At 36.3% G+C, this 72089-nt stretch overlaps 1 protein-coding gene across 1 annotated transcript; it reads left to right on the forward strand.

Moving 5' to 3' along the window:
- The first annotated feature begins 27049 nt into the window (after positions 1-27049).
- On the forward strand, positions 27050-29605 carry LOC122696542 (cell division cycle-associated protein 7-like). Its single transcript, XM_043906646.1, has one exon. It carries the CDS (start codon positions 27271-27273, stop codon positions 28309-28311), a length of 1041 nt encoding a protein of 346 aa, XP_043762581.1. The 5' UTR covers positions 27050-27270; the 3' UTR covers positions 28312-29605.
- The last annotated feature ends 42484 nt before the right edge of the window (positions 29606-72089 follow it).

The raw sequence follows: 72089 nt of genomic DNA on the forward strand, positions 1-72089 counted from the left end.
GAGAAGTGCATAATGTCTTTTATCTACTATAGAGTATCCTGCAGAGTAAATAGGCTATTCTACGAAGCCCCTGTGTTTCACTTACGCATTCCTCACCCCAAGCCCAATTAGCTGCTAATAATTTTGTCATCTCAATGATTTTGCCTTTTCCAAAATATTATAAAGTTGGAATCATGAAGTATGTAGACTTTCAAAATGGCTACTTTCACTTAACACTTCATGTCTTTATATTGCTTTATAGTTTATTTTTGTTGCTGAAAAGTATTTCATTGTGGCATATTTCAAAACACTTTCTAAGGAGTTTTTTTTTTTTTTTAACTAGTCAATAAAGACAACATTAACGTTGTTCACAACTATACAGTGGACCTACAAATAGAAATATTATTCTTGCCAAAGTGTTCTTTTAGGATGTTTATAACAACTAGTGTCCTTTTCACATTTCACACAGTCTAAGTTTGAAATGGTTGTTATGTTTATGCCACCAAGATACCTAGCCTTTACTCTTTTCTATCTATCTATATATCTATCTATTATATATATATAATATATATATATAATACTATATATATATAGTATTCAGAATAATATATAAATTTTAATTTGCAAATGACTTTAAATGCACCCTTCAGGATATGAGTGATGCTATATTGTCTCATTTGTCAAGATTCACAGAACACAAATTATTTAAATAGCCATCAGGTTCTAAACATGCAGCAAAACTAAATAATTAACCTTACCAAGGGCAACATTTTCATAGTTCTCCTACTATCTGACAGCTGGGCTTTTTAATATCCCAAACCGTAACTGGTTGGCTAATGCCACTTGTTCAGCACAAAATCTATTCATTTGTGTAAGATAAACAAGCACATAAAATTAACAACCTGCAGAAAATTTTTTAAAAAAATCTAATAAATGTAAATCCATGGCTGATTCATATCAATGTATGACAAAACCCACTGGAAAAAAAAATAAATAAAATAAAAAAAAAAAAAAAGAAAAAAAAATCTAATAAAATGTAGTATCAGAAAATGAAAGAATGTATGGGGGGAGAAACTATGTAATTTTGTAAAACATCAAAAGTATATTCAGAGTAACATTAAGCCATTATGATGACTGTCTTTGCTGAATACACTAGAGTATAAAAAGAGTTTTAAGATTTGCTGGGGCTGTTACTTGCCATGTGTTCTATATTTGAAAAGATATTATCTGTTCAACACCCACTCCTGCATCAGTAAAAAGTAATTCATCTTTCTGGCAAATATCAAGTAACGAAATTAATGAAAAGTGACTAAGTAAGTACTGGGGTAATAGAATACTTTGATATATGTTAGCAATTAAATAAATAAGTCTTGTAAAGTAAATTACACTGAAAACTTTGATACATAAAAATTTCTCGCCACACTATCCATTTATATTTTCATCATATGCATCTTTCTGATTTCCTTGAATTAAATAACTAAATGCATCTCACTAATAAGGAGTATCATTATAAATATTATTAGCATTAAAATATTGTCCCACATTTCTGTGACTGAGTACCATACCATCCCAACTTAGTGGTACTAAGCAGTAACCATTCTCTTATGTTCTTGGACTCTGTAGCTCAGGCTTTGGCTGGAGCACTACTAGACAGCTCTTGGAAGTCTCATATCATTTCAGTTAGGTGTCAGCTGGGAATACAATAATCTGAGCACTGAGCGTTCATAACGACTTGCTTACATGACTGGCTGACAATACTTTCTGTTGGCTGGAAATTCGGCTAGAGCTGTTGCCTGGAGCAGTAATACAAGGCCTCTCCAGCTTGGCAGTCTCAGAGTATGTGGACTTTTCCCAGAGAAAATGTCCAAAATAGCCATGTAGCCAAGCTGTGTACCCTTTTACCTTCTAGTCGCAAAACCCATAAAGTCTTATTTTAACTACACCGTAGTCACAGGTACCCATATTCAGGGGGAGGTGACAGAGATGGCTACCTCTACATGAGATAAACTTACTTACAGAGTAAATTTACATTGTAAAACAACATGTGGATTGGGAAATAGAAATGGGCAAGTTCTGTCTTTGGGATCATCATCCTGGGGAAAGTTTTCTGTTCAGTTCTGTTCTCTGGCATGCAAGACTCCTGATGAGACAGGCTTCAGATTATTTGATCACCTGTGTCTGTGACTGAGTAAGTAGCTACAAGTAGTTCAAGAAAATGTTAGGAATATTATTAGACCATGTATTTTACAAGAGAACAGATATATAAGAACATTTTCCAAATAATTTCATCAGTGCTATTATATTAGTAAATAAAAAAAGGATGCTACTGAGGAACATGTATCTGTGAAAACATTCCATTTTGCAAAAGAAGTAAAAGACGAAACAAAAAATAAGGTTTAAAACAAGTAATGTGGAACATGAAAACTTTTTTTTTTTTTTTAATACTTACACAAACTAAAAGAAAAAAGTAAGAGCTTCCCTAGTGATTCAAAGAATCCACCTGCCAATACAAGAGACACAGGTTCAATCCCTTGTTCAGTAAGATCCCACATGCCCGGAAGATGCGATGCTATGCATCACAACTATGGAGCCTGTGCTCTAGAGCCCAGGAGCTGCAACTACTGTGCCCACTTATCACAACTACTGAAATCCAGGTGCCTTAGAGACTGTGTTTCACAATGAGAAAAGCCACTGCAATGAGAAGCCCAAACACTGCAACTACAGAACAACACACTGCTCACCAAAACCAGAGAAAAACTCCACAGCTGCAAAAGACATTACAGCCAAAAATAAATGAACAAAACTAGTTTTTTAAAAAAATCTAATCAGAAACAACAAAAAAGTAAACATTTCTAAGTGCATTTTAAAGTGAATTGCTTCTTTGATTTTTACCTTCATATGTTGAAGATTCATTAACTACTATGAACATATACTATAATTTTTCACATTAAAAAGACAATTCCAGGCATTCAGTTCTTATAAGGGTATTTTATTCTAAGAGTTTTAAAAAATAAAAGCATTGCTTCAAACTACAAATTATTTCTACTGCTTAAGGAAGTAATGTTATGAGTGGTCTTAAGAAACAATTAGGCACTCTCACTGAACTCTACCTCCCTTAAAACGAAACTCCATAACCATATCTCTATACATATGTGCAGGTAATGATATATAAGGAACCAGAGATCAAATTGCCAACATCCATTGCACCATAGAAAAAGCAAGAGAGATACAGAAAAACATCTACTTCTGTTTTACTGATTATGCCAAAGGCTTTGACTGTATAGATCACATCCAATGGTGGAAAATTCTTAAAGAGATGGGAATGTCAGACTACCTTACCTGCCTTCTGAAAAATCTGTATGCAGGTCAAGAAGCAACAGTTAGAACTGGACATGGAACAGCAGACTGGTTCCAAATAGGAAAAGGAGTATGTCAAGGCTGTATATTGTCACCATGCTTATTTAACTTATATGCAGAGTGCATCATGAGAAATGCTGGGTTGGATGAAGCATAAACTGGAATCAAGATTTCCAGGAGAAATATCAATAACTTCAGATATGCAGATGGCACCACTCTTGTGGCAGAAAGTGAAGGGGAACTAAAGAGCCTCTTGATGAAAGTGAAAGAGGAGAGTGAAAAATTTGGCTTAAAGTTCAGCATTCAGAAAACTAAGATCACGGCATCAAGTCCCATCACTTCATGGCAAATAGATGGAGAAACAATGGAAACAGTGAGATACTTTATTTTCTTGGGCCCCAAAATCACTGCAAATGGTAACTGTGGCCATGAAATTAAGATGCTTGCTCCTTGGAAGAAAAGTTATTACCAATCTAGACAGTATATTAAAAAGTAGAGACATTACTTTGCCAACAAAGATCCTTCTAGTCAAAGCTACGGTTGTTCTAGCAGTCAAGTATGGATGTGTGAGTTGGACTATAAAGAAAGCTGAGTACAGAAGATTTGATGCTTTTGAACTGTGGTGTTGGAGAAGACTCTTGAGAGTCCCATGGACTTCAAGAAGATCAAACCAGTCTATTCTAAAGGAAATCAATCCCGAATATTCATTGGAAGAATTCATGCTGAAGCTGAAACTCCATTATGTTGGTCACCTGATAGGAAGAACTGACATATTGGAAAAGACTGAAGGCAGAAGAAGGGGACAACAGAGGATGAGATGGGTTGATGGCATCACTGACTCGATGGGCATGAGTTTGAGTAAGCTCCATGAGTTGGTAAAGGACAGGGAAGCCTGGAATGCTGTAGTCCATAAGGTCGCAAGGAATAGGACATGACTGAGTGAATGAACTGAACTGAATGGTATATGTGGGTTTCCAAAGCCTGATCCTAAAAATGGATGTAGACGTATTATGCAGTTCAGAATGTTTTGGGGTTTTAGAAATGAAAATGATAGGTACCTTTATCTTACGTTGTATGAGAGTACTTTCAGTGTCTAAGATGGCATCCTTCCATCAAGCTTATGTTACTGCAAGGAAGTGTACGACTATTTACAGAATATGGAATAAAAATATATTAAGTTCCAGTCAAAGCAGACTTTGTAACAAATGTTTCCATTGGACGTATTTTGTTTCCCATTATTTAGTTGAGAAATTTGAGGTCCAAATATCAGATGTAGTCTGTTCCTCTTTGTCTCTCTTGGTATAAATTGATAACAGACATAAGATAGATAAACAGATAGATATGTGTATACATTTACATATAGACATGCATAGTATGCATATATGTATTATGTGTGTATATATGTATATACACAAATATATATACACATATGTATATACATACATGCACATAATATACATATGTACATTTGTTTCTTTTATAATCAGCACAATTTATTCTTGATTTAAAAATATGTATGTGTAAAATAAAATGACAAGTATCTATAATTCAGGGATAACTTTAAGAAAATGAACAATGCTATTCAAATTTGAGTTTCACTTATGCTGGTAATAGATACATTGAACATAACCTTACTGATAAGGTTATACTCAAAGTCCTTCAAGCTAGGCTTCAGCAGTACATGAACTGAAAACCTCCAGATGTACAAGCTGGGTTTTAAAAAGGCAGAGGAACTAGAGTTCAAATTGGCAGGATTCACTGGATCATAGAGAAAGCAAGGGGACTACAGAAAGCATCTACTTCTGATTCAGTGACTATGCTAAAGCCTTTGACTGTGTGGATCACTAAATACTGTGGAAATTTCCTAAAAAGATGGGAATATAAGATCACCTTACCTGTTTCCTGAGAAACCTATATGTGGGTCAAGAAGCAAAGTTAAGGACAGGACATGGAACAACTGACTGGTTCAAAACTGGGAAAGGAGTATGATAAGGCTATACATTGTTACCCTGTTTATTTAACCTCAAGGCAGAGTGCATCATGCAGAAACTTGGCAGGATGAATCACAAACTGGAATCAAGATTGGCAGGAGGAATATTAACAACTTCCCATATGCAGATGATACCACTCTAATCACAGAAAGTGAAGAAGAACTAAAGAGCCTCTTGATGAGGGTCAAAATAGTGGAGTGAAAAAGCTGGCTTAAAACTCAACATTAAACAACTAAGATTTTGCATCCAATGCCATCACTTCATGGCAAATAGATGTAGGGAAAGTAGAAGCAGTGACAGATTTTATTTTCTTGGGCTCCAAAATTACTGTGGACAGTGACTGCAGCCACAAAATTTAAAACAACAACAACAACAACATTTGCTCCTTGGAAGAAAAGCTTTGACCAACCTAGACAACATATTAGAAAGCAGAGACATTACTTTGCTGACAAAGGTCCATATAGTCAAAGCTATGGTTTTTCTAGTAGTCATGTTCAGATATGACAGTTGAGCCACAAAGAAGGCTTAGCTCTGAAGAATTGATGCTTTCAAATTGTGGTGCTGAAGAAGATCCTTGAGAGTCCCTTGGACTGCAAGGAGATCCAACCAGTCAATCCTAAAGGAAATCAACCCAGAATGTTTATTGGAAGGACTGATGTTGAAGCTTAAGCTCCAATACTTTGGTCACCTTATAAGAAGAGGTGACTCACTGGGAAAGACCCTGATGCCAGGAAAGATTGAGAGCAAGAGAAGAAGGAGACAACAGAGGATGAGATGGTTGGATGGCATCACCAACTCAATGGTCATGAATTTGAGCAAACTCCAGGAGATAGTGAAGGATAGGGAAGCCTGACATGTTGCAGTCCACGGTGTTGCAAAGAGTTGGATACAATTTAGCTACTAAACAACAACAACATTAGATGAGTTTAAGTAGAATTTTATTGAATTGTGGTATCATTAAATTTGATCAGCTTAGAAGATCAACAGAAACTTGGTTTCTGTAAAGTAAGATTCTTAGACTCTAAAATAAACATGTTGAGTATAAGCTTTCTAGTTCCGTTTGTTCTAAAATTGGTTAATAGGGTCATCATCATTATTTTTCCAGAACATGTAAACCTGATTATGTTTAATAAGTTATCCACTGCCAAACAAAAACCGAATTGATTTTGGTTGGGGAAATATTAACTGAGGCTTCACAGGTGGTGCTAGTGGTAAAGAACTCACCGACCAATGCAGGAGACATGAGAGACATGAGTTTGATCCCTCGATCATGAATATCCCCTGGAGAAGGAAATGGCAACCCACTTCAGTATTCTTGCCTGGAGAATCCTGTGGACAGAGGAGCCTGGAGGGCTACATAGGTTTTCAGAGAGTCGGACATAACTGAAGTGACTTAGCACGCATGCGTTGCAGGTGGTGCAACAGGTAAAGAATCCGCCTGCCAATTCAGGAGATGCAAGACATGAGGGTTTGCTTCCTGGTTTGGGTAGATCCTCTGGAGTTTGAAATGGCAACCTGCTCCAGTATTCTTGCCTGGAAAATTCCATGGACCGAGGAGCCTGGTGGGCTGTGGTCCATGGGGTCACAAAGAGTCAGATATGACTGAACGACTGAGTACATACACACATACCTGTTAATGAGAAAGACTTATAACAGATAGAACAACCCAAAGTTAAGAACAGAAAGTGACTTAAATTCTAATGGACAGAGGCATCTATTTATAGGGAGGGATAGGTAGTAAGTAAGGAGAAGCTGAGTAAATGATCAAAAATGATCAGCAGGATCTGACAAGAAAAGTGTTTTGCCGTGGTCAGGGTGTCCTCAGGATAAGCTGGTAAGGGAGTCCATACCACTTTTCAGTGCTTGCTCCCCTCAGAGGGAAAGAGAGTTCAGAGACCAGCGGGAAGGAGAGATTAGAGTTTGATCAAGACAAAAGCACAGGGTGACAAATAGGCAATTATGGACACTTGATATCCAGCCACCTCCCCTGGAAGTACTCAAAAAATACCTTTTCTGAGTATTTCAGATCTACATTTTATTTAATTGTTAAAAACCTTCTGATTTCTTCTCTTAGAGGGATTCTTAAAAATATAAATATTGTCATATACACAATATGCATGCTGTTTTACTGTGTTGAAATTATTTCACACTGAGTAGCCCATGCTGTTGTCTAATATTTTGTTACAAATCCATTCACAATCACTTCACTACTAGTTCTAATTATATCAAAATATGTAATCCAGTGATATGTAGTTTCATTCTGGTTTACATTCTTTAGGCAAAAGTGCTCAATCCTTAATTGGGAATAAAAGGAATAATCATAAAATATGTAAATATGTAAAGATATTAATATTTATTAATGAAGAAACATAAAATTATATATAGCTAATTCAGTATGTTCTGCCTTCATTTATTGACATAGTCACATCCAAAAAATGCACATTTTACCCTTAATTGGTATAGCCATGTAAAGTCCCAGCCCACTCTTAAACATCTGAAGCAAGTATGATCAATTTTACAGTTGAGAAAAATTTTATCTATTTAGAGAGTTTAAGTGACTTATCTGTGGTTTTCAATTTTAAAAAGTGGATTATGTTTTAAAATTATGATATACTGTGACATCTTCATTTATCAATTTGGATTCTCAGATGATATAATTGATTCAAGGTCTTTATATAAAATCCTCAGCTCTTGTTATCTTTAAATCATCTATGCACATAACCTGTTTTAACACTATCCATTCAAGTGTTAATTATTTTCTTATTGATCACATTATAAGCACAGATTTTTGCCTGCAGACATATTCCATGTGCTTTAAAGTGTATCATTGATTCATTTCAGGTCAGTTCGGTCACTCAGCATGTTCAACTCTGAGACCCCATGGACTGCAGCATGCCAGGCTTCTCTGTCCATCACCAACTCCTGGAGCTTACTCAAACTTGTGTCCATTGAGTGGAGATGAATTCAACCATCTCATCTTCTCTTGTCCCCTTCTCCTCCCACCTTCAATCATTCCCAACATCAGGGACTTTTCAAATGAGTCAGTTCTTCCCATCAGGTGGCCAACATATTGGAGTTTCAGCTTCAGCATCAGTCCCTCCAATGAATATTCAAGACTGATTTCTTTAGGATGGACTGGTTGGACCTCCTTGCAGTCCAAGGGACTCTTAAGAGTCTTCTTCAATACCACAGATCAAAAGCATCAATTCTTCAGTGCTCAGTGTTCTTTATACTCCAACCCTCACACCCATACAATGACTAGAAAAACCAAAGCTTTGACTAGATGGATCTTCGCTAGCAAAGTGATGTCTCTGCTTTTTAATCTCCTGTCTAGGTTGGTCATAACTTTTTTTCCAAGGAGTTAGAGTTTTCTAATTTCATGGCTACAGTCACCATCTGCAGTGAATTTGGATGTCCCCTCCTCCCCAAAAAAATAAAGTCTGTCACTCTTTTCATTGTTTCTCCATCTATTTGCCATGAAGTGATGGGACCAGATGCCATGATCTTAGTTTCTGAATGTTGAGTTTTAAGCCAACTTTTTCACTCTCCTCTTTCCCTTTCATCAAGAGGCTCTTTAGATCTTCTTCTCTTTCTGCCATAAGGGTGATATCATCTGCATATCTGAGGTTATTGATATTTCTCCTGGCAATCTTGATTCCAGCTTGTGCTTCATCCAGCCCAGCATTTCTCATGATATACTCTGCATATAAGTTAAATAAGTAAGGTGACAATATAAAGGCTTGACATTCTCCTTTCTGGATTTGGAACCAGTCTGTTGTTCCATGTCCAGTTCTAACTGTTGCTTCTTAACCTGCATACAGATTTCTCAGGAGGCAGGTCAGGTGGTCTGGTATTCCCATTTCTTGAAGAATTGTCTACAGTTTGTTGTGATCCACACAAAGGCTTTGGCATACTCAATAAAGCAGAAATAAATGTTTTTCTGGAACTCTCTTGCTTTTACAATGATCCAAAGGATGTTGGCAATTTGATCTGTGGTTCCTCTGCCTTTTCTAAACCCAGCTTGAATATCTGGAAATGAATGATTCAGGAATTAACTACAAAGAGAAAACTTGAAAGCAAACACTGTATCCAAGGTGAAGAGCATCATTTAGGAGAGACTCACTGTTCTTGTGGAGGAAGCAGTAATTCCCAACATAGGTAACGAAGTTCCAATAGACTCTGTTGAGCAATGGATTGTTGTAAGAGTCATGAAAGAATTTTTCCTGGCATACAGTTCTTCTCATATAAGCGTGATTTATGACTATCCAGTGGGGCTTCCCTGGTAGCTCAGATGGTAAAGCGTCTGCCTACAATGTGGGAAACCCGGGTTTGATCCCTGGGTCAGGAAGATCCCCTGGAGAAGGAAATGGCAACCCACTCCAGTATTCTTGCCTGGAAAACCCCAGGGACTGAGAATCCTGGTAAGCTACAGTCCATGGGGTCACAAAGAGTTGGGCATGACTAAGCGACTTCTGACTTTCACTTTCAGTGGAATAAAATCACCTTAATTCTTTGAGAACCAAGACCATACTTATTCTAGATTTTGGATAGGAGCTGACATTTAAATATGTGCTTGCTTTATTTAATCCTTGAGCAAACAAACAACAAACAAACAAAAATCAGTAATTCACAGTTCAGGTAGTAAAAACAAAATAAGGCATTATGGTAAACAAAACTCTAAAATGGTCACAAGGATTCCTGCAGCCTAATAGATGCTCCTTATATAATTTCATCTCCTTGAGTTTGGATGGGAATAATCAATATGATTACATAAAATTCCCATGATTTAGGTGACCTTTAATAGAAAACCAAAGGGGTTTTGCAATCAGTTATTTTTAATTAATCGTGTTTCTTTTTAGGTCAGGTGGGCTTGACTTAATCAGTTGTGTTTTTAAAAGATATTTGAAACAGCACAAGATGCTCCTCTTGAAGTTGTTCAAAAGCAAGTTCCTGTATTGTGAGAAGGGGCAACCATGAGGTAAGGAACTCAAGATGGTTTCTAGCAGCTGAGAGGGATCTTCAGCTGATAGGTGGCAAGTATATAAGGATTTACTTTATACAACCTTAAGGAAATGAATCTCTCCGTGGCCTTGAACAATACTTGAAACAGAATCTTCCATAGAGAAGCTTCCAGATGAGTCAGTACCCTGGTAGACAACCTGATTTCAGTTCTAACAGATGCCAAATTGTTTCCAGACTTCTGATCTACAGAAACAGTGAGATACAGAATGTTGTTTGAAGGTGCAAAACTTGGATAATTTTAAAATAAGCCATCAGTAATTAATAAGGTATGTTATAAATATATTTAGCTTATTATTAAACAATGTTTTGAAACTCTCATCATTGCCTTCCTTCTTAAATGAATTAAATATGACAGTCAGAAAAATCTGATAATTTAATTTCTGTATCTATTGTGGGAAAGTCATAAAAATGGTCCCTATAGTATCATAATACTTTACAACTTTGTAGAAGATTTAGATATTAGATATAGATTTGGAAATTAAGGGTGTATCAAAACAAAGCACAAGAGGAGATAGGTCTGAAAATGATAAATGCTAGCCCTGAGAGCCTGAGAAGTACACTTACTAGTGAGAAGTGCACTTACTAGTATTGAATATCAATGAGGCATAATTGCTGGATGCTTTCATATTCAAGCTTAGCAAAATAAAGCTGTCTAATTTTAAAATGTTGAAAATGTCAATGTATGCAAATTTGAGGAAGGGTTGGAAATCATAGGGTGACAGAAGGGAAGAAAGAAAGGAGATGAAATCCTACAATTAGATTTCCCTGATATGAATATGAAATGTAAAATGCATATAAAAGAACCCAGTAGTAACCTCTCAATTGCCAATGTCACCATGTTCTACAAAATGATAAGTGGAGAGTCTATGTTAAGAAAGATGAATGACCTTAAACTTTATAACCTGTAAAATAGTATTTCAAAGTTAATAAATGGGTTGTTTCCCTTAAGACATTATCATCAGTGCAACAAATATAAAGTACATAGTTCAGAAAATATTAGAGGTCTTTTGTAAACCTATTACCAATATGAATATTTTTATGACAGATCAAATTATCACCTCCCTACATTCTCAATATACAGGAATTTTTATAGCCCATTAAATAGAGATAATATGTATAACTTCCTTTTTTCTCTCTTTGCTCTGAAAATTTTTTTAAAATATCTTAACAGCTACTATCCTCTAGGGATACTTAAAACAGATTACAGCTTGGTTAACTTGATTTTTTAAAATTATATTTTATCTATTTTTTAATGGGTAACAGAGTCACAAGGGAAAAAAAATAGTATATAGTGAAAAATAAGCATTCCAAGCATTCCTTTTACCCACTCCCTCTGCTTTCCTTTTTTCAGATTCAGTGGTGGTTGCAGTTGTCCATCCTCCTGTGTGTTCTTACAAAAATATTGTATATGTGTATACATATAAATTTTTGTGTATACGTGAACTTACTGAAAGGAACTCCCCTTACCAACTGCTAGTGCTACTGTCAACAGGCAATTTCTGTTAACTAAGTTTCTATTCCTAATGGTTAATTTAATTTCTTTAAATAACACAGTAATATTTCCAGATCTCATATTAATTAAAGAGACTATCTTAACTTTTTGAAACAGTAAACACAAATTTGGCTGACTTTACCATCATCCCTTTTGGTCTTGAAATTGTATATGTTATAACTAGAAAGTATTTCTTATTCTATCAACTACTGAAACCTAGTAATTAGAAGTTAAAGCCCCTACAGACAATTAACAGAACAGAAAATCCTAGTGTACAGAAACATGAAATGTTACTCTATCTGAACAATGAAAAAAATAAAAATAAAATTTCAATTTGATACAGTGTTAATCTTGTGACCTGGGTGAGCTACATGAACATTTATATAACTACAATAAAGTGTAATTTGATTATACCCAGCAAAGCTTAAAATGCATATGCTCAGAAATTTCATGTAATTTCTATATGAGAAACTCACAAAAATGCATGAGGAGCTATGTAAAGAACATTCACTGCAACACTGAACAAAAAGTCCACATACCAACATACAGTAAATGTAATAATAGTGCTTCCTTGGTGGCTCAGACAGTAAAGAATCTGCCTGCAATATGGGAGACCCAGGTTTGATCCCTGGGTTGGGAAGATCCTCTGGAGAAAGGAATGATCACCCACTCCAGTATTCTTTGCCTGGAAAATTCCATGGACAGAAGAGTCTGGTGGGCCATGGAGTTGCAAAGAGTCAGATATGACTGAGCAACTAAGACACATAAAATAAAAAAGTATGAAATCATATATGGAAATGATAATCATCTAATTTAATGTAGTGACAATATCTGCATGTGAAGGAGCTTGGAGAGATACAGGAATGTGATCCCGTACAATGAGTGAAGTACACAGTGAGGGTGGATGCCTATTGGCCCTGTGCTATTTACTAAACTGTGTATGTATCTATTTTATTCTTTATACTTATTGTAGGTTTGATAGATTTCACAAATTTGGGGATTTGAATTCACTTCCTTTACTCATTTCTATCTTTACACTGGGGGCCTCGGAGTGAGTAGAAATGACAAATGGGACAATTTTCCATTTTAACCTAAAATATTTTATTTCTTTTAGTGATTAATACAATAATTAATATGTATTATTATTTCAATACATTTTACTTCTATTGTGAATTTTATAATGTTTAGTCATGATTCATAGTCATAGTTAATCATATCTTTGTCTTCAGTAAACTGGGAAAGAACTAACAAGTATTTTGATATTATAAGATACTGTGACAAAATCAGTAGTAAAATGTTATGCATATTTTAAAGTGTAGGGTAAATATCAAGTTACATTTAGCGAAGAGATGAATTATGGAGAAAAATATGGCTAGCGATAAAAAAAGAGAAAGGGAGATTTTCTTACATGCCTTAAAGTCTAGATACTGATCCAATAAAATAAATGAGACTCAATAATTCACACAGCAACCATCATTTCCAGACTTTAATCTCATATTAATAATAAAAAATCCTGTTGGCTTGGAGGTTTATTTGAATTAATTATATTATGTGCTCAGAAGCTGTGAAAACTAAACAACACAAATTATTGAAGAGTGATTTAAGAAGTAAGATTAGGAGAAGTGTTTAAGAAGCTTTTAATTCAAGAGAAGCAATTGCTCCAATATGCACAACAACATAGGCTGCTTTTCTACATTAAGCTAATAGATTCAAACAACTAAAGGAGAGTGAAATTGATTCCTTCAATAGTTTAATCAGCTGTAGAGTTTATTAGTGTTTCACTTGACTGGTACCATTGTTTGCTTGCCTTCTTTTTTAAAACTTTACATTCAAATTTCATACAAACACAGATTTTAGGCTAAATTTCTTCCAATAATAAACTCCCAAATATACTAGAAATATGATTAAAAAGAAAGTGTGAAAGATTGGTGTTTTATCCACATTAATTATGGATGGCCTGCTATGTGTTGGGGGCATGTATTACATCTCTGAAAGAAATTGAAGTTTTTTAATTGGTATACTCTATGTTAATAACAGTTTCCCTCACGGCAAAGTATGTATGACTACATGAAAATATTTCCAAACATATAGTCATTATTAAATGAAATATACCCTTATTACCTCATTTTCAGCCATTTTCCACTTCCGGTTATGGTAGGTGGTTCTCTATGTGGTGGTTCTTCCAGTTCTCTATGGTAGGTGGTTAGAAGCATTTTTACACTTGTGTGATAACCCCTCAGAGGTGGGATGTACACCACATGCTCAAAATTTGTTTTTATGAGACCTGATTGTTGTTCAGTCACTAAGTTGTGTCTGCCTCTTTACGACCCCATGGACTGCAACAGACTGGGCTTCCCTGTCCTTCACTATTTGCTCAAACTCCTGTCCATTGAGCGGGTGATGCCATCCAACCATCTCATCCTCTGTAGACTTGGCTTGATAGTGCCATACAAGCAACAGGAGGGCATGAAAAAGTTTACGGCTCACATAATAAGGCTTTGGGGAATTAATAGGGCATACTCTCAACCTGGCCCAAGGTTGGCTTGCAAGAGGGGAAAAGGAAACTGGCTTGACTTTTATAATTGTTAAGGAGTAGAGCTGAAGGGGGGAGAAGGCAATGGCACCCACTCCAGTACTCTTGCCTGGAAAATCCCATGGACGGAGGAGCCTGGTAGGCTGCAGTCCATGGGGTCGCTAAGGCACGACTGAGCGACTTCACTCTCACTTTTCAATTTCATGAATTGGAGGAGGAAATGGCAACCCACTCCAGTGTTCTTGCCTGGAGAATCCCAGGGACGGAGGAGCTTGGTGGGCTGCCGTCTATGGGGCCGCACAGAGTCGGACACGACTGAAGCGACTTAGCAGCAGCAGCAGCAGAGCTGAAGGGAGTATCCTTAAGCTGGTGAGAGCTTGCGTGCATTACTTCGCTATCAGTTCAAGAGCAGGAAGGACTTTGGCTTTCTTATTAGTTTGCCCAGACAGGGATCAGAAGGGAGGTGGCAGTGGTGGAACTTGAAATCTGCATGTGATCAAATACAAAAAAATGGGTTCGCATTTATAATAATCTTAATGTGTCAGAAATTGCTAAATAATGATCTTATTTAATTCTTTTTTTCTTTGATCACATTGCTATATTATATGCTACAGAATGTGAGGCAGTCAGGAATAGCTCTGTGACTGGATTTTAATTGCTGAGTTTTGAGAGTAAGTGACATTAGAACTTCTGGGTCTACATTTAAAATGCAACAGACAGTATTAATTATATTTCCTGTTTAGATGCCGAGTACAATAATCATATTTATCAGGACACATTGCACATGTTAAAGTCTGTAACTACTCTACCAATTCATTGCTTTCCCAACCAGGATGACATTTTTTTTTTTTTTTTTTTTATTGCTTTCTGCTCCAAGTGAAATAAGTCTTTCGGCAGAGTTTATAGTTTTTATGGCCTATTCTACCTGATATTAAAATTTCTATTCTAACTAAGTCAAGTAGGGTATATGAGAGAAGCCTCAGGCAAGAGTACACAGACTTGCACTCTTCTCATCCAAAGTTTGATATTTTTTAAGGAAAAAAAGCTTCAAATTTGTTGCAGTTATTTGATCATGTTCCAGAGTGCTAAAAGAGATACTTCTCACAATTTTGTCCAGCTTTGTAGTTGCCTTTCAGCATGTGATTTTTGCCAAACTTCTCAATCTATCATGCCATAATTTCTGCCTCCTTCATTTCCCAATTCCTTTATTTTTCTCTGATTTAAATCTTTTGGTTTCTTTAAAACTATTCAGTGGTGTCTGTTCACATACTGGTATGTGTGTTTTAGCTTTAATTTAATCTGTATTTATGAAGTATTTTTTTTCTCTTATTTGTATTTTTTCTGAGTTCAGATATTATTTTTAATTTTTTTCAGTTTGTTCAATTACTAAACTATTTCACATTAAGCTAATCCTGATTTATGCTTCTCTTTTATTGATATCACTATTTTCAAAATTTCATATTCATTTGATTTTGATATACTGGGTTACACATTTCATCTGATTATGGGCCTGACTTTAGAACAAGCCTTCATTATTTTTCTCACTCTGTTCCATTCTCTTGATCCATATGAAATTCCTCTTGCCTTTTCCCTACTGACCATGCTCTACACAAATTAGTTGATATTCTTAGTAATGTCTATTCATTCTGGAATTTTGTTCTGGAAGGAAGTTTTTGCCAGCTAGATTTTTAGGCCGTTTTTTAGGGCTCAGTACCCTTCTGGCAGAAAGTGAAGAGGAACTAAAAAGCCTCTTGATGAAAGTGAAACAGGAGAGTCAAAAAGTTGGCTTAAAGCTCAACATTCAGAAAACTAAGATCATGGCATCTGATCCCATCACTTCATGGGAAATAGATGGGGAAACAGTGGAAGCAGTGTCAGACTTTACTTTTTTGGGCTCCAAAATCACTGCAGATGGTGATTGCAGCCATGAAATTCAAAGACGCTTACTCCTTGGAAGGAAAGTTATGACCAACATAGATAGCATATTAAAAAGCAGAGACATTACTTTGCCAACAAAGGTCCATCTAGTCAAGGCTATGGTTTTTCCAGTGGTCACGTATGGATGTGAGAGTTGGGCTGTGAGGAAAGTTGAGCACTGAAAAATTGATGGTTTTGAACTGTGGTGTTGGAGAAGACTCTTGAGAGTCCCTTGGACTGCAAGGAGATCCAATCAGTCCATCCTAAAGGAGATCAGTCCTGGGTGTTCATTGGAAGGACTAATGTTGAAGCTGAAATTCCAGTACTTTGGCCATCTCATGTGAAGAGTTGACTCATTGGAAAACACCCTGATGCTGGGAGGGATTAGGGGCAGGAGGAGAAGGGGACGACAGAGGATAAGATGGCTGGATGGCATCACCGACTCGATGGACATGAGTTTGAGTAAACTCCTGGAGTTGGTGATGGACAGGGAGGCCTGGCGTGCTGTGATTCATGGGGTCGCAAAGAATCAGACACAACTGAATGGCTGAACTGAACTGAACTGAACTGATATGTCAATACTTAGATATTTGCCTACTTGGTATATATGATAACTCATGCATACTTCATTCAGCTCAGATTGAAACTCAAAACTTCATTTGACTTTACGTCTCTCTGATAAGGTTGGCAAATATCCATTCAGAGTTAAGACTCACTTATGTAATGAAGATTTGTTGGAGAGTTTTGTTTTCTGCAGTTCACAAGATTAGTTCTTGCTTTTTTATTATTCTCTTGCTCCCTTTTAAAATGATTTTTTAAAAATTATCATACAGACATTGTTACTCTTGGTGACTACTTTCAGTTTGTGGCTTATGAAAGTACCTTGTTACCTAAGTTTTACTGATTAGTTTATAGAAGTTGCTTTTATATGCTAGTTGCTTTTATATGACATTTTTATGTCTACAGGACAGGGACTTAGGAGACCTATTTGACACCACGTTACCTTTCTGTTAACTGGTCTTTTGAGTGTTTCTTTGCTTTAAACTGGTCTTTTAAATAGCTCTCTTAACAGTGTGAAAGAAATAGAAAGAAATGTGAGATTTTAAAATGTTATTGGACAAGAGAAGAAAGGACAATAAACCTTTGTGTGTGTGTGTGTGTGTGTGTGTTAGTTGCTTAGTTGTGTATGACTCTCTTCAACCCCATAGACTGTAGCCCACCAGGCCCATCTGTTCATGGGATTCTCCAGGCAAGAACACTGGAATGGGTTGCCAGTTCCTTCTCCTTGCCGTAAACTCATACAATGTGAGAACTGTTTGTGCAGACTGATGATACTTAGCCTGGTGAAAATGAAAAATCAAGAGAGGCATAATTATCATAGTTTTCAAAGTTTTAATTTTGAACTAATATTAAGCTTATAAAAAGTTACAGAAATATTACAGAGAGTTTCAGTTTACACTTAACCCAACCTCCTCTATTGTTATCTAACAGAAATAACACATTTACCAAAAGCTACAAATTAATGCTAGGTAGTTAGAATAGGGAAACAGGGCCCAAAATGTCAGTCAAGAATGGGGATAGGGAGGGAGGTTGGGAAGGGGGTTCAGGATGGGGAACACATATAAATCCATGGCTGATTCATGTCAATGTATGGCAAAAACCACTACAATATTGTAAAGTAATTAGCCTCCAACTAATAAAAATAAATGAAAAAAAAAAAAACAAAAACAAAAACAAAAACAAAGAATGGTGTCAGGCTACAGGAAAACTTACTCACAGTCCTTTTCCTGTTTGGACCGCTATTCATGCTTCATTTGCAAGACATCCCCCTTCTCTGATTGGTCTCAGGCTTATGTCTCATTTGCATACAAGAAATCATGGACTGGAGGGAAAATCTCTGGCAGGAAAACATACTCCCTTCCCTGCTTGGTCTTGGGCCCATGCCTCATTTGTATAGGGCACAACCAATCGAGCCCCAGGAACCATTAAAGAGGAAATCAAGATGGGTCAAGACCACTCCTAAGTGGGTTATTCTGCTCTCACGGCTCCAGAGTGTATTGCTTGTTTAATAAATCCTGCCTGCTTGAGCTGTCCTGGTCTGTTGTCGCAATTCTTTCCTACAAGGAGACAAGAACCAAGGGAGAAGAATTGACTCAACATGAACAAGGGCCCAATAATGTTATGTAAGCTGCAGACTTTCATTAGTTTTATTTCCTCCAGTAATGATCATTTTTTTTTTCTGATTCAGTATTCAAAAATTTCACATTACATTCTTGGTAATTCCCTAGGTTTTTCTTATCTTTCATAACCTTGACAAATTTGATAGTCTCTGGTTAGTTATTTCATATCAGCTCCCTCAGTTTTGGATTGCCTGATATTTTCTCATGATTAGAATGAAGAAACATACTTTGATTAGACTGCCTCAGAAATTCAGTGTCCTCAGTGCATCACATATGGATGTCAACATATCTTATTATATGTTGCAAGTAATGGTAACCCTGACCACTATGGAGTTTCTCTACTATCATGTTACTTTTTTGGCTCTCTTTATAATATTTAATAGCTTAGAAACATTTGGAGCATATAGATATACAATATTTTAAGCTCTCACATGCTAAATTATTATCCATGTGAAGATTTTGTCTCAGCCATTATTACTGTGATATCTGACTAATGTTGATTTTTAATTTCCCTATTTCATTCTCTTTTTAATTTTTAGAATGCTTATGTCCCTTATATTTAGCTACCTGTTTCTATTGATATAGACTAATTCATATTTGTTTTACCCTATGGATTATATTTTACTATTAAATTGCTATCTTCATACTTTAGTGGCTCAAATTGTTCCAGTTTTGATCTTCAGAAGTTCCATCAAGTTGATTACCCTGTCCTTTAAGCATGCATGCTCAGTCATGTCTGACTGTTTGTGACCTCATGGACTGCAGCATGACAGGCTTCCCTGTCCTTCACTATCTCCTGCAGTTTACTCAAACTCAAGTTCATTGTGTTGATGATGCCATCCAAACATCATACCTTCTGTCATTTCCTTCTCCTCCTACCCACAATCTTTCCCAGCATCAAGGTCTTTCCCAATGAGTTCGCTTTTTGCATCAGATGGCCAAAGTATTGGATCCTCAGCATCAGTCCTTCCAATGAATATTCATGGTTGATTTCCTTTAGGATTGACTGGTTTTGTTTCCTTGGTGTCCAAGGAACTATCAGTAGTCTTCTCTAGCACCACAGTTAGAAAGCATCAATTCTTTGGCACTCAGCCTTCTTTATGGTCCAACTCTCACATCCGTACATGATTACTAAAATCACATGTACTCCACATCGTCTTAAGTCAATCATCTGTTAATTGGCAATTGCATTGTTTCCATTCTGGCTTATTGTAAGTAAAGCTTCAATGAACATTGGACATATATCTTTTTGAGTCAGAGTTTTTGTTTTTGACAGATACATACCCAGAAGTAGAATCCCTGGATCACATGGCAGTTCTCTTTTCAGTCTGTTTAAGGAGCATCCATACTGATTTCCTAGTGGCTGCACCAGTGAATGAAGGTTTTCTTCTCTCCACACCTTCTCCAGCATTTGTTTTTAGAGCCATTCTGACCAGTGCAGGGTGAAACCTCCTTGTGATTTTGATTTGTATTTCTCTAATTAGTGATGTTGAGCATTGTCTCATATGCCTGTTAGCCATCTGTATGTCTTCTTTAGAAAAATGTTTATTTAGAACTTCTGCTTATTTTTTGATTGGGTTGTTTGTTTTTTTGATGGTGAGTTATCTGAGTTGTTTATACATTTTGGATGTTAACCTGCTTTTAGGTAGTATCATTTGAAAATACTCTCTCCTGTTCTATATATTGTGTTTTCATTTTGTCAATGGTTTCCTTTGCTGTGCAAGACCCTTTAAATTCAACGAGGTCTCATTTGTTTATTTTTGCTTTTATTTCTTTTTAAGTATGTTCCCTGGAGGGTAGACTTTTGTTATGGAAAAAATCATAAATGTATTCCAAAATGGTTACTTTTTTTACTCTGTGCTACCAAAATCAAAGGGGATCTTTCTTGACCCGTCTCCATGAAAGCCTGGTGGGGCTTTTGGAGGCAAAATTTATGAAAGTTGGAAATTCAGCAGGCTCATAAGAGTATAGCCCATGGATTTTTATCATTGCCTTATCAATCCTTACTAAATCTCCAGTAATTTGTCAAAATTAATGTGTTTTTTATTATGTTAGTATATAGTTCTATACCATTCTGCCCCAGGTAGTCAGATCTTAGCTGTGACTTTCTATGCTTGCCTATTTTTCCAGATTTCAGAGTGATAGTTTGTCCTATTACCTCAATTGTCCAACAAGTCTAATATAAATGATTGATTTTCATTTTATTTTGCTTTTCTCATAGTGTAAAAAAGGGATTAATGCCTTTCAAGCTCTTCATGTGCCAGAGCTGAAAAGTGGTCTTCATGTTTTGTTTTAAAGTATTTTTTTAATCTTAGTGAATTATGATTAGAATGATTTTTTTAGTTATAATATTCTTCTTTATTAAAATTAATCATGTATACTTTTAATCTGGTGTATGATCTAGTTTATGAATATATTGTAGGCCCTTGAGAAGACTGTGTAGGATGTTGTGTTCAATATACATCGTAAAGTCTACCTGTTGATTATGTTGTTAGACTTTTTCCTCTTTACCTATTTTTTCAACCTTACCTATTTTTTCAACCACTTGATCTGTCTTATACTGAGTGTGATGTATTAAAGCTTGCTATTATTATTATGTTTATATTTGTGTCTTACTATATCTCTTTCAGTATGTACATCATTAAGGTGATTCATGTGTTATGTGTTAATTTACAATATTGTGTTGATTTCAGGGTTACAGCAGAGTGAGTCTATTTTATGTATACATTTATCCACTCTTATAGATTCTTTCCCTATGTAGGCCATTACAGAGTATTGAGTAGAGAAGACCTAAGTATCTAAGTAGACATTTCTCCGTAGAAGATGATTGAAAAGCACATGAAAAGATTATCGACTTCAATAATTATTAGAGAAATGCAAATCAAAACTACAATGAGGTATCACCTCACACTGGTCATAGTAGTGAAATGAAGTGAAAGTCGCTCAGTTGTGTCCTACTCTTCGCAACCCCATAGACTATACAGTTCATGGAATTCTCCAGGCCAGAATACTGGAGTGGGTAGCCTTTCCCTTCTCCAGGGGATCTTCCCAACTCAGGAATCGAACCCAGGTCTCCCACATTGAAAGTGAATTCTTTACCGGATGAGCCACAAAGGAAGCCCAAGAATACTGGAGTAGATAGCCTATCCCTTCTCCAGCCAATCTTCCCAACCTAGGAATCAAACTGGGGTCTCCTGCATTGCAGGCAGATGCTTTACCAACTGAGCTATGAGGGAAACCCACTGGTCATAATGGCCATCATCAAAAAATCTATCAACAATAAATGCTGGTGAGGGTGTGGAGATAAGGCAACCCTCCTACACTGTTGGTAGGACTGTAAACTGTACAGACACCACAGAGGACAGTATGAAGATTTCTCATAACACTGAAAATACAGTTACCATATGATCTAGCAATCCCACTCCTGGGCATATATCTGAAGAAAACCCATTATTTGAAAAGATACATGCACCCCAGTGTCCATTGAAGTGCAGTTTACAATAACCAAGACATGGACTTAACCTAAATGCCTGTCAGCAGAGGAATGAAGAAAGAAGATGTGGTGCATATATACACCGAAATGTTGCTCAACTATAAAAATAGTGAAATACCATTTGCAGCAGCATGGTTGGACCTAGAAATAGTTATACTGAGTGAAGTAAGGCAGACAGATAAAGACAAATATTACATGATACTGATTCTATGTGGAATCTAATATATATATATATATTATATATTTATATTATATTATAATTATATTATAAATTATTATAATATTATATTATAATATTATAAATTATTGTATTATATTATATATATCAAATGAATTCACCTACAAAACAGAAACAGAGTTACAGATGAAGAAATAAACTTATCTTTACCAGGGGCAAGGGGTTGGGGTGGGGTTCAGAGGGATAAATTGGAAGGTTGAGATTGATACATACACACACTACTATATATAAATATAGATAACTAATAAGGACCTACAGTACAGCACACACCCTTCGTAGGTCAGCTGGTAGAACAGAGGACTGTAGATGAATGTCCATGGCCATCCTTATATTGTTGGTTTGATTCTGGCTTGAAGGAGAGTGACTTGTTTTTGCAGGCTTCCCTGGTGGCTCAGATGGTAAACAATCTGCCTGCAATGGGGAAGACCCAAGTTCAGTCCCTGGGTTCGGAAGATTCCCTGGAGAAGGAAATGGCAACCCATTCCAGTGTTCTTGCCTGGGAAATCCCATGGTCAGATGGGCCTGACAGGATAGAACAAGGAACTCTACTCAATACTCTTCAACGGCCTATACGGATCACTATATTAAGCCTTTCTGTTTTTCTTTGTTTTAGATGTCTGTCATATACATCAGGTCTTTTCTGGTAGCCATAGTGAAAATCTTTTTTTTTTTTTTTAATGGTTGATGTTTCTCTCTTACTGTTATGACTGATATGATTTTTCTAACCCTGTAGTAATATTTTATAATTTTGTGTTTTTATTTTGCAGCATTTCTTTCTCTATAAGATATATATTTGTTTCTCTTTTACCTGTTTGTTGTTTGTTTTATTTAGGAAGGTTTATATATATATTTTTTAATTCTTACCTTTTTGTTTATATTTAATGACCTCAGACCATTAAAAACTTAGTTTATCAGTTTATTGTGATAGCATTTAATACAGAGCTTTTACCTATATGACAAACTTTTCACTTTTTACTTTCCACTGTCATCACTTTTAGACGTTTTAAAATTCTCACCAGTAATACTTGATTGAAGTGTATTCATCCTGTTGGAATCTAATGGTCTTATTAGTATATGACTTGAAGTTGATTTTCCTTTGTAAATTTTTTCAGATTTTTTTTCTATTTATAGAAAGTTTATTGGGGTCATACTTTTTTTTTTTTTTTTGGACAAGTTAAATACATTTGATTCTTTTCTAATTATTTTCATCTCTGCTAACCTTTTTCCTTTTATCTGTTATATTCCTTCTTTTGATTGCATTTCTTTCTATTTTCAGTGTTCTTTATTAAATTTCCATATGAATCTAATCTCCATGGGAACTTTTGGAGTTTAGTCCTCATCTCTGAAATTTTGTGATTTTCTTCCATATGTTTCTGGTTTCAATTTCTTCATTTGTCACTCTTTTTATTAATTTTTTAGTTTTAAAAATTTTTGATTTAACATAATTTTGCATGTATGAGTATATTTAACTTTAAAGTGTTGATTTATATTTTCTTTTGGCTCATAATATTTTCTTTGGGTATTGTTCTTCATTTGATTTGTTTGGAATTTTGTTCTTAGATTTTCTGCTATAGCTACACAAAGATTTTATTTTCCTCTTACTGATTTTTATGATAATAAAATGTGTCATGATATTATTAGTTTAATGGTGCCCTCTTCTGTCAGAATAGCAAAGTCCAGTGACTTTAGTATCTTTAAAAAAAATAAATAAATAAAAATTGTTACAGCCATGTGAGAGGTTTTGTGAGAACTTCAAATTTATGGTTTATGTTTGTCTTTCAATACTTTAAAAAATCCCTCTTTTCTTCATACCAGTTGCTAAAGGACTTTTGCCCCTTCCTTTTGCCTTTTATTTTCCCTCGCACAGAATTCCTGTATTGCAAGAATTGGCCTTTAAGTCATGCAATCCTTTAACATTTTACTGACTTCTTTCAATAGTACATGTAGCCTTGAATTGTGCATTTTCATGTAGTTGATAGTTTGAATCCTTTCCCTGTAGAACATGATTTAATCTATCTAGACACTTTTCCAGTGTTTTTGGTTTCAGTTCAGTTCAGTCGCTCAGTCGTGTCCGACTCTTTGCGACCCCATGAACCGCAGCACGCCAGGCTTCCCTGTCCATCACAAACTCCCAGAGTTTACTTAAACTCATGTCCATTGAGTTGGTGATTCCATACAACCATCTTATCCTCTGTCGTACCCTTCTCCTTCTGCCCCCAATTCCTCCCAGCATCAGAGTCTGTTCCAATGAGTCAGCTCTTCACATCAGGTGGCCAAAGTACTGGAGTTTCAGCTTCAGCATCAGTCCTTCCAGTGAACACCCAGGACTGACCTCCTTTAGGATGGACTGATTGGATCTCCTTGCAGTCCAAGGGACTCTCAAGAGTCTTGTCCAACACCACAGTTCAAAAGCATCAATTCTTTGGCCCTCAGCTTTCTTCACAGTCCAACTCTCATATCCATACATGACTACTGGAAAAACCATAGCCTTGACTAGACGGACCTTTGTTGGCAAAGTAATGTCTCTGCTTTTTAATACGCTCTCTAGGTTAGTCATACTTTCCTTCCAAGGAGTAAGTGTCTTTTAATTTCGTGGCTGCAACCACCATCTGCAGTGATTTCAGAGCCCAGAAAAATAAAGTCAGCCACTGTTTCCCCATATGTTTGCCATGAAGTGATGGGACCGGGTGCCATGATCTTAGTTTTCTGGATGTTGAGCTTTAAGCCAACTTTTTCACTCTCATCAAGAGGCTCTTTAGTTCCTCTTCACTTTCTGCCATAAGGGTGGTGTCATCTGCATATCTGAGGTTATTGATATTCCTGCCAACAATCTTGATTCCAGCTTGTACTTCTTCCAGCCCAGCGTTTCTCATGATGTACTCTGCACATAAGTTAAATAAGCAGAGTGACAATATACAGCCTTGACGTACTCCTTTTCTTATTTGGAACCAGTCTGTTTTTCCATGTCCAGTTCTAACTGTTGCTTCCTGACCTGCATATAGGTTTCTCAAGAGGCAGGTCAGGTGGTCTGGTTTTTGGTTTAGAGTAGATTTAATCTTGGTGGTCACAATAAACTGTGAAAAATTATGAAAGAGATGGGTGGTTATTCAAACTTATGCTCATGGTCCTTCACTAGTTTTGCTCTTCTGTCCTCCCTGCTGATTTTCTGTCTGCATTTGCTCTTTCCAAAACCTTGCAGCTGGGCTGAGGTAGGGTGGCAGCCCAAGATGCTAAACAGAGCAATTTGGTGATATCTTACCTTTTACTTACTGCTATTTTTTTTTTCTTTGCTATTTTGCAATTTGGCATCATCTGGCTTTAAGTTATGCTAATTATGTGGCTTCATGCTGAAATTTTTTTTTTTCATTCCTGTTCTTTTATGTTAGCTGGCAAGAATATTTGGAAACATGGTTTGTCATGCTCCCAGTATTGTTTATCATGCACCCATGTTCATCATGCACCCACAAGATATGTTCTTGACTGCACATCTTAAGACAGTGTTAAGGGTGTCATTTAAAATAAGCATTAGATTTGAATACCTTTTATCTCTGGGTCAAAGAGAAGATCACTAAAGATAGAAAATTAGATATCAATTTAAAGAAGAATATCTATGAGTTAGAAATAAGAAAGATAAAATGGGCTGCATTCAAATATACTGTTTCCCATAAATAGAACTGGTAAAATCTGTTTTGGTATCACTACTTGAGAAAAGTGCTATGGAAATTTTGGATGCTATAGATCTTATATAGCAATTATATAATTCAAAACATAGATAAGCTAAATTTCCTATTATCACCCATACAATTCTAAAGATGTATAATTTTTGATTTTCAAGTGACTGGATATCAAATTTTTAATTTATTTTACCTTTATAAATAACATCCTGTGTTAGTTTCTTATTCACTCTTCTTTCTCATGTGTTTCCTGCTATATTTAGCTAACCATCTATTTATGCTTCACCCTCTATCTTGTGCCTTTAACTTGTAATACTCAATAATTTTTGCATCCTTTAAATCTGCTGCTGCAGCAATTCATATGTAGAATCCTGTTAATATATATTTGACAGATATACTCTCTGAAGGCACTTTATTACTGATCTTTATTATTTTGACAGATATTTATTTTTAAATTGAAGAAGATAAATACTATCAGACTAAACTGTTTCACTTATTCTTAAAATTAAAACAAACTTTGCAAAATATTGTAATGTGAAAGTCACTCAGTAGTGTCCAACTCTTTGCAACCCTGTGGACTATACATTCCATGAAATTCTCCAGGCCAGAATACTGGAGTGGTAGCCTTTCCCTTCTCCAGGGGATCTTCCTCACTCAGGGATCAAACCCAGGTCTCCCACATTGCAGGTGGATTCTTTACCAACTGAGATATCAGGGAAGCCCTAAATACTGTGATATTTGAAATCAAATTTCTTTGTTCAAGTGATGGATACAGTAATGTTTAGTAGCTATCTGAAGTGATTTATACTTTAAAGTGATGTACTAAAATTTTAGTATTCAATTTAATACATATTCTACCTCAATTTTTGGAAGATAAGTAAAGAAAAGATGTTTAAAATTAAAAACAATAAAATCAATCACTGCATTGTTATAAGTACTATTAATAGCAGAGCATATATGAGCAATGAAATCCTATACCTCAGGCATTAAGAATAGATGATTTGGAGCCGGAATGCCTAGATTTAACTATTGTCCCTGCCACTAACTAGTTGTGTCACAGTTATTTTCTCTCTGTGCCTCACTTTTCTCATCTAAATATGTGAATAAAAATCCTAATTAATAGGGTTGTAGTAAAATTTAGTAAATGGTTGGGAACCACACTCTGAGAACACTGATCAAAACCAGAGACAGGGAAAAATAATCTTGAACAAGAGAAGAAAGGGAGGTAAATTGAGAACAGATGAAACTGCAGAGGTGTTTGTTGGTGGGACCTAGGCAAGAAACTGCTTCTTTTTTCTGACTGAAGTAGGAGGTGTAATCCTCGGCCAAAAAAGCAAAAGGATTGCAGAGCAAAGAAGAACTTCAAGAAATTCAGATATGTGAAGTTGATTTCCATGGAAACCCCGTCATCCTCTGATGACAGTTGTGACAGCTTTGCTTCTGATAATTTTGCAAACACAAGGCTGCAGGCGGACCGTGAGGGCTGTCGGACCCGCAGTCAGGGCACACGGTCTGGACCCCTCCGCGTGGCCATGAAGTTTCCCACACGACGCACCAGGGGAGCAGCCAGCAAAAGAGCCGTGCCCCCTGAGCCCCCGGAGAATTCTGTGACCGACTCCAATTCTGACTCGGAAGATGAAAGTGGCATGAATTTCTTGGAGAAAAGGGCTTTAAATATAAAGCAAAACAAAGCAATGCTTGCAAAACTAATGTCAGAATTAGAAAGCTTCCCTGGCTCCTTCCCCGGGAGGCGTTCCCTGCCGGGCCCCAGTTCGCGTCCAAAGACACCCAGGAGGCGCACGTTTCCAGGTGTCGCCTGCAGGAGAAACCCTGAGCGGAGAGCTCGTCCGCTCACCAGGTCCAGGTCCCGGGTCCTTGGGTCACTCAGGGCCCTGCCCACAGAGGAGGAGGAGGAGGACGAAGAGGAGGGCAAGTACATGTTGGTGAGGAAGAGGAAGCCCATGGTCGGCTACATGAATGAAGATGACATGCCCCGAAGTCGTCGCCCCGGACCCATGACCCTTCCTCACGTGGTTCGCCCGGTGGATGAAATCACGGAAGAAGAGTTGGAGAACATCTGCAACAACTCCCGAGAGAAGATCTATAACCGTTCACTGGGGTCAACTTGTCATCAGTGCCGCCAGAAAACTCTCGATACCAAGACAAACTGCAGAAACCCAGAGTGCTGGGGCGTTCGAGGCCAATTCTGTGGTCCCTGCCTTCGAAACCGTTATGGTGAAGAAGTCAGGGATGCTCTGCTAGACCCAAACTGGCACTGCCCACCATGTCGCGGGATCTGTAACTGCAGCTTCTGTCGGCAGCGAGATGGGCGGTGTGCGACTGGGGTGCTCGTGTACTTAGCCAAGTACCACGGCTTTGGGAACGTGCATGCTTACTTGAAAAGTCTAAAACAGGAGTTTGAAATGCAAGGATAATAATTGGAAGATCCTCTACCTGCCTTCCACTTCGCAACTCTTCCTTGTTAAAGTTTCCAGTTTTGTCATGTGATTGAAACCCGGGTTAAGAATTCTGAGGCTCAGTCTGCCGTATAGGCAGATCAAGTTGTTGTCATTAAATGCGCACGTGTGTCCGGGCATCCTGGAAGTGTAGTGCCAGCTGTCCTCTGCCCTCTTGCAGTGTCTCCTTTGCTTTTCTGCCCACCCTCGCCCCGTGCTGTCCTCCTACTTCCAGTGATTCTCCTCCATCATTTAGATTCGGAATCCTTTTTAAACTACAGTTTCATGAAAGCATGTTGGATTTAATTGGCGTTGAAATAGCCCTGGAATCCACACATAAAACCAAGCACTTAGAAAAACAGCGGTAGTATTAACTACCTCTACCCAGTTTCAGAGACTATCCCTGTAACTTGCTCACTTGTAAACATTGGGTCTGATGTAGTGTTTGTTAACATTTTTAGCAGAATCAAGGCACAAAAGTCATTAGACCATGTGGAAAAATTAGGTGATTGTTGGCAAGTGGAGTATATGACTTTGGAGGCTTCTGAGGAGAATATTTCGTGTATTTTGCTTGTGATTCAAGTTGTCACAGTTGAGACTTAGTTGCTGCTGATTTCCTCTGCCACGTGCATCCGGCCCACTGGTCACAATATGAAGGTTCGAGGACAGTACTAAGCTTGAAATCATTGTAGAAAAGCCATCCTAGGAAATTGAGATGGGGAGGCTTCAGGAGTAGGCCAACCTTTGAATTCATGGAATCAAACCTCAGGATGATTGAATTTGCCAAGTTTATTTCAGCTCATAACATAAGGTGTTTCAAATAAATTCTTGGTTATTTTGCATGGAAATTTGATACGTAAACTCAGCTACAATCCTTTGCAGTTTTTGCTTTCTTGAAGAAATTACAAGCCTGGCATAGAGGATTCATGTTCAGGTTTGAAGCACTTTTATAACTGAGAAGTGCCTTTTTTGGAGGAGGGTGACTTTTAACAGTTTGCGAACTTGCCATCTCTGCCAGTTTAGTTTCTGGGCAGAGTTGTGTGTTGTCTCTCCCTTGCCCTGTTTTGGCATGAATCAAATCTCTGTAGAGGTAGAGTCAAAGTGTGTGTGTGTTCATTTTGCTTTGCATCTGCAGCCTGTAGCTGTGCTGGTTCAGTTCAGTATTTGGTGCATAATTGGACCTTGAATCAATAAATGTAAATAGAGCTTTTGATCTGTTATGCTTTTATACAAAGTTTTTGTATTTTAATAATAAAACATTTTGTTTTGTCTACTTAAAAAAAAAAATTTAGTAAATACATGTAAGGCTTTTTACAATTTTCCTCACTAAAAGCATAATGAATTCTAGCATTTCATTTCATAATCTTCATTATTATGTGGTTTTATACTAAAGTGAAAGAAGGAGTTGTAGCTGTTTAAAGTGATTCAACATTATATGACACATGTGCATACACATTCATCAAAACAATATACTATCAAAGAATATTAAAATACGTTAGACTAGGTTTTCTTTTAAGTTTAACATAATCTTTCTTTCTTTTTTTTTTTTTTTCAGCTGTATTCATAAATTAATAATGCCAAACTTGTTTTCCTTTCTCAGGACTGTTTTGCTATTTGTGTCTCTTGTGGTTTCTATAGAAATTTTAGATTTTCTTTTTCTATTTTGTAAAGAAGTAATTAAATTTATAATAAGAACTGCATTGAATCTCTAGATGGCTTTGGGTAGAATAGGCATGTTACATTAATTCTTCTGATCCATGAGTATAGAATATCTTGCCATTTATTTGTGTCATTTTGATTTCTTTCATCAATATCTTATAATTTTCAAATCTGTAACCTCCTTGATTAAATTAATTCATATGTATATTATTTTATGCTTTATGCTATTAGAAGTGAAATTTCTTTCATTCTTTTTCACATAATTTGTAATTAGTTATAGAAATGAAAGTATTTTTTCTATGTCGATTTTGTATCCTGAAATTTTACTGAATTAGTTTGTTAGTTCTAAGATTTTTGATGGAGTCTTTAGGACTTTCTATATATAAGGTCAAATCAACAAACAGTGACAGTTAAGTCTTTCTTTTCAATGTGAATGCTTTTAATTTATTTCTCTTACCTAATTGGTCTTGCTTGCAAAAAAAAAAAAAAAAAAAAAAAAAAGAGGAAGGCAATAGAATGGGAAAGACTAGAAGTCACTTGAAGATAACTGGAAATAGCAAGGGAAAATTTCGTGTAATAATAGGCACAATATAGGACAAAAATGGTAAAGACTTAACAGAAGCAGAAGAGATTAAAAAGATGCAACAAGAATACACAGAATAATAATACCAAAAATGGTCACTCACCTAGAGCCAGACATCCTGGAGTGTGAAGTCAAGTGGGCCTTAGGAAGCATCAGTAAGCTAGTGGAGGTGATGAAATTACAGTTGAGCGATTTCAAATCCTAAACGATGATGCTGTTAAAGTGCTGCATTCAATATGTTGGCAAATTTGGAAAACTCAGCAGTGGCCACAGGAGTGGAAAAGTCAGTTTTCATCCCAGTCCCAAAGAAGGGCAATGCAAAAAAAAAAAAAAAAGCTCAAACTACTGTGCAGCTATGCTTATTTCATGTGCTAGCAAAATCCTTCAAATTAGGCTTCAGCAGTACATGAACTGAGAACTTCCAGATATATAAGCTGGATTTAGAAAAGGCATAGGGGCCAGCAATCAAATTGCCAGCATTTGTTGGATCATAGGGAAATCAAGGGAATTCCAGAAGAGCATATGTTTCTTATTCATTGATTTTTTTTCTTCGTCATTGGGCTTCCCTGTAGCTCAGACAGTGAAGAATATGCCTGCAATGCAAAAAGCTTGGGTTCAATCCTGGGTCAGGAAGATCCCCTGGAGAAGGGAATGGTAACCCACTTCAGTATTGTTACCTGAAGAATCCCAGGGACAGAGGAGCGCTGAGGGCTCTACAGTCTATGGTGTTGCAGAGTCAGACACTACTGAGCAATAACACTACTACTACTCATTGTAGTACTGCTACTTCAGCTAAAGCCTTTGACTGAAAGGCTAAAGCCTTTCACTCCTGTTTATTTAGCTTATATACAGAGTACATCTTGCAAAGTACCAGGCTAAATGAATCACAAGCTGGAATCAAGATTGACGGGAGAAATATCAGCAACCTCAGATATGCAGATCATACCACTCTAATGGTAAAAAGCAAAGAAGAACTAAAGAGCCTATTGATGAGAGTGAAAGAGGAAAGTGAAAAAGCTGGCTTAAAACTCAATATTCAAAACACTAAGATCATGGCATCCAGTGATGACACTTCATGACAAATAGATGGGGAAAAAGTGGAAACAGGAACAGATTATTTTTTTCTTGGGCTCCAAAAACACTGCAGATGGTGACTAAAGCCATGAAGTTAAAAGATGCTTGCTCTTTGGAAAGAAAGCTGTGACAAACCTAGACAGCATATTAAGAGTGGGAGACATACATTTTTCCAACAAAGGTCCATATATACAAAGCTATGTTTTTTCCAGTAGTCATGTATGAATGTAAGTGAAAGTAGCTCAGTCGTGTCTGTCTCTTTGCAGCCCTATGGACTATACAGTCCATGGAATTCTCCAGGTCAGAATACTGGAGTGGGTAGCCTTTCCCTTATCCAGATCAAACCCAGGTCTCCTACATTGCAGACGGAGTCTTTACCAGCTGAGCCACAAGGGAACCCCAAGAATACTGGAGTGGGTAACCTATCCTTTATCCAGGGCATCTTCCTGACCCAAGTATTGAACCAGGGTTTCCTGAATTGCAGGTGGATTCTTTACCAACTGAGCTATCAGGGAAGCCCCCAATGGATGTGAGGGCTCATTCTTAAGAGTGGGAGACATACAAAGAATTGAAGCTTTCAAATTGTGGTGCTGGCAAAGATTCTTGAGAGTCCCTTGGACAGGAAGGAGATAAAACCCATCAATCCTAAAGGAAACCAACCCTGAATATTCATTGGAAGGACTGATACTGAAGCTGAGGCTCCAATACTTTGGTCATTTGATATGAAGATTTGACTCTTTGGAAACCTGATGGGAAGAACCAACTCATTGGAAAAGACCCTGATGCTGGGAAAGATTGAAGGCAAAAGGAGAATGAGGCAGCAGAGAATGAAATGGCTAGATAAAATCACCGACTCAAAAGACTTGAATTTGAGCAAACTCCAGGAAACAGTGAAGGACAAGGATGCCTGCTGAGCTGCAGTCTGTGAGGTCGCAGAGTAGGACATGACTTAGCTAAAGAACAACAAAAATTTTGCCGAAACTATTTTTAGCAGTGAACTTATAGTCCATAATGTATTTTAGAAATTATAACAGGTGTGTGAATATTAATAAATATCCATCCCTCCCAGGAAATTGTGACCTTGAATTTGATGGCTGGTTATTACATAATTATTTTCCTGCTTATAGTATCATATAATTTTATGGATTTTAATATATGTACTGTAAGTAATGTCCTCCTCTCCCTCTATCCTATTTTATAAATTATTACTTATAAAAGATCTGCTAACTTCATATAGATTCAAAATCACTATTTGTAAATGTTTGCCTATAAAATGAGACCAAACGATTTCACCCATAGAAATTGAGGACAAAGAAATTCATTTTCTTAACACCAAAATTTACTTTCAGCCCTTGACATCAAGATATAATGCTTTTTTTGTTGTTGTTCCTAGCTTTATAGGATTAGCTAGAATTATTTACCTGGTAGTGAACTTAAAGTACATTTTGTTCTGTTGATATTATCGTAAAAATCAATGATATTACAGTTTTTCCATTGAGATAAAGTTTACTAATGACATTATACTTAAATTTTACTTTACATATTAATTGGTACATGGAAATGACTTATTAACTCAAGTAATTTACTAACATTATTTACTATATCAAATAATATACAGAATTCTTTTTTTATTGTGCAATATACACTTTTTTTTTTACTCATAGCTAGAAATTTTATTTATTTATTTTTTCCATTTATTTTTGTTCATTGGAGGCTAATTACTTTACAATATTGTAGTGGTTTTTGCCATACATTGACATGAATCAGCTATGGATTTACATGTGCTCCCCATCCCGATGCCCCCTCCCGCCTCCCTCTCCGTTCAATCCCTCTGGGTCTTCCCAGTGCATCAGCCCTGAGCACCCATCTCATGCATCCAACCTGGGCTGGTGATCTGTAGAATTCTTAACTATAAGAGTCATAAGAAGTCTTGGAGACCATCTGTCTTATTCAGGAAGAGGGGAACATTCTGTATTGTCCCTAAACAAACGGCTCTCTGGTCTTCACTTCCAAAAATAAAGAGAAGCTTCTTGTTTCCTATGGAAGATTATCCCCTAATACAAGACCTGAAAAGTTGTTCTCCAGGTTTAAATGTTTTATAATCTCCATCCATTTATCCTGAATAATTTGGCAACATGATGTCTTCTTTTAGAAAACAACATGCTAAGTAACTGGTGTCCTTTTGCTTTTCTTTTCTAAAGTGTATTTGTCCAGTTAACTTTTTTTCTTAATGAAGTTTTCATTGTTCTGCTTATGAGGAACATTATTATGTCAATGTTCATACTAAACTTTGAGATTCATAACTCAAAGACAAATAATGCTGTGATTTGATGGCCCATATAGTTTTGCAGCCTAAAATCACAATATCTCCTTAAAAAATTAAAAAAGCCAGACTACCTGCCTTCATTTTCTACATAAAAAAGAGTAAGAATATAGCATCCTAATCTTCCTTTTCTTATTTTCATTTTTTAATTAGATGCAAGACTTTTTTTTTTACCCTATCCTTATGGAAATTATTCTCTTAGGTTCAATAACTCAGTTGGTAAAGAATCTGCCTGCAATGCAGGAGACCCCGGTTTGATACCTGGGTCAGGAAGATCCGCTGGAGAAGGGATAGGCTACCCACTCCAGTGTTCTTGGGCTTCCCTTGTGGCTCAGCTGGTAAAGAACCTGCCCACATTGCAGGAACCTGGGTTCAATCCCTGGGTTGGGAAGATCCCCTGGAGAAGGGAAAGTCTACCCACTCCAGTATTCTGGCCTGGAGAATTCCATGAACTGTATAGTCCATGGGGTTGGAAAGAGTTGGACACGACCCAGGGACTTTCACTTTCAGTATATAATTTCACTCTTCAGAGAACATAAACCTATAAAAAAGATTGGTGCCTACAGATTTCAACATACTTCCATAGACAGTGCTATTTACAAATTGACACTTGCCATCTACATCTACAAAGATCAAATTGTGAGCTGCTGCAACTGCTGACCTTCAACACCCTCTGAAAGGATTTCAGGGTGGAAATAAGGAATGAGGCACGCTGTCTTCTGGGAAAAAACTGGCAGGGCAGGTGAAATGGAAAAAAAAAAAAAAAAAGAAAGAAAGAAAGAAAAAGAACTAAACTGTAAAAAAAAAAAAAAAAAAAAAATCACTAAAATCCTTCCTGGTGAGGTCTGCTCCTTATGACTAGCAATAACCTTCAGAAGACTTGTAACAACTTTCTGAAAAAAATATGTGCTTGATTGCATGTACTCCTTATTCACCATAATTGCATATATACCAACTTTCCCCCTACCTCTTTGGAGCATTTTCTCAGAACTATCTGAAATACAGTCCCCCAGGCTACAGTCTTCATTTGCCCCAAATAAAACTTAACTCAGAGCTCTCACATTGTGCATTTATTTTAGTTGACAATAAGAAGATTATAAAAGTAAACAATGGTAATTAAAATGTGTGTGTTTGTGTGTGTGTGTGTATGTGTGTGTGCACCCACACTAAATCGCTTCAGTTGTGCCTGACTCTTTGAGACCCTATGGACTATAGCCCACCAGGCTCCTCTGTCCATGGGATTCTCCAGGCAACATTACTGGAGAGGTTTGCCATGCCCTCCTCTAGGGGATCTTCCCAACCCAGTGATCAAACACACATTTCTTGAGTCTCCTACATTGGCAGGTGGGCTCTTTACCACTAGTGCCACCTAGGAAGCCCAATTAAAATATATGTTTATATGTTTAAAATACAAGTTTTAATATATATATTCATGTTAGTATTATGTTTATTATGTCATATTATGTTTATGCTCATTAAACATAATATTATGTTTACATTAATATATATGATTAAAATATATGTTTTAATAAAGCAATTAAAGTACTATAGAAACTCTAGTGAAGAAAGAGGAAATAATCTGGTCACAAATTATAGTTCATTATATCACCTTCTTAATGTTATTCTTATCTAGAGATCTCCTTGTTCTGAGATACTCCACTTCATGCACTGATGGTTTCCACACTTGGTTCACTGTATTTCTCTTCATTCATATTCCTCACATCATTCAGAATTACTTCAGTGTTCATATGCATGACCCTTCCCTGGTTCTATTATCACAGCTATTTAAACAATTTATTTCTCATGACCAGTTTCACACCATCTCAGTCAACACCTGTAAAGCCATAGCCTCTTATTAACATTGTCTAACGTTGTTCCATCTCCCGGACTACTTTCACTGTAATAAGAAAATTATATTCTTTAGTTGCTCAACTGTCCCCATCAAATTAAGTGGCCATATCCTAGAGAAGGAGATGTCTTTAATTTTATGCAAATCCATATGAATAAATTCAATAATTGTGAAGCATTTGCCTCATATAGATTTTCATACTTTTGCCAAGTTTATTTCTAATGGTTTCTCTTTTTTTGGTTGCTAACATAAATAGATTTTTTCCCTTCTATTATGTCTTTTAAATGATTATTTTGAGTATATATTTAAGGTTCTTTCTGTAGGTCACTTTTTATCTTGCTAGATTATTAAATTCTCTTTTTTCTCTATTTCAGTTTTAACCCCTATTTTCTTGGTATTCAGCATATTTTTAGTAAATATAAAGATCATTAATTCTTTTCTACTGTTTCTTATGACTCTATATTTTGCTTTTCTAATAGTATTGGCTGACATATAATACCAATTTTTAAATGATATTGAATAGAGAGAGCATTTTTCCCCTAATTTTTGACTTTAGCAGGAATGATGTTAATATGGCAAGTAAGACAATGGCTTACTAGATAGCTACATAATAGGCTGGATGAGAGATAAATAAGAAGACAATAAGTAGATAGATAGATATGTGTGACAAAATCAAGAAGGGTTATTAAATTTGTTGAATCACTGTTCAGCATACTGAAAATAACCGTGTGTTTCTTCTCTTTAGATACATAGAATGGTGAATCATGTTATTGACTATTTTTATTGACTAATTGTGTCATTTTTGGATTAACCATCACTTGATTATATCTATTTTCATGTCTTTTTGGATTATTTTTGTTAACATTTTAATATTTGGATCACTAAATCAGTGTTCATCTTGTTTTATTAAAATAATATTTTAATTGCACTTCTTTTTATATGATCCAGACAATTAAACTACATGATAAGGAGCACCATGATGATCTGGCCTTTTTGTAGTTTGGTAGAGTTTATCTATAACACCATTTAGATCTGGTTCTTTGTTGAAGGGTAGATAAAATCATATTCTCTATGTCTTTAATGGAAATTTATTTAATTAAACTTACTTTATATACAAGATTCATTTTTTATTAAATACCTTTTCTTTGGAAATTTTACATATTGTCGAGGATAAAGTCGGCAAATTGACTCAGGGCAAAATATGACCATGCTCATTCATTTGTGCCTGTCTAACTTCTTTCTTGGGTCCCATCACTTCATGGGAAATACATGGGGAAACAGTGGAAACAGTGTCAGAGTTTATTTTTTTGGGCTCCAAACACTGCAGATGGTGATTTTAGCCATGAAAGTAAAAGGCTCTTACTCCTTGGAAGGAAAGTTATGACCAATCTGGATAGCATATTAAAAAGCAGAGACATTACTTTGCTAACAAAGGTCCATCTAGTCAAGGCTACGGTTTTTCCAGTGGTCATGTGTGGATGTGAGAGTTGGACTGTGAAGAAAGTTGAGCGCCGAAGAATTGATGCTTTTGAACTGTGGTGTTGGAGAAGACTCTTCAGAATCCCTTGGACTGCAAGGAGATCCAACCCGTCCATCCTAAAGGAGATCAGTCCTGGGTGTTCATTGGAAGGACTGATGCTGAAGCTGAAACTCTAATACTTTGGCCACCTGATGCGAAGAGTTGACTCATTGGAAAAGACCCTGATGCTGGGAGGGATTGGGAGCAGGAGGAGAAGGGGATGACAGAGGATGAGGTGGCTGGATGGCATCACTGACTCGATGGGCATGAGTTTGAGTAAACTCTGGGAGTTGATGATGGACAGGCAGGCCTGGCGTGCTGCGATTCATGGGGTTGCAAAGAGTTGGACACGACTGAGTGACTGAACTGAACTGAACTGGAGACTACTTTCACACAAAAATGGTAAAGTTGAATAGTTGAGACAGTACTGACTCACACAGCTGAAAATATTTACCATCTGACCCTACAAGGAAAAAAAATGCTGACTCAATCTATGTTGACAAATTCATATGACTAATTTTGAGCAAGTAAGTCTGTCTTAAATTTTTTTTTCTTTGCTTTGATAGTTATCCCCCCCCTTGATGTTTCTTATTTTGTATTTGTGCTTTATTATTTAAAGTTATTTTGGATTGGTATCATTTCTTTTTATATAATAATTCATGAAATTGTGCTTTTTCATTATTCTATTTCCCTTTTTTCCATTCTTTAAAATTTGTTTTTAAAAATTTTGTATGTTAGATTCTTGTTACTGTTGCTTTTTAGAAACTATACTTTTATTTGTATTTCTCCTTTAACCTGAGTTATTATAGTGTAATAGAAAGCAAACAAACAAATACACAAGTGGAAGGATCTTTGCATTTTTGTAATAATTTCAGTATTTCATTTGTGGTCTGAGTTTTATTGGTATAGCTTTTGTTATATGTATTTGTTAATGGCACCCCACTCCAGTACCCTTGCCTGGAATTCCCAGGGGTGGGAGAACCTGGTGGGCTGCCGTCTTTGGGGTCACACAGAGTTGGACACAACTGAAGTGACTTAGCAGCAGCAGCATGAACCTATATATTACCAATTCTCATAAAAGGGCTATGTACATTTCACATGAAGCTATATTCTATGTTATCTGGGTACAAAATCTTTTGGGCCTGATGCCAAGATTACAGTCTCCATTTTTTATGATTTATTATTGGAATTAGATCTTAAGCACACGTGCATTGCATGAAGATGCCCATGGAAGGCTCATGACTCTTTGTCAGATGGTGGACCTTGAGTTGTTGAAGGTCAGGAGAACAGTAATCAGAAAAGAAAATTAGATATGGCCTAGTAACTTGAGAGCATCAACTGGATCCTACAAGGAAAACTTGAATCGATGAGGTCAAACTTGGATCCAATTATGACTCTTGCAATCATGACTCTCTTTTGATCTTCCAGAACAAAGAGAAGCTGAAAGAGATTTGATGGGATCTGGAGGAACCCAGGCCCAGCTGTTGCTCTTTGCCAACAAGTCAGTCTGGTACCTTACACCAGACTTCACAGCACTGTGGCTGTGGCTTCGCATCACCTTACAAATTTAACAATTTCCCAGGTAGTAAATCATAATCTTAGTACTTACAGTGAAAATGTACTTACACTTTCCCCAAGTTTAAAACGTTTAAAAAAGAAAAACAAGCTAAGGTATTTACTTAGATATGTGCACACACACAAACACACACATACGTAGTGATATGTTTTGTTGACTACTGTAATATACAGAAGTCATCTACATTTATAATATAACTGGCTAATAACATTAAAAATCTAGAGTCTTTTTTTATGACCAACTTTAGATGATTTACTTTCCTTGACTGAAGGATAGAATGGAGAGGACACATGAAATAAACATGTAGACAGGATTTAAGGAGACTGTATAGTTTTCAGGAAATTAACTGCATAAGTGTTCACTCCAAAGTAAGCACTAACTAAAATACAATATGGGTCAGTATATTCTAAAATAGATATGCCTATAAAATAGGCCTATAATATAGGCATATTAAAAATAGTATATTCTAAAAGAGATAGTGCCTATGATACAGTATATTTGGGATTTGTAAAATAAAATATATTATTTTTAATATTTCAATCACTATTATAGACTGATATTATTGTTTTTCTTTTATAGATTATTATACTGAATGATTGAGTGAGTGGAAGGGCCAGGGTCTAATTTCCAGACACCGTGACTCTAAAACCAGGCTCTTAATTTTGCTATACTGATTCAGTTTAAAACAAAGGAAGGGCATAAATCATAGTCACCATTTGTGTCTGAAGATTGAAAGAATAAACATTTGATAAATAAACTTACCAAAGAATTATAAAAGAATGGATAAATGAAGTAACATTTGAGATAGTTAATAAAACATTGATAACATAATAAATAACCATTATAGAATTTTAGAGATTCTTATTTCAGGCATGGAAGATTTTTTTTTTTTTTTTTAATCTTTCTGGGGTCATTTAGTTTTGTCTCAGGTGATGAGATCAGATTTACAATTAACTGAAAAGTCGGTAGCCACAGAATACTAGAGAGTCATGAGGATATATGAGAAATTCTAGCATAACTTTTAAAAAGCTAGGACATATGAAGACAATAAAAGAGAAAATACTGCATTTAAGAGCAACATATTAAATTAAAATTTTCAATAAAGAAAATATTTCTTATTCTTAAATTGAAATTTTGTTTATTCAACTAATATGTGGAGATTATGATCTTTTACTTTATATTTCAAAAGACTTCAACTAAAAAAAAAAACCAGAATTTTCAAAGTTATCCTTTGATCATTCTCTCTTTTACTAGAACATTGAGATTCACAAGTTGCTGAGAACATTGTATTAACTTTTATAAATGAACTTTATGGACAAAATCTCTGTCCTTTGAAAGTTTATGAACTAAGGTGCCAGCACATTATGATTGCAGAAGCAGAACACCAATTTATTAGAAAACTAGTGTCAGATGTACTTCAGTGTTTCGATCATTCTTATGGTGATATGTCAAATTTGCTTTCAAATAAAAAAATGTATATTGAAAGAATGGCATCGAGATATATGACACCAGAGGTTTATCTTATATCTATTCCTGGAAATGAGGAGTTTTATTTGGAAAAAAATAGTGTCATGTAAGAGTTTGTAACCAAATAAATTTTTCTAGTGGCATTTTGAGTCTTCATATGAGAAAGTTAAAAAAAAAATCACATTAAGTTTCTCTCTTTATCTGTGAATAGAGATAATATTAAGGATCTCATAGTGATTATTCTAGGATCAATTAGTGAGATTTAATATTTAGTAAATAGTACATTCCTATAGCTTTATTTTTCCTAAATTATTAGTAAATGAATCACAAATATTGCTGATTAAAATACACTATGAGTTAAAGTTTTACTTACATAGAAATGTGATTTTGTTATTCTTTAATTGGTATAATTTTATTCACAACCCTGACAAAGTCTCCTCATTAGCAATATCAATTCAAAATCTGCTTTAATTTACAAATACTAGTTTTCCCTAAGAGCAGTTTCCACTGAGGTTTGCAAATGGCTATCTACAATGCATCACTGAAATTACAGTTCTAATGCAATCCCTGTAGAGATAGGAGATGAATACTCCACGGTAGTCCCTGGAGCTTTATTTCCTTTCCCTTTGGACAGTTGATCATAGCTGGTCCAACTATACTGAACTGTGACGCTTGTGGTAAAGAACCCACCTGCCGAAATAGGAGACACAACAGATGCAGGTTCAGTTCCTGAGTCAGGAAGATCCCCTGGAGAAGGAAATGGCAACCTACTCCAGTATTCCTGCCTGGAGAATCCCATGCACAGAGGAGACTGGTGGGCTACCATCCATAGACTCACAAAGAGGCAGAAACAACTGAAGCGACTTAGCACACACATAACTGGGAAAAGGCCTTTGGCTGAGGTTAGCATTCTTGTCATACAACGTGTTCCAAGGATCCTAGGAATATAGTTCTTGGCCCTTGGAATGTGTATGCCTTCATGTTTCTCCTGGGTCTGGATGTTCCCATTTCTTTAAGAATTTTCCACAGTTTGTTGTGATTCACACAGTCAAAGGCTTTGGTATAGTCAATAAAGTGAAGTAGATGTTTTTTCTGGAAATCTCTTCCTTTTCTGATGATCCAATGGATGTAGGCAATTTGATCTCTGGTTCCACTGCCTTTTCTAAATACAACTTGAACATCTGGAAGATCTCAGTTCATGTACTGTTGAAGTCTGGCTTGGAGAATTTTGAGCATTACTTTGCCAGTGTGTGAGATGAGTGCAATTGTGTGATAGTTTCAACATTATTTGGCATTGCCTTTCTTTGGGATTAGAATGAAAACTGACCTTTTCCAGGCCTGTGGCCAGTACTGAGTTTCCCTAATTTGTTGGCATATTGAGTGCAGCACTTTCACAGCATCATCTTTTAGGATTTGAAATAGCTCAGCTGGAATTCCATCACCTCCACTAGCTTTGTTCATACTGATGCTTTCTAAGGTCCACTTGACTTCACATTTCAGGATGTCTGGCTCTAGGTGAATGATCACACCATCATGATTATCTGGGTCATTAAGATCTTTTTTCTATAGTTCTTTTGTGTATCCTTGCTGCCTTTTCTTAATATCTTCTGCTTCTGTTAGGTCCGTACTGTTTCTGTCCTTTATTGTGTCCATCTTTGCATGAAATATTCCCTTTGTATCTCTTAATTTTCTTGAAGAGATCTCTAATCTTTCCTGTTCTATTGTTTTCCTCTATTTCTTCACATTGAGCACCGAGGAAGACTTTCTTATCTCTCCTTGTTATTCTTTGGGACTCTGCATTCAGATGGGTATATCTTTCCTTTTATCCTTTGCCTTTCACCTTTCTTCTTTTCTTAGCTATTTTTAAGGCCTCCTCAGACAACAATTCTGCCTTTTTGCATTTCTTTTTCTTGGGGATGGTCTTGATCACTGCCTCCTGTATAATGTCACAAACCTCAGTCCATAGTTCTTCAGGCACTCCGTCTGTCAGATATAATCTCTTGAATGTATTTGTCACTTCTACTATATAATCGTAAGGGATTTGATTTGAATATAGATTTAATAATGTACTAAACTCAACACCACCCTTATGGAAGAACCAAAAGAGCCTCTTGATGAAAGTGAAAGAGGAGAGTGAAAAAGCTGGCTTAAAATTCAAGGTTCAAAAAACTAAGATCATGGCATCTGGTCCCATCACTTCTTGGCAAATAGATGAGAAACAATGGAAACAGTGACAGACATTATTTTGGGGGCTCCAAAATCACCACAGAGGGTGACTGCATCCATGAAATTAAAGACGCGTGCTCCTTGGAAGAAAAGCTATGACCAATGTAGACAGAATATTAAAAAGCAGAGACATTACTGACAAAGGTCTGTCTAGTCAAAGCGATGGTTTTTCCAGTAGTTATGTATGAATGTGAGAATTGTACTATAAAGAAAGCTGAGCACCGAAGAATTAATCCTTTTGAAGTGTGGTGTTGGAGAAGACTCTTGAGGGTCCCTTGGACAGCAAGGAGATCCATCCAGTGAATCCTAAAGGAAATCAGTCCTGAATATTCATTGGAAGGACTGAAACTCCAATACTTTGGCCACCTGATGCAAATAACTGATTCATTGGAAAAGACCCCAATGCTGGGAAAGACTTAAGGCAGGAGGAAAGAAGGATAAGATGGTTGGATGGCATCACCGACTCAATGATCATGAATTTGAGCAAGCTCTGGGAGTTGGTGATGGACAGAGAAGCCTGGCATGCTGCAGTCCACGGGGCTGCAAAGAGTCAGACATGACTGAGCAACTGAACTAAAACTCAACACCATCATGATGGAATATAAAAAAGATAGTGTTTTTTCCTGATCGTTATTCTTGGTCCATTACTTCGACAGACAATAATGACTGTCTTCCATCATTTTTTTTTTTTTTCCCCATTGAGGTTCATAATCTCTTGACTTTGGTGGGTGCATAGCTGCTTAACTAATGACACACGCCTTGGAGATATGACCAAATTTTTGCCAATAGATTACAAATGGAAGTCATATGTTGTTTCTGTTTTTCAACTTTAAAGGAAAGAGAAGTACTCTTATTTTCTTTCACTTTTAAATCTGGATTTCGGTGCTAACATGGTGATGGAATGATGAAGACATGCATTAAGTAAAACAGAGAAATAGGAAAAAAGATGCTAAGCTTCTATCTAACATTTTAAAGATATTTATCAGACTTATACTTCTTAATGATCAGATTAGTAAGTCAAGATATTAAATAGCTATCATTTTTAAGGTCACTTTTGTTACCAGTCATAAGCTCTATCTTACCTAACTGTACATGTACTTGTTTCACTTCAGCCGCCCAAATGGCTGTCATATTCTATACCAGAGCTGTAAAACAGAAATTTCTGAATAAAGAAAATGTTCTGTATTTGTACCATACAGTATGTCATACACTAGCCTCATGTGACTATCGAACATTTCAAATGTGGCTAGTGCAATTTAAGAATTGAATTATTTTTAATTATTTTTATAATTAAATTACTAATTAGTTTAAATGTAATCATTCATATGTGGCTATTGTTACCACTATATTGGACAGCTTACTTTTATATATTGCAATTTCTGAGAAATGCAATTCTTTGATAACCTCAATTTCAGACATGCTGTTCTTTACCCTAATTTTTTTTACCTCCTATCTTTCCTGAACTCTTCTAAAATGTTAATTCAATGAAAGTAAAATTTTAAGTAGCAAAATGATTCTAGAATTATTAATTATTATAAGGGGTATTAAAAATCATATGTTTTTAGATAATTGGAGAAGTTAGAATATAGACTATATTAAATAATAACATATTAAATTTTTTGAGTGTGACAATTTTATTGTGATTATGTAGAACTATATACTTGCTCTTAGTATATAAAAAATTTCAATTTAAAACAAAGGAATGGCATCTTTAAAGTGTTGAAAGCAAAACCTTTTCTAGAATTTTGTGTATAACAAAAAGCTTCAAAATTAAGGCAGTTGTCACTTTGTTTCTTGGCATATTAAGTACTGAAATGAGCTTCTTTACCTCCTTTCATCAAAAAAGAAAAACAACAACAACAACAAAACAGTTAGCTTCAAATTGCTTGTTTTTCCCCCCATATTCATCATGGCTTTGAGGTAGGAAAGGAAACAACTGACCCCAAATCTAAAGAGAAACAGTACCTTCAGGGAGAGAGGAGATTGGAACACAGGTGCAGCTGGAGTCAATATAACAGGATGCTGGTAAGAAGAATTCAGCTGGGAGCTCTGACACATTGTAAAAGGTTGTATTGGGAACAGCATGATACTGTGAAATCCCTGAAGACCTAGAAATGGGACATCTTTGCTCCTTACAGGATCTTCGCAATGATTCCACAGGGTAGAGAGGAGAAAAGATCAGAAAAAGCCCCAGGAAGTGTCCATGTTGGTGTAGACTTCGGCATGATAGGGGTGGTGTGAGAAAAAAAAAAAAAAAAAAACTAGGAATAAAAATCTTTCTATCCCTGTTCGGGAACGCGAGAAAGGGGAGACTAAACCCAATTCAGGAAGTACAAAATTAAGGATAGAGAACAATACTGCAGACAGGGGTGGGGCAAGGAAAGGGGGCTATGTTGCCTCGACTGTGGAATCGGTGTTAGACCAACTCTAACACTGAAGCAGAACCCCAGTAGGCCCAACCCAAGCCCCACTCCTAGATCCTGCCAGTCCCTCAGCGAAGCTAGTAAGCTTCAGATAGCAAGTGCCCTGGGAAGGACAGAAGAGAAACAAGAGCTTGCCAAGATATACTCTATGAGGCATGGCAAGAAGAGAAACTTAAATATCATAATAAAAGAGACATGCTTTTGTATCAATCAAAGTGGCCCATTTTCAGGCATTAAAAACATTTACCTAAGTATCTATTGCCCTGTACAAAGCTCATGTACCTCAGTCAATGATTCCCCGATGATCAGTGAGGTTTTTCAGGCCATTAATATACCATTAATATAAAAAAATAGAACATATGTAATAAAAAATTAAAAAATGAAACATATTACAAAGAAGCTATTTTGTGAAAGTGGTTAACTTTTTGGTCTGAAAAATATTAACACTTTGAGGGGAAATTGATAATGTGTTATAAATTTGAAGCTGGAAGATATTTTGTATGTGTTGAAATTGGGGTAGGGAATCTATGTGTGAGTGACTTCTAAAGAGATGTGAATAAAAGACAAGTGAGATGACAAGGATTTGATATGTGAAATTATGAGGTCTGAAGGTCTGGGTATTTGGTTTGGTTTCATTTTATTTCAAAGTACTTTCAATTTCCACCACATCAAAACCGGACATTTCATTTTACACAAGCATAGTCTCCAAAACTTGCCATAAAATTGGGGAATAAAAATCTGACAATCCTTTTACATTTTATATGAATTGCATATATTCTCACTTTGGATTGTTTTTCCTTCTGCAAGTGACTGATAGGATGTGCCACTAAAATTCTGCCCAGCTGGGAGGGTTTTCATCCCATGCTATCTTTCAGGGCCCTCTCCAGCTGGGACTGTAGTGTCGCTCCAATCATTTTTCCTCCACATTCTTAGTGAAACTATCTAGTTAAAAAACACTTTTTAATTTTTCAATATGCTAGTCATAAGGGATACCTATGTCACCATAGGTCTGAGGTGGTTGACGGACAGGCACCAGTACAACAGTCGTGGGTGATATGCAACTGGGTTCTAAGCCACCTAGCAGCTTACCTTTGCCCCCTGCCGCCAGCACTTTGTGTCAGCTGGTATGTGGGTCAAATTTATGTCCCTAACTGTAGAACATGCTGCCTCCAGAACCCAAAGAAGTATATTAGGCATTGAGATTACATCTTAGTGGTGAAAGAAATCAAATGCAATAATTCCTATTTTACATTTTTGGTAATATTTCCAAAACCTCAGAACACTAGACACCTGAAGCCATCCTGAAACTTGATAATAATACTTTCCAAACTCTCAAAGTTATTTGCATTATTTATTATAAGGCTTACGCTTTATGCAATCGCAGGAGCTGATAGAGATACCTTTGTAAAACTGTTTCATCTGCAAGTAGCTTTAGACCAGTGACTCTATAGATCAAACTAGCTGTCAGTAAGGAAGGAAAGCTAGACATGAAGTGGACAAGAGCAAAATAATGCACATATGTGAAATTAAAATAATATAAAATCTCTGACTTTGACCAGGAGCTGAGATAGAGTCAATTGTTTGCTTATTGATTTTACTGTTGGTCTAGAATTCCTTCTACTCAGTATTATTTTTAAATTATATAATCTCTAGTCCTAATGGAAATAAAGCATAATCTATTCAACTATAAATAAGTAAATCATATCTAGATTTGGTGTTTGGATATAGTTGGGCAATAGTAAACATAAAAGTAAAACAAATTAAGATTGATATGTCTGCTATCTTAAATTACATAATACTGGTTGTTTTGTAAAAGTAATGTACTAGTTAACATGAAAGATAGATTGATAAATTACTCAAAATAAGCAATAATGAAAATTGTTAATTTGACTTATTTGACGGTAGTTTTAGAACAAAGGGAAAATATAGTTGAGATTATTTTACAAATAGCTTAAGGGGAAATATGACCCATTTCAGAAAACAAATTAGTGACAACAAAGCAAAATCACAGCATGAAATTATCTTCTTAGCTCTCATAATATATTTCTTTATAATAACAATTTTGTCCTCACTTTCCAGTGCCTTGTTTTCTCTTTTAACTTGATGATAAAGTAAAATAAGGACTTTACACAACAAACTTGTAAACTTTGAAATAAAATATTCTGAGTAGATTATAATTAAGATAAATTATTTAATAGAGAGTATTATATGAGGGTATTTGATTGTGATTAATTATTTTATTGGATTATGACACAGATAACTGAAAATTATATTTGAGCTAAGTTTTCTTAGTTGGTTTTTACTTACAGTTAAAATACTTAGAATTTAATAAATTTGCAGAAAATTTCTGCCATTACACTACAAAAGAGATATGAGACATGAGATAGCAGAACTTATCCTATGATACAGGGAGTCACTACCAGGAGACAATAACTGATATGAAGTTGGAGTATTGGCGCAGAATATATCACTATAGTGATTGGCATACTTAAGGGTTAAACAATTTTTTTTAGTAAGAACGTATTCAGTTCCTACTATGAGACACATATAAGTAAGACACGGTAACTATGGTCTGGAAGAGGCAAAAAAAAAGGGAAAATTTAAAATATATAATATCTTTAGTAAATACTGTGAAAGACTAATAAGTGTGGTAGGTATGTGAATAGTTGAGACTCATAAACATATTTTGATTTTATATGTAATATGAGCTTTAGAAAGTTCTCAAAAGAGATGGCATCTCAACTGAGGTGTGAAAAGCATGTATATTAAATGCAAACTGATTACATTAGTTTTAAAACCTTTCTATGTCTAATACCTTTTCTTGCTACTTACTACTCTTAGGATGAAAACAAACCAGGTTAACATAGTCTTCAATGTACCACAAATTCTGTCACCTACCTGCATATCCAGCAAATCACAGTTGGCACTATATATCCCTCCCTTCTCTGATTAAGGCTCACTAGTTTTCTATAATTTCCTCTCTGCCTTTTATCTTCCTTTTATCTACAAAATTTATTTGTAACTCATATAAATGTTCAGCTCTAGGGACATAGTTTCTGTTATCTGCTCTATGTTTCTGACTTTAGGACTCTGCAGCAATATTTCCTGGCTTCCATGCCACCTTAGTTTCTTTAAGAGACTGTGAGAAGGCGAGGGTGGGATGTTTAGAGAGAACAGCATTGAAACATGTATATTACCAAGTGTGAAACAGATCACCAGCCCAGGTTGGATGCATGAGACAAGTGCTTGGGGCTGGTGCACTGGGAAGACACAGAGGGATCGGGTGGAGAGGGAGGTGGGAAGGGGGTTCACATGGGGAATACATGTAAATCCATGGCTGATTCATGTCAATGTATGGCAAAAACCACTACAATATTGTAAAGTAATTAGCCTCCAACTAATAAAAATAAATGGGAAAAAAAAGAGACTGGTAATTAAGGGTTATCAAATTCTTCTAGTGTCATGCATCATTGGGTTCATTCAGTGTGCGTATTGGTGCCAGCACCAAATACTTGAAGTGTATATTTGTGATTCTTGTCATATCTTCATTTATTTTTAAAATTTATTTACATCAGGAAAGAAATGAAGTTGGAAGGATGATAGTGAATTTTAAAGAGTTTAATCAAGTCATATTTCAATGTGGGCCTTATTGGAATAAAGCAGTATGGATGCTGCATCAAGGGAGATGTTTGCTCCACTGCATGAAGATAAAATATTTTTAAAATGGTGTTTTTACCTAGAAAGCATGAGATTGTACTCATATGAAAATATCAATGTTAATCCTCTCACTGTAAATTTTAGGAAGTTTACTGTCTTGCAGGACAGTGTGCTGACTCACTGTATTGATGAGCTCCTTCTGATAAAACATGCAGTCACCTTAGTTGCCTTACACAAACGATGAAGAATGGGAGGTTATTATGATCAATATGTACCTTATGTAAATTTCTGGTGCTTCACAGGGAGGTATGTTGATAAAGCACTAAAAGTGGAGAAAGAAATATCATTATTGGTGGCTCATGCCAAAGCACAAATTGTGCTGGACAAAGTTGAACAGGTAAATTGGAAACAAAGACTTTACTATGGCAATAAGACAGAACTCAGCCTCATCTTAACTCTCAGTTGAGTTCAGTTCAGTCACTCAGTAGTGTCCAACTCTTTGCGACTTCATGAATCACAGCACGCCAGGCCTCCCTGTTCATCACAAACTCCCGGAGTTTACTCAAACCCATGTCCATCGAGTCGGTAATGCCATCCAGCCATCTCATCCTCTGTCATCCCCTTCTCCTCCTGCCCCCAATCCCTCCCAGCATCAGAGGCTTTTCCAATGAATCAACACTTTGCATGAGGTGGCCAAAGTACTGGAGTTTCAGCTTCAGCATCAGTCCTTCCAATGAACACCCAGGACTGATCTCCTTTAGGATGGACTGGTTGGATCTGCTTGCAGTCCAAGGGACTCTCAAGAGTCTTCTCCAACACCACAGTTCAAAAGCATCAATTATTCGGTGCTCAGCTTTCTTCATAGTCCAACTCTCACATTTATACATGACCACTGGAAAAACCATAGCCTTGACTAGATGGACCTTTGTTGGCAAAGTAATGTCTCTGCTTTTTAATATGCTATCTAGGTTGGTCATAACTTTCCTTCCAAGGAGTAAGCATCTTTTAATTTCATGGCTGCAGTCACCATCTGCAGTGATTTTGGAGCCCCCCCCAAAAAAAGTCTGTCACTGTTTCCACTGTCTCCCCATCTATCTGCCATGAAGTGATGGAACCAGATGCCATGATCTTAGTTTTCTGAATGTTGAGCTTTAAGCCAAATGTTTCACTCTCCTCTTTCACTTTCATCAAGAGGCTTTTTAGTTCCTCTTCACTTTCTGCCATAAGGGTGGTGTCATCTGCATATCTGAGGTTATTGATATTTCTCCCGGCCATCTTGATTCCAGCTTGTGCTTCTTCCAGCCCAGTATGTCTCATGATGTACTCTGCATATTAGTTAAATAAACAGGGTGACAATATACAGCCTTGACGTACTCCTTTTCCTATTTGGAACCAGTCTGTTGTTCCATGTCCAGTTCTAACTGTTGCTTCCTGACCTGAATATAGGTTTCTCAAGAGGTGAGTCAGATGGTCTGGTATGCCCATCTCTTTCAGAATCTTACCTCTACTGAAACAAAAGATGTGGGGGGCTGGCAGTTTAAGAGCTGAAATGAGCTAGTGGAAAAGTATAAAGGACATTTGTGAGGAGATTGCTCAATGGGATATATTGAACATACTGAGTTATTCCTGAGTTGGCAGGTTTATTTCTCTGGATTAGGCCATCTGTGTTTGTGAGTTAGCCCCCGCTGGAGTTAGGTTCCCATCCTACCCGAGAAACTTATACATGACTCTGTTTCAAAGGGATGGCTCCCAGATTCTTGAAAAAGACATTCCTAGGCTGTGAAACAGGCAAGATCTCTTAAAAATATTTAAATCTCAAAGCCACAGAGAATTAATGTACAGTTATAAGTTTTTTGTTGTTTTGTCTTTCTGGGGTGGGGGTGGGAGTATTTTTTATTATTTATTTATTTATTTTTATTTTGTTTTGTCTTGTGGCCATGCTACTCAGCTTGAGGGATCTCAGTTCCCTGGTCAGGGATCGGTCACGGGCCGTGACAGTGAAAGCCCAGATTCTTAACACTGTATTGCCAGGAAATTTCCTACTGTTACAACTTTTCTAAAGTAAATTCTCTAAGAAAAGTAAGGTCAGGGCCTAGAGTCAGAAAAGAGTCTTTCTAAAGTTTAGTCAAGATGAGGGACTATTACAGCTATCTAGATCACTTACTTTTGATTTTGCAGATACTATTGTTGCTTATTTTGTTATTTGAATCATTTCCTGGATGACCTAATTGACTTAACTGCTAGTTTAATGGGGAACAAAAGAAGATGCTGCTCTAGCTTGCCTTACTGCATTATCAACAGCTTTTTCTTTTGGATACAGGAGATGCAATAGTGTAGGAATGGATTGAAACAAATGGGAAGAATACATTTATGTCATGTTAATCCACTTGTTGAGAATCATGAGGTTCATAAATTATTGAAACAAATTACTCTCAGTTTGAAAAGCAATCTCTCTCTCTCTCTTTTTTTTTTAATCTTAGAAAGATTTGTTACTTCTTGTTAGGCTCTGAAATGTAAAACTTGTTATAGGGCATAAGAACATTATTTGATGTAACCTTCTCCTTGTGAGCTGAATTTCCAACTATCTATAAGGTGTTTAAAACTGCATTTCATAATTAAAATAGTGTATTTCAAATAAAGTAAAAGTTAGTTCTTACAACACAGTTAAGTTTCATGAGGGGTCTGTATACATACATAGTATGCAAATTCCTTGGACAGCCATTGCCTCCCTAGCCTGACTTCTGATAGATGATTTTTTCTCTAATTTTTATTGGATGAAAATCAAACACTACTCTGCATGCTCTATGGTCTTAAATGAATGTGGTCCTAAAGCACAGGTGAAAAGTAAAACTCTCTCAATGACTACATTAAAAATTCCAATTTGTCTAAGTGTAATATTTATTCAGACTTATGAGCACTATGAGTGAGTGAAGTCGCTCAGTCATGTCCGACTCTTTGCCACCCCATGGACTGTAGCCTACCAGGATCCTCCATCCATGGGATTTTCCAAGCAAGCATACTGGAGTGGGTTGCCATTTCCTTCTCCAGGAGATCTTCCCAACCCAGGGATTGAACCCAGGTCTCCCGCATTGTAGGCAGACGCTTTACCCTCTAAGCCACCCTTATGAGCACTATGTGGGGAATAAAAAGCAGTATATTTGGTATATGGGTCTCAATTTTTTGAGAAGTAGTCAATGAAATTACCATAAATGAAGGGCTCTGCTATAAACTGAATGTTTGTGTCCTTAAAATTCATGGAGGCTGGGCTTTTGGGAAGTGATTAGTGCCTTTATAAAAGAGGTTCCAGAGAACTCCCTTGCTCTTTCTTTCATGCGAGGATTCAGCCAGAGGGTGACCTTCTATGAACTAGAAAGTGGACTCTCACAAGATACCATCTCTGCCAGTACCTTAATTTTGGACTTCCTAGCCTTCAGAACTATTAGCAGTAAATTTCTGTTGTTTATAAACCACACAGTCTGTGGCATTCCATTTTAGCAGCTTGAATGTTCCAAAACATGCCCAGAATAAGAGAGAGTTCTGCCAAATGTATATGTTAGAGAAGGTCTTCATGGTTAGGAGTTCAGGACAGCCCACTCAATGGATGCCAGTGAAACATCTTCCTTAGCCATCTTCCTTAGGGATCAAAAATAGTGTCTACAGAGCTAAAGACACAGATCATGATAGTATCAACACAAAGGACTTCCCCCTTATAAAGGTGCTGAGTAGTTAATTTGCTAATAGTATAATTACATTTAAGCTCCAATATCATATCCCAGGGAAATCAGTCAATTGCCCAGAGACATGTTATCTACATTAGAATCAGTGCATAGTGGAGTTTGTTCACTCTAGAGGTAGTTCCCCAGGATGCTGTTGAGAAATTAATCAAGTCCCTGAAAGTGAAAAGTGAAAGGGTTTGTTGCTCAGTCCTGTCTGACTCTTTGCAACTCCATGTACTCTAGCTTCCAGGCTCCTCTGTCCATGGAATCCCCTAGGCAAGAATACTGCACTAGGGTGCCATTACCTTCTCCAGGGGATCTTCCCGACCCAGGGATCAAACCCAGGCCTCCTGCATTGCAGGCAGATTCTTTGCCATCTGAGCCACCAGGGAACAAATTCCCTGGAAGTGCCTTACTTTTTTCTCATTCCTAACTGATTTCAGACAGCGTAGCCAATTTCAGATATATGCAAGAAAGTTACCTTTTCAGATAACTAAGAATTTACTATTTGGTATGCAACCAAATATGAATAATATTACACATTTTAAACAAAAAGAACACAATACAGTTTAGGTACATTAGGATAAAAAACAGCAATGCTGTTTGACAGATTGATCACATGTCACCATGGAGAAGAATAATAAAGATTAGTGTTTACTTTTTACCCACCAAGAGATGGACTGGAGATCATTCACAGAGATAGGGAATAATGTTATTTTTTGTTCTTATTATGTTATATTAATATATATTATTATGTTATATATTATATATATAATAATTATATATAATTATATATTTATATAAATAAATATATATTATATATATTTATATATATTATATATATAATTATATAATAATTATATATTATATTATATTATTATGTTATATTAATATATAATATATAATATTATATTATAATATATTATATTAATGTTATATTTTGTTTTTGTTTGTTTGTTTTGAAGATATACCTGAGTGGTAATAAGGGTTCTACCAGTAAGGACCTTTCCAGTTCTGCAGGAAACCACTGGTCTTAGGACATGGCCTGCCTGGCAGGCGGGGCCTTTTATCACATTTGGCTAGAGGGCCTGGAGGGCTTCCCTGTGTGGCTCAGTCAGTAAAGAATCTGCCTGCAACACTGGAGACCTGGTTTCCATCCTTGGGTTGGGAAGATCCCTTGGAGAAGGAAATAGCAACCCACTCCAGGATTCTTGCTTGGAGAATTCCCAGGATTCTGGTGGGCCACAGTTCATGGGGTTGCAAAGAGCCGGACAAGACTGACTGACAAGAGGGCCTGGATGCCTGACAGTAGGTACTTGGGCACTGCAGAGCAGATTGCGCATGTTCACCCACATGTCCTGGAATAGATCCTTGTTTCTGAGCTCTAGAGAAATAGGGAGGGACTTCAGGGAACCCATCGTGCCCAGGTTCACCTGGCTCTGAAACAAAGACATTATGTTCCCTTGAAGCTGGATCTCAAGCCATTTTGGATCTGACCAGGGCTACAACTGATGAAAGACACTTGGAAACCATGAATTCCAGACAAACCTCAAGTCCTTTAAAGACAGCAAAGCTTTATGGGGTCTGACTAAAACCTTTTTTGCAGCTTCTTGGTCTGTGGCACTATGTGGGGAAATACTGGCCCATGGCAGATGGCTTAGCAGGCCAAGACAGGCCGCTTTCCTACAGGTCTAGAGAGCCAGGTGCCTCCTGGTCGGACTTCAGTCTGGACTCCTTCACCAGACCCCAGAGAAGTGTTCATGCACATATTCTCTGACCCCACACCTGGAAATCAGCTACAGAGGATTTCAGTTCTTCCTTATACCTCGTATTTTGTTGCTCTGACTTTCTTTCTCTAGGTTTTTTTTTTTTTTTCCTTAAGTATGTTTTTAAATGGTCACTTGAAAAATCTTAATTAGATACTTCCAACATCTCTGTCATCTCAGTGTTGACATCTATTGATTCTTTTTTTCAGTTCAATTTAAGATCTTACTAGTCCTTGGTGTGACATGCAATTTCCTTTTGAAATCATACATGTTCTTATTTCAAACTTTTTAAAATTGGCTTTTCCTTCCGCTGCTCTAGCAGAAGAAAGGAGAACTCTAGCCTTTTACTACCAAAACGTAGGGGGAGCGTTCCCCAGTAGGCCTCTGTTATCATCCCAGTAGGGAAGGTCCTTTTTAGAGCAGAGTAGGATTGGAGCTCATTCCCAATGGGGTCTCCTCTGACACTGCGTGATCATGGCCTCATTACTAACAGCAATAGTGAAATTCCCGACTGTCCATTAGTCTTCTCTTGCAACAGATCAGGGGCTTCTCTGGTAGCTCAGCTGGTAAAGAATCCGCCCGCAATGCTGGAGACTGCAGTTAGATTCCTGGGTGGGAAAGATCCCCTGGAGAAGGGATAGACTACCCACTTCAGTATTCTTGGGCTTCCCTGGTGGCTCAAATGGCAAAGAATCCACCTGCAATGTAGGGGACCTGGGTTTAATCCCTGGGTTGAGAAGATTCCCTGGAGAAGGCATGGCAACCCACTCCAGTGTTCTTGCTAGAGAAGCCCCATGGACAGAGGAGCCTGGTGGGCTATAGTCCATGGGGTTGCAAAGAGTTGGACATAACTTAGTAAGTAACCACAGCACAGCATACCACCTCAGAAAGGAAACTAGGTCTCACTGCCTTTGGAGGTAGGATACCAGGCTCCCTATATGCTCCACTGATTCAAAGTAAGGAGGCATTTCATTACAGGCTAGTAGTGATGAAAAGTCCTGGCTCCCTACTTGTCATTTCTGACACTATCTTAGTGGAGTAGTAATCCATCTCTGAATTGTAATGAAAGGATAAATATCTAGGATCTCGATTCAGCCCTTGCATGTGTAGTTGGGACAGGGGCCCAGCTGTTTGTTTGTTTGTTTGTTTTATCTGTGCCATTGGGCAGGTGTAGAGCAATGACTGTCCAAAAGTTTTCTGTCTTTTTCTGTCCCTTTGTCTAAAAGGAACAGATACTTGTTGGCACTTTTTTTTTTTTTTGGGTCTGCATCCATTGGCTTTTCTGGGTTGCCAGCTGCTTCAACTACAAGCCTTGAGAAAACCCATGGAACTTGCCACCATGTGATTCCTCCAGCCCTAATTTCCCTTACTCATGTGACTTCTCTCTAGTCTTCAGAATCTTCTTATATTTGTTTTATTTACAATGTCAAAGATTTTTAGTTGTTCTTAGTGGGAGAAATAAGGAAAAGCACCTCCACTCCATCTTCCCAGAGGTAGAGATCAATAGTTAAGTGTTTAATACATGACAAAGCTAGTAGCCTGTGCTTTCAAAAAGTAACAAGTGAAAGAAGGGAGCAAGATGAGCCAATATAAAAGAGACCCAGGGTGAGAAATCCTGAAATAAAATGAGGATAATCTTTGTTGGGTACCTGGTTTAAACAGTATACTGCTTTAAAATGAACTCTGGATATTTTTTTAAACCTTATTTCCCTTGTTAGATAATGTGATGACTCATAATTTCAGCCTAATTTTTTTTTTTATCCAAGTCTTGAGAAATTTTAGTTTTTAAATTTCAATGCATTTCAGCTTCACATGTAATTTTCTTATTGTTAGATAATGAAATTATTATTTACTTGTCTTTGTTCTATAGAATTATTTATAACAGAGGAATGTAAGTAACAAATGGAAAATTTAGGCAATCACATGTAGTTATGAGTATTACCTCAGCCTCAAAATATTGTAAAATTCAAATATTTCTGCATGATATTGCCATATTTTCTAGGATATTAAGGGCAAATACTTATAAAAGTTAAGAAAATCTGATATAATTCCTGAATGAAAGTAAAAATGTCCTTTTGTGCCCCTTTTGATAATATTATTAAAGGTTAGTATTAGTTGTATTTTGCCATATGCCTAGAACAGAGTTCAGCTGAGAAGTAATTGAAAGAATAATAGGATATCCATAAAATATTTGTGAAGTTTTCTCTTTGACTTTTACTTGTGCCTTCATATAACTTCTGTCAATGCAGCCAACCTTTTTTATGAAGGTAAGTATTTCTAAGAAACTGAAATTTAGTTTGCTGTTTGACTCAAGCACTTTATTTTTTAAGAATAAATCTGATACAAATATACCATAATACCTAATATTATTGTGAATACATAGTGTTTATTAATATTATATGATATTCAGTTCTAAATTCCAACAAATTGAAATATTATAAACACTTTATTATAATTTTATTTTAAATTATAGTTAATTAATAACGTGTTAGTTTCAAGTGTACAGCAAAGTGGTTCAGTTTTACATATACATGTATCTATTCTTTTTCAGTTTTTTTTTTTCCATTTAAATTGTTATAGAATATTGAGCAGAATTTCCTGTGCTATCAGCAGGTACTTGCGGTTATCCATTTTAAATATAGCAGTAGTATAAGTCAATCCCAAACTCTCTAACTGCCCTACCCACAACCTTCCCCCAGTAACCATAAGTTTGTTCTCTCTTTGTCTGATTCTATTTTGTAAATAGGTTCATTTGTATCATTTCTTTTTAGAGTCTGCATGTAAGTGATATCATATGGTATTTGTCTTTGTCTGACTTTCTTCACTCAGTATGACAATCTCTAGGTCCATCCATGTTGCTACAAATGGCATTATTTCATTATTTTTAATGGTTGAGTAATATCCTATTGTTCCACATTCTTCTGTATTCATTCCTCTATGAACATTTAGGTTGCTTCCATATTTTGACTATTGTTTAACAGTGTTGCAGTGAACATTGGGGAGCATGTATCCTTTTGAATCATGCTTTTTTTGCAGATATATGGCCAGGAGTGGGATTGCTGGATCATATAGTAGCTCGATTTTTAGTTTTTGAAGGAAACTCTGTACTGTTCTCCACATTGGCTGTACCAATTGATTAATGCATTCCTATCAATAACCTAGCTGGGTTCCCTTTTCTCCACATCCTTTCCAGCATTTATAGTTTGTAGACTTGATAATAATGGCGTTTCTGATTGGTGTCAAATGATATCTCATTGTAGTTTGGACTTGCATTTCTCTGATAATTAGTGATGTTGAGCATCTTTTCATGTGCCTCTTGGCCATCTGTATGTCTCCTTTTGGGGAGGGGGAGTCTCCTTTGGTTTTCTGCCCATCTTTGATTGTTTGTTTGTTTGTTTGCTTTTTACATCCTGCTTCAGTGAGCTGTTTGTAAATTTTGGAGATTAATTCCTTGTTGATCGCATCATTTGCAAATATATTTTCCTATATTGTATATTGTCTTTTCATTCTGTTTATGGTTTCCTTTACTGTGCAAAAGCTTTTGAATTTAATTAGGTCCCATTTTTTAATTTTTGTTTTATTTCCATTACTTCAGGAGACCAAGTCCAAATATATATTGCTGTGTTTTGTATCAAGGAATGTTCTCCATGTGTTTTCGTCTTAGAGTTTTGTAGTGTCCAGTCTAACAGTTAGGCCCTTAATTGATTTTAAGTTTATTTTTGTATGTCATATTTTATGTAAAAATAAAGATAATTATAAAAAATTCAAGTAAATAGTTAATTATTTTATAATAAAGAAAAATACTAGATCACAAGGTTAAAAAAAGAACTACAGATTACTTTGGCTATTCGAGCAGACTTTTGGACTCTGTGGGAGAAGGAGAGGGTAGGATGTTTAGAGAGAACAGCATTGGAACATGTATACTATCAAGGGTGAAACAGATCACCAGCCCAGGTTGGATGCATGAGACAAGTGCTCAGGGCTGGTGCACTGGGAAGACCCAGAGGGATCGGGTGGAGAGGGAGGTGGGAGGGGGGATCGGGATGGGGAACACATGTAAATCCATGGCTGATTCATGTCAGTGTATGGCAAAAACCACTACAATATTGTAAAGTAATTAGCCTCCAACTAATAAAAATAAATGGAAAAAAAAAAAAAACTACATAGTTGAGACTCTTTGACCTCAACATAATAAACAACATAAATTACATTTATATAAATAAAAATAAATAAATATATGTCCAAACTCCTTTGAACAGGAGTTCACTGTTAAGCCACCAGATTGGTAAACGAAATCACTCAGTGTGTAGTCAGTTTTTTCAGGCCACATAAGGTAATCAATCAAGTGTTTTACAAGTTACCAAGTATTCTAACACTTACTCTGCAAATGTTACTGTTTTTATAATGAAGATAAATAAAAATAAAATAGACTTTCAAGATGAGTGGCTTGTGGTTTTAATAACTTTATTCATTTTGAATAGTAAAACATTAAAAATACTTTTAAAATCCTAAAGGAAAAAAAACCTATAATTTCAGACTAATCTTAAATAACCTAATAAAATATAATCATGAAGCTTGTAAATTAATCACAGAATATTTGTAATGAGCTTTACAAACCAGAACTAAATTCTGTCAGATTCTAATGTTATGTTAATAACCAACAGATGTTTCCATGCTCTATGCAACATGAAACAGTAATTTATATCCTATATTTGGGGACTGTAAATTAATATCTAACAGAAAAAGATTTATAATTTCTGGAAGAGCATATATATCCAGAAAAAACAAACTGACCTACTTTTAATGAAACACCCCTCATGAGCATATCCTACTAAGTATGGCTTTATATTTTATAGGATGTATCTAAACTGCATGGACTGTTAAAATGATTCTTACTAAATGGAATACAAGTACTGTTAATGCAGACACAAAGTAAATGTAGACAAATAGAATAGCAAACAAATATTTTGAAGCACATATTAAAGGCAGTTCAACATTTTAAGCTTAGTTATGTCCACAGTATGAAACTTAAAAGCTTAAATGAATCATTTAAGAATGATATCATTCTAAAAGTAGAACACCTCTAGAAAATGCTAATTTCTGTAAGAAACCAAAACTTTGTTTAGTCTAGTAATAAAAGCACTGATCCCTCTAGGGGTAACTTGTGGATTCTTAAAATAATGTCTGTGAATTCCTGAAGAATAATTTTAGATGCCATAATGAAATGTAATACTGAAGCTTCTAAATTGATTGTGCAGACTACTTTTATGATAAGCTTTATAAACCAGATGCAAATTCATGAAACAAAAATAAAGTAATGGAACATGGATTTACTTTCCCACCTCAAACAACTCAAAAAACAAAAATCACTGGCAAAATATGTCAGTCATTTATAACATGTTGGATATCAGACAAGAAAATACTAATCCCTTAGAGATGAGAAATGAAAGAGCCAAATTCTACAAATACCTCAGTTTACCTCCTGGAGAAAGTATCTAGGATGTAGCTTAGAAAGAAAGAGCCCAGAACTGATTCAAGAATTGTTCTTACAACTCAGATAATTACTGTCTTGGTTTCACCAAAAGTCTGGAGAATAGAGTTATTAATATCTTATTGACAGTCTCTGTGCCATGTGATTCTCACAGAATTTTTAGAGGTGTTATTCTCATTCTGAACTAAGAATTTTTTAATGTAAAATTCTTTGTTGTGGATTTGTTAACATGCAGTTGAGCACTGTCTAAAAAGAATGCTTTTAAATGGAACTTATTAAAGATGCATGCACAAAGTGAAAAAAAAAAAAAAGAATTGTTCTTGAAATGCATTAGAACCATGGATCTGAATAAAAGAAGAAGCTATGATTAACATGGAAAGGATATCAAACAAGAGAGATGAGAGCATAGCAGAGAGAGGAAATGCAATGGAGACAGAGAGAACACACAGAGAGAATGAACTCTAGAGGTATGAAAGGCACTTCTGTCCATGGGATTTCCCAGGCAAGAATACTGGAGTGGGTAGCCATTTCCTCTTCCAGGGGATCTTGCCAACCCAGGAATCAAAACTGCCTCTCCTTCATTGCACTTGGATTCTCTACCACTGAGCCACCAGTGAAGCACCCTTGATTCTTTCAGTTCAGTTCAGTTCAGTCACTCAGTCGTGTCCAACTCTTTGTGACCTCATGAATCGCAGCACACCAGGCCTCCCTGTCCTTCACCAACTCCCGGAGTTTACTCAAATTTATGTCCATCGAGTCGGTGATGCCATCCAGCCGTCTCATCCTCTGTTGTCCCCTTCTCCTCCTGCCCCCAATCCCTCCCAGCATCAGGGCCTTTTCCAATGAGTCAACTCTTCGCATGAGGTGGCCAAAGTATTGGAGTTTCAGCTTCAACATCAGTCCTTCCAATGAACACCCAGGACTGATCTCCTTTAGGATGGACTGGTTGGATCTCCTTGCAGTCCAAGGGACTCTCAAGAGTCTTCTCCAACACCACAGTTCAAAAGCATCAATTTTTTGGTGCTCAGCTTTCTTCAAATTCCAACTCTCATATCCATACATGACCACTGGAAAAACCATAGCCTTGACTAGAGGGACCTTTGTTGGCAATGTAATGTCTCTACTTTTTATATGCTACCTAGGTTGGTCATAACTTTCCTTCCAAGGAGTAAATGTCTTTTAATTTCATGGCTGTAATCACCATCTGCAGTGATTTTGGAGACCAAAAAAATAAAGTCTGACACTGTTTCCACTGTTTCCCCATCTATCTGCCTTGAAGTGATGGGACCAGATGCCATGATCTTAGTTTTCTGAATGTTGAGCTTTAAGCCAACTTCTTCACTGTCCTCTTTCACTTTCATCAAGAGCCTTTTAGTTCCTCTTCACTTTCTGCCATAAGGGTGGTGTCATCTGCATATCTGAGGTTATTGATATTTCTCCGAGCAATCTTGATTCCAGCTTGTGCTTCATCAGCCCAGCGTTTCTCATGATGTACTCTAAATATAAGTTAAATAAGCAGGGTGACAATATACGGCATTGAGGCACTCCTTTTCCTATTTGGACCCAGTCTGTTGTTCCATGCCCAGTTCTAACTGTTGCTTCCTGACCTGCATACAGGTTTCTCAAGAAGCAGGTCAGGTGGTCTGGTATTCCCATCTATTTCAGAATTTTCCAGTTTATTGTGATCCACACAAAGGCTTTGGCATAGTCAATAAAGCAGAAAGAGATGTTTTTCTGGAACTCTCTTGCTTTTTCAATGATCAGTGCATATTGGCAATTTGATCTCTGGCTCCTCGGCATTTTCTAAAACCAGCTTGAACATCTGGAAGTTCATGGTTCACATATTGCTGAAGCCTGGCTTGGAGAATCTTGAGCATTACTTTACTAGCATGTGAGATGAGTGCAATTGTGTGGTAGTTTGAGCATTCTTTGGGATTGCCTTTCTTAGGGATTGGAATGAAAACTGACCTTTTCCAGTCCTGTGGCCACTGCTGAGTTTTGCAAATTTTCTGGCGTATTGAGTGCAGCACTTTCACAGCATCATCTTTTAGGATTTGAAATAGCTCAACTGGAATTCCATCACCTCCACGAGCTTTGTTCATAGTGATGCTACCTAAGGTTCATTTAACTTCACATTCCAGGATGTTTGACTCTAGGTGAGTGATCACACCATCATGATTATCTGGGTCCTCAAGATCTTTTTTGTACAGTAACCAAATACTAAATATGATACAGAAGATAGGAAACAACATAAGGGAGAAAGAGTCATACAAAAGAACTTCAGGGAACAATGCACCAAAATTACACAGGAAAAGGAATGGTTTCTTTTCCACCAGTGAAAGTGAAAAAGATTGTTTTTCATGGTTTATTGCATCAGGCTCCAACCTTTTGGTGCAAGGGACTGGTTTTGTGGAAGACAATTTTTCCATTGAAGAGGGTGGGAGAGGAACACTGTTCAGGGGACAGGGCAAGTGACAGGGAACGATGGGGAGCAGTAGATGAAACTGCTTGCTTGCCTGCCACTCACCTCCTGCTGTGCAGCCTGATTCCTAACCAGGGTGCTGGGACCCCTGGTGTATTGGTCAAAAAGTTTAGAAATGCTCTGTCTGGCTGGTACTACAAAATTAGTCCTAAAGTAAAACCAGTTTCTGCCCTGATTAATAAAGCTTATGCACAAGATCTCAACACAGTCAAATGGATTCCAAGTAATTTAACTGTATCCCAGCTCAAAAAACTTTATAACAGTATAAAAATATTCAATGCACAAGGTGAAATTTGCAATCAGTCAGTCAGTCAGTCAGTCAGTTCAGGTGCTCAGTAGTGTCCAACTCTTTGCAACCCCATGGACTGTAGCACACCAGGCTTCCCTGTCCATCGTCAACTCCCAGAGCTGGTCAAACTCATGTCCATCGAGTGAGGTTTGGCATCTAACCATCTCATTCTCTGTTGTCTGCTTCTCCTGACTTCAACCTTTCCCAGCATCATGGTCTTTTTCCAATGAGTCAGTTCTTTGCATCAGGTGCCAAAGTATTGGAGCTTCAGCTTCAGCATCAATCCTTCCAATGAATATTCAGGACTGATTTCCTTTAGGATTGACTGGTTTGAGCTCCTTGCTTTTCAAGGGACTCTCAAGAGTCTTCTCCACATCATAGTACAAAAGCATCAGTTCTTCAGTGCTCAGCTTTCTTTATGATCCAACTCTCACCTCCATACGAGACTACTGGAAGAATCATACTTTGTCAGCAAAGTAATGTCTCTGTTTTTTAATATGCTGTCTAGCTTGGTCATAGCTTTTCTTCCAAGGAGCAAGTGTCTTTTAATTTCATGGCTGCAGTCACCATCTGCAGTTACTTTGCAGCCCAAGAAAATAAAGTCTGCCACTGTTTCCATTGTTTCCCCGTCTATGTGCCATGAAGTGATGGGACAGGATGCCATGATTTTAGTTTTTTGAATGTTGAGTTTTCAGCCAGATTTTCACTCTTCTCTTTCACTTTCATCAAGTTTCTTTGGTTCCTCTTTGCTTTCTGGCATAAGGGTGTTGTGTTTGGTATCAAATGACAAATTACCATACAAGCAAAGAACCAAGAAAATATGGCATATACTGAGAAGGTTTGATCAATCAAATCAGACCCAGAGATGTTGCAGGTAACAGGACTAATTATCCATACTAACTATACAATATATATATGTGAACCAGGATTTGGACTCCACTTTTCAGTGATAGAGCCAGGATTTGGACTCAGTTGTTTGGCCCCAAACTCTGTGCTTTTTTTTTTTGTTGTTGTTGTATTTCTTTTTTTTTTTTGTTAACTCTGTGCTCTTAACAACAGATTCCACTGGTTCAATAATGCTGCTGCTGCTGCTAAGTCGCTTCAGTCGTGTCTGACTCTGTGCGACCCCATAGACGGCAGCCCACCAGGCTCCCCCGTCCCTGGCATTCTCCAGGCAAGAACACTGGAGTGGGTTGCCATTTCCTCCTCCAGCGCATGAAAGTGAAAAGTGAAACTGAAGTTGCTCAGTCATGTCCGACTCTTAGCGACTCCATGGACTGCAGCCAACCAGGCTCCTCCATCCATGGGATTTTCCAGGCAAGAGTACTGGAGTCGGGTGCCATTGGTTCAATAGTTAAGTACAAAACCAACAAAGCCAAAGAGTATTTTGTCTGATACTTAGAATCAGTCAGCCAATCAGTTGCTCAGTCACGTCTCTTTGCAATCCCATGGACTGTAGCTCGCCAGACTCCTCTGTCCATGGAATTTTTCAGGCAATAGTATGGAGTGAGTTGCCATTTCCTACTCCAGGAAATCTTCCCAACCCAGGGATTGAGCCCCATCTCCTTCATTGGAGGGCAGATTGTCCACCATTGCTCCACCTGGTTGTTATGTAAATATTTGTGAAGGTGAGGGAAAAAGTAAAAAGAGAAAATGGAGAGAAATATGGAAGAAAAGGGGACTTGTATTAGAAATGAAAAAGGATATTTTTCTCTTGCCACGCATTGTTTTTTCTAATTCCCTTGTACTAAACAAACAAACAAACAAAACTTAATTTTAAAATTATCCTGTAAACATATAATTTATTTTTCTGGATGCTTTACTTGAATTAGCTGTATAGTTAAATGTATCATCTATGTTAGTTTTGAAATGGCATCGGCAAGTTTATTTCTCTCATTTAAAAATTTACAAGTAGGCAATTCATAATAAATCCAGATATGCAGAGATCTTCTGTGTTTTGGCTCTACTTTCAAGGATTTTATTCATATTTCAAAACTGTTCTATGTCCAAAAATATCTGCATTTCAGCTAGCAGAAAGAAAATAAAGGAAGGAAGTTGTATTTAAGGGGATGAATAACAATGGAGTTACCACAGAATTTTTTATTTTATTTTAATGTATCCTATTGGTCAAAATTAGTTATATATGTTCACACCTAGCTACAAGGAGGATTCACAAACGTAGAATGAATCCTGAATAGCCTGAGATCAAGCTTAGAGCCCAGGTTTCTGTAACAAAGGGAAGAAAGTGAGAGTGAATGTTGAAAGTAAATTACTAATCTTTGCTGTAGTGGAATAGCAAAACCTAAATAAGGTAATTTTGATTATTATTACTGAAAAAATTATGTTTTTTTCTTAAGACTCTTATTTAAGCAAGTCTTTGGGTTTTTTGAATTAGTATCCTATGTAAGAAGGCAAACTGGCAATTGGGCTATTCAGCAGTAGTGGATTATGCCATCCCTAAAACACAGTATCCTGGGAGAATTATATCTTTCAATACTTCATCTTATCTGGAAAAGCCACATAAAACTAATTAAAGTCTTATATAATTTTACAAATTTTAAAAATATTTTGTTTAAAATCTAGTGCTTATTTTATTTTAAATATAAAATGAACAAATTATTCAGTAATTCATTTACACACTATTTGTGATGATTAGGTTTGTGTGTCAACTTAACTATAGTGATCAGTTCTTCAATTAAACACTAATATAGGTGTTGCTGTGAAGACATTATTTGTCATACACATGGTTGGTGTGTTAAAAGTCTGTATTGTTAACATCTACTAATCAGCTGACTCTGTGTCCTCTGTTGCTCAGTTATGTCCGATATTTTGTGACCCTGTGGAATGTAGCCTGCCAGGCTCCTTTTTCCATGGGACTCTCCAGGAATGAATACTGGAGTGGGTTGCCATTTCTTCTTCCAGGGGATCTTTCCAACACAGGTCTTTCAAACCTGTGTCTCCTGCATTGGCAGAGAGATTCTTTACCACTGGGTCACTAAGTGAAGATAAAGTGGATGGGCTTTGTACAATCAGTTGAAAGGTTTTAGAGGCCAAACTGAGACTTCTTTGAGGAAGAAGAATTCTTCCCCAAGACTGTAGCAGCAGGAAGAGGGAAGTAAAGCACAGAGCAGTTTGGCAACTTTGTAAACATTGAGTGAGTTTTGGGGAGAGCCCAGGAACTGAAATTAGGCCATAAGGTGCTGGGGGAAGTTGAAAAGAGTGAATAAGAAGCAGTAAAAGATAATGACGGGGAAAATAGTTTATTTCAGAGACAAACTTGGAAATGGAAAATTTCCCTTACCTAGGGGTTGGGGATGGACCTTTGTGAGGAAAAGTCTCTGAGAAACTATGCTTTAGGGGTATTGCTGTCTGCTGGGGTATATGAATCACAGCTTTATTGGAAAAACATGGCCTGAGGGTTCTGCTCTGGGAAACAAGTGCCTGAAGGATCACCAGTCTGAGGAGTTGGAGCCCTGTTAGGAGATCTTGTGTGAGGGAACAGGCTGCTGGGGTTACCAGGTTGTGAGGGAAAGGGTCTGTACTGAGATAACCACGGGGGACCAGAGTTGAAGGATGAGCTTGGACTCCACTAAAGAGGGATGAGGAGATAGGAAACATTAGTGGAAGAACCAAACGTTTGTTAAAAGACAGAGTTCTGCTTTGTTGGATGCAGTAGTGAATACTCTCCCACAAAGCATCTTAGAAAATCCATCAATAATGCAAAGTAGAACGTGTGGCTTGGGATGCCATATACATTGTGATTGGGAGCCTGAGCTTGGATTCATCCACACTTGAGTCTCTTCAGGATCTTTTCATGAAACTCTGGAAGACTTCTCAGTTCTTTGCATTTCTGTAGAGTGGGGATTGATAGTAGTACCTACATCATAGGGTTTTACAAAAATTTACAATAAATTGATTAGCATAATGCCCTGGCACATGGTAAATACTTTTTAAAAAGTTGCTGCTATTGAGGAAAGGAATTCCTAACATTTAGATTCAACTTAGCTATAATTTATTTAGTCTACATTTTACCACTATTTGAAGAGAATTTGAAGCAAGGAACAAAAGACGACATATAAAATAGGACAATTTGTGATTAAGTGAAGATGAAGACATATGGGCTGATAATTACACTGCAAAGAGAGAAAGTGGTTACTACAGTCAGCACTGAGTTTTGTTGTGTATTTCCAAGTAAAAGGGGAAAGTGTGGAAAACCATAATCTATATCATTCTCATTATCTAAAGAAAGAATATTCATTTATTGAGAGAGAAACATTCTACACTGTAAAATTAATACCTAGAATAGTGATTTTTAATTTTTAGTGATAACCAAATCCTTTTTAAGGCAAAACCAAACCCTTTTGAAATTTAGAAAATACTTTTGAGAATTCCATTTTAAGAAATACTAATCTACAAAATTAAAATATACTCAGTGAGAGTATACTTCATGCCTCTAAAACATAGACTTAAAATCTCTGGGAGACCCTGATAGGGTATGAGGGTCTGAAAGGACCAGTTTCTGGAAGGGGAACAATGTGTAAGGCAATGCCCTGTTGGATATAAAATGCATGTGGGATATTTTTCCACAATGTGAAAAAAAAAAAAAAGAGAGAGAGAGAGCACAACATCAGCTCCTAATAAAGAGCTTTCCAGCTTGCTGACCTGTCTTACAAATTTCAGACTTGGTAGCTCTGAAAATTGCATGTAATTTCATTGAAATAAATCTCACTATAAATATTTTATTGGTTCTGTGTTTCTGGAGAACATTGGCTGATAAAATACTATATAAAATTTTAGCTTTGTACAATTGTATATCCTATTAAATATTTATATTTATTAATATTTTTAGATAGTGTGAAAAATACAAACTCATTGCTTAATAGTTTCTGTATCTCAATATAGTTGATTTTGAATATTAGTCTGTATGCTTAATCAGAAGCATAGCAATGAATTAAATGTGATATATTTACACTTTAAATTATGGACATCATTTTTGAATGCTGAATCATTATGGGCTCCAGAATATGTATTTTACCCTTGAATGTTGTCAAAGATAATATGTTTTTTTCATGATATATTAGAGGCAGTGTTAAGTAATGTTGACTGAATAAATTGTATGCCTTATTCATTGGAGATACAACTGTCAATATGTGGTGCATTGAATTTAATAATTGATATAGGTGCAATAGAGTCAATGCGTCTGAATCAGAAGGTGTCATATCTTAACCAGAGAGTGACATAGCTAGTTCAAGTATGATCATGCATAATTCATCTTTAGATATCTGCAATATAATTTTAGTTTATGGGTAATTGCTAATATTCCAGATTGTAAAATATTTTTCTTATATATTTTAGAAACTTGTGTTTGTGCTCTTTCCAGGATATCTCTTATGATAACGTTTTGTCTAATTTATTCATATATATAAACTCTCCCATTATTTCATTTACTAAGATTCTATTTACCCAACCAACAGCATGTTGAAAAGAAAAAAAAAGAAAATCAAGGAAAGCTTTTAATTCAAACCTTTATTTAAAATACTATAATGTGAGAACAAGTCAGGACATGTTTTAAAATTAAGTCTAATAAATTATGAAAAATAGAAAGTACATTAGAACCTGACCATATTATCAGTCTATATAAAGTAGAAAATGGTGTAAGGCAAGGACATTGCAAATCCTCTGAGGAAAAAAAAAAATACATATGCACATGATTACCAAAACAGCCTTGTTATTTGTTGATCTCACTAATAAGGCTGTGCTGTACACATCCCAAGAACATTCGTTAACAAGAATTGCCTGTCCTTTATTATAGACATGTTGGAGAACAAAAGTGCCTTTCATAGATACAGAGAGCATATATATTATAAAGAGGCTTCCCTTGTGGCTCAGCTGGTAAAGAATCCTCGTGAAATGCAGGAGACCTGGGTTCAATCCCTGGGTTGGGAAGACCCCGTGGAGAAAGGAAAGGCTACTCACTCCAGTATTCTTGCCTGGAAAAATCTCATGGACAGAGGAGCCTTGTAGGTTACAGTTCATGGGGTCACAAAGAGTCGGACACGACTGAGTGACTAAGCACACCCACTCCAGTATTCTGGCCTGGAGAATTCCATTGACTGTATAGTCCAGGGCAGTCACAAAGAGTCAGACATGAAAGAGAATTTCACTTTTATTCATGTTATAAAGAAATATACTACTATGTTAATAAAGAAATCTACTACAAAAAGTCTCTGCTGAGTGTCATTACAAAGAATTTACTATAGCAAAGGAGGTTCATTGCAGTAAATAATTAACAAATTCATGGCATGTATTTATAATATTATTGTTCTTTTGACTCTACTTAAAATAGAAAGATAGGGGGCTTTCCTGGTCTCTCAGTGTAAAGAATCCACCTGCTATGCAGGAGACCTGGGTTCATTCCCTGGGTTGGGAAGATCCCCTGGAGAAGGAAATGGCAACCCACTACAGTCCTCTTGCCTGGAAAGTGCCACTGACAAAGAAGCCTGGTGGGCTATAGTCAGTGGAGTCTCAAGTTAGACACAACTTAGTGATGAAGAAACAAGGACAACAATAAATTAGAAATACACCACCTATGGACAGTTTTCCTACTCGAAGCTCAGAGAATTCTATAAATAAAAGTGAAAATGAAGCTGACAACGTTTATCATTCAGGCCATACTGCTTTTCTTGGTATATCAATCATTAATATTCATTTAGCAATTTTTAGTCTGAATATCTTCTGTCATGAACAAGAACATTGAGTTTTCACCCTTGAGAGGCAACTTTAATCCACATTTTTTAGTTGAGATATAATTGGTGTAGAGCATTATGTAAGTTACAGGTATACAGCATAATGATTTGCAGTCTTTAAAGGTAATACTTGTGGTTCAGATGGTGAAGAACCTGACTGCTATTCAGGAGACCTTGGTTCGATCACTAGGTTGGGAAGATCCCCTGGAGAAGAGAATGGCTACGACTCCAATACTCTTGCCTGGAGAATTCCATTAACAGAGGAGCCTGCCCAGATACAGTCAATAGGTTTGCAATGAGTCAGATACAACTGAGCAAATAACACTATATACCATTTATAGTTATTATAAAATATTGGCTACGTTCTATATGTTGTACAATATATTATTGTAGCTGATTTATTTTATACACAATAGTTTGTACCTCTTAATTCCTTACTCCTAGCTTACCCCTCCTTCATTCCTTCTCTGCATTGGTAACTGCTAATTTGTTCTCTATATTCTGTAATTGTTTCCTTCTTTTTGCTATCTTCACAATTTTGTTTTATTTTTTTAATTCTGCATTTAAGTTGTATTGTACATTATTTGTCTTTATCTGTCTGACTTATTTCACTAAGCCTAATATCCTCCATGTCCATCCACATTGTGCAAATGGCAAAATTTCATTCTTTTTAGGGCTGAGTAATATTCCATTATATATATACATATATATATGTATATATATACATATATATATACCATCTTCTTTATCTGTTCATTTGTTGATGGACACAGGTTGCTTCCATATCTTGCCAATTGTAAATAATGCTGCTATGAATATTGGGGTTCATGTATCATTTCAAATTAATGTTTTCATATCTTTGTATTTGAGGCAACTTGGATAGTTATGGAAGTCACCAGTGGTCAATGGATTCCCTGGAAATTCAAAAGATGCTACACACTTTAAATATAAAATCTAATTTAATCCTTTCAACATTCATGCAGCTAGATATTATAATGGACATTTTACAGTTTATAAAATACAACGTCAAAAACATTGTCAAATGTTTATGTACATAAACAGAGTTACTATGTAAACCTAGTTCTAATAATTCTTAATATCATGCTTATTTTTAATCACTGAGGAAATGAAGCAAGACAGAACCTCAATCACTCTAGCACTACATATATGCAGTGAGTTCATGCTAGGAAAATGGTTTCTTGTCCAATAAAGTGTTTGTCAAGTCTTATGAATTTTAGAGCTAATGGAAAAATTGTAGGAACAAGCATCTTTCAAAAAAGCTAAAAACTGTATGCCTGATATCAGGTCTTTGTTTATTTGAGCCTGGCAGTTCCAGGCAAGATTGGGACTAGCATAGACTGGCTTCCAAGAATTAAAGGAGAAAATAAACAGAGGAAAAAATTATTCCCATTTGCCTTTATTGCCTTTTGTCAGTTTATAAATTCTTTTTTTCTAAAATAATTATTTTAGTTAAATGCCTTACATCCAGTGAATGAAGGAATGGATGAATGAATTAATGAATACCAAGTAAACCAATAAAATAAATAAGATAGACTAAGAATTATCAGATGACATTCTCTGATATGATTTTTTTTTTAATTTGAATATGACCCATAATGCATATGCATTTTAAAGAGAAATTACTTTTATACTCTAGTCTTTGTAAATGTCCTTTTAAGGAAAAAAGTGTGGTAGCAGTTTAAAAAATTCCTGGATGAAATTTTTTAAAAGTTCATAAAGAAGCACTTGACAACATGGAAATTATATCTGCTCAAGGACTTAGAGCTCAAAAAAGGCTTGGTTAGTGCTGAAAGGAAGATGCTCTGAGGAAAAAAAGAATTCTAATAAAAATGGAAATGATGACCTACTACATTCCTGTGCTTCTTCAGGTTACTGAGCAGCTTGCCATTGTATGCACCATCACTTTGCCATTTATCACTGTAGGGTAGGCTGGAGGACATTTTCTAGCAGATAACAACTCTTAATATTGAGAAAGTTATGACTTATTTGCAACCTTCCTCTCTCATCTGCAAAGGATACTGGCATTTATCCATAAGGCAGGCACACAAGCAACATCCTGAGTAGTTTATTTCTTTAATGAAAGTATATACAATTTGCAAGAATCTAAATCAGGATGTAAAATTTAAATTCTGTAGCTTTCTTTAAAGAAGAGATTAATGTAATTACCATAATGCTAGTTGGTTACTAATGATGGCTTTTGTTTGTATTCTTTGAATATTAAAATGAATAATGAATTGCTCAATTATTAGGGAGAACACTAAAATAGGTTTCAAAAGTTATATAGCCATACTTTAGGGTGCCTAATTTTCACAAATGCAAATTAAAGTGAGATTTTAAAATTGTGTTTCTTCTTTTGTTCAATAAGAAGAAATTTTGAGTAGAGTCAAAATTTTTGATTTGGAATTAATTTGTGTTAGTAACAATATTGTGGTTACTGGTAATTTTGTGCTACCATGTAAACTTTAACTGAATAATATTTATCTAAGCATCATTTTTATGACAGGAATTATATATTTAAAAACACTTTAGCTTAAGAATCTCAAAATTTTTCATAGCTTTGCCTGATTCCTATTTGATCTTATATAAGCAGTGTCACTAGTGGCTTACTCTGAGGGATTTAAAAGGACTCCATGCAGATCTTGATGCCTAAATTAAATCACTCATGATTACTGCCACATTTCCAAAAATATTTGGCATGTCAAATATTTGTAACAATTTTGTTTGAATATTGATATAAAATGATTTTTGTTCTTTGTGTTTTGAAACTGTTAGGAAATGTACTGAAAGCTCCTTTGGACTTCAGAATTTATAGAAAGATTATCAGACAAGAAAAGGGGAAAATGGTTTTGATGGAAGAGATACCTTTGTTGGGGAAGTGAAAGAAAAAGTG

Source organism: Cervus elaphus, chromosome 6, assembly GCF_910594005.1.
Source record: "Cervus elaphus chromosome 6, mCerEla1.1, whole genome shotgun sequence".
In the NCBI taxonomy this organism is placed as follows: Eukaryota; Metazoa; Chordata; class Mammalia; order Artiodactyla; family Cervidae; genus Cervus; species Cervus elaphus.

Bases quoted from the DNA above. Each gene is read 5' to 3' on its own strand.
- LOC122696542 (XM_043906646.1), top strand. From the start codon at position 27,271: ATGGAAACCCCGTCATCCTCTGATGACAGTTGTGACAGCTTTGCTTCT.